We start from the raw sequence: 72089 nt of genomic DNA, 5'->3' as shown, positions 1-72089 counted from the left end.
CACACCAGGCCCTTCAGCTGTCATCAGTGATGGATACCAGCATAGATTCTCTGTCCAAAGGTCATCATATTCCCAAGGAATTCAAAAGAACAAAGTTATCTCCTTTTTTTGCAGCTGGGAGGTATGTATGTAAGCAGGGGTCAGAAAACTTACAGAGCGTGCATATTTCCCAGAGGATGGTTATCAACTCATCTACACTACATGCAGGCTCAAGCATTCCCTATGGGGGAAGAGAAGCCAAGGTTGTAGAGAGTTATAAGATGGCTTCCCTTAGGCCTAGTCTGGTTTGGTCTATATCACATGAGAGGTAATATTTTTGAGAACTGTTACCAAGCAAAGGCTTTCTCCACCTGATGCGCACAGAAGACAATACTGAGGGAAGATGCAGTTTATTACTCAATCAGTTGGTAAGGAGACAGAAGGAAAGGCTCTCAACTCTGTCTTCTCCTGATCTGGGGTATGGGGTAAGGTTTAAGGGATTAGGGAGGGCAGGCTGGTATGCAGAAGCACTGGCAGGATGAGTTTTGATTGGCAGATCAAAATTTTTCTTCTGTGCATGCTTCTGGCTGGCTCACACCCCTGAAAAATAACTTTTAACATCCTGTTGTTAAGATGAGGTCAGTTATGAAGGTTACCAGGAAAAGTACAGTAAATAAGGGTAAAGTTGTTATGTAGACATAAGTCATCGCCTTCTCTACTGATAAGAGTTTCTAGAGATTTAGTCACTCTCTCTTTCCTGGCACAGAGAGGAAGGCACCCTTACAAATGGAGATTTCTCTTATAAATGTAGAGTTCCCTTACAAATGGGTAACTTCTACTAAGTTTCCAAAGCTTTCCCTGTGTCTGCTCTTTCTTAAAAATAATCAGCCTAAAATAATTCTTATGCCAAAGAGACATATTTTGGGATGGCAAATTCTGTTCCCTGTCCAGTGGTTACAGAACTTGCACATCTAGGAATATTATTAGTCCATAGTCTTCCTTAATGATCACAAGTGAGGTTGCTACAAGCAAGGTTGCCCATTTCTTTTTTTTTTTAATTTTTTGTTTATTGCAGTAACATTGATTTATAACATTGTATAAATTTCAGGTGTACATCATTATACTTCTATTTCTGCGTGGATTACGTCATGTTCACCACCCATATACTAATTACAACCCATCACCACACACATGTGCCTAATTATCCCTTTTGCCCTCCTCCCTACCTACTTCCCCTCTGGTAACCACCAATCCAATCTCTGTCTCTATGTGTTTGTTTGCTGTTGTTATTATCTGCTACTTAGTGAGATCATACGGTATTTGACCTTCTCTCTCTGACTTATTTCACTTTGCATAATACCCTCAATGTCCATCCATGTTGTCACACATGGCTGGATTTCATCGTTTCTTATGGCTGAGTAGTATTCCATTGTGTATATATACCACATCTTCTTTATCCATTCGTCCCTTGATGGGCACTTAGGTTGCACATTTCTTAGCAGATTTTCACACGTATGGCCTAACAGGGGAATTCATGGGTCAGAAGATATCAGAAGAGTGATTCTACACTGAATTGAGTTGTAACATTTGCATTTTTTTCTCTCTCAGGGAATTTGAACAAACATATCCTTTACAGAGTTCATTACAGTCGGTCTCCTCACATGTGCTATTTACAGATCCCAACACCCACCATTCCATCCTGATTGTTTTGTTATAAAACTAAACAGAAATAGTAATGGCCTCTCACAGAGTTGTTGAGAGAATGCCCATATATGACACATATTTGGTGAATAAGATATAACTGCTCACTTTTCTTCCTCTCACTGTAGTTACTCACGGAACTAGAGAGGGGAAAAAACCCATAATAGAACAATGGAAGAATAAACTTACCTGTGAGGATCTTTGGTTCAAAATAAATATGGTGGGGTTGAGGGGAGCAATAGTATTAAATCATGTTAGCATATTCATAACCATTGCCTAAACTACTTTCAAAATGAATTGACTGAGTTTACATTAAAAGACACGAGTGCAATTTAAAAATGAAGGAAGATAAGAGAGAAAAAAATGAAGATTAAACAAGTCATGAAACATGAGGGGAAAGAAACCAAGAACATAGAAATACATAGTTATTGCTATTGGTTCCTAAATTTATCCACAGAGACCCATATTTCCATGTTTAGGAACCTGGAAGCTGTGTATTATTTTAATGCATCGCTGGTTTTCAGCTCCTCATCCTCCAACCACTACCTCCCTCCCCCGCCACCACTGGGGGGCAGACTCCTTTCTTCAACCATGGTATTCCATGTTTTGCTGTCTGGCTACTTCTCTGAATCCACCATTTCTTGTGAGACCACACTGAAAACAAATAAACGAGCACTCTCCACACATCAAAAGAGACCTCAAGGGAAGAAGAATGAGATTGGGGCCAAAAGGTTAAGAGCGGAGAGATGTAGTCTCTCTTTTTCTGGGCCAGTACATGATGCTTTCTGTCTGAGTGAGCAATTACAGACCTCTGGCGAGCCAGGTTTCTGTACTTCTGCCCCAAACGTTGATAATTTAGTCCTCAGTGTAGTTGTCCTTGAATTTTTCATATTTTTTCTCCTGATGCTCCGGGTCAAAAAGTCTCAGGTAAAAACTTCCCATTCTCTGTAATCAATTCTCAATTGCAAATTGCTGCTGTGACAGTGCTAAACTGTTGCTTACACACACACACACACACACACACACACACACACTCTCCACTCCTACAGTCTCAGAGGCAATAAAAGGTAACTCTAATGAGAAATCATAGGTCAAAAGTACAGATCCTGTGGTTTGTATATGTACACATACGAGTGCACAAATGTTTATTAATATGCATCTGTTTTCCCATTTCTGTTGTACAGCTTTGATATATCTATTTTCTTAGCATTTCTGTTCTCTCCTTCTGTCTGTACTCTTCTATATTCAATAGTAAACATAAGTATGTACATTGCAGCCAAAAGATATGCGTGCACACAAATACATATGTATATATGCATATATATATACACACATATGTATATCAGTATATGTGTGTGTTTCGCTGTATCCATGTAACTATTTTAGTTTTATAATAACCTTACAAAAATGAGGCTGATTCAGGTAACGATACCCTTATTCTAATACCAAAGAGAGGGAAAATGCTCAAGAAATAGTAGTTACCTTTAAATAAAATCCTGCCTTTTTGAATTGTCACATAATTTGTCAAGGTAAACTGAATTATCATGTGAATAAAAGAATGTATTTTTCTGCAAGATCAAATGAACTTTGGAGAAGCAAAAACAATATGACATATTTTCTCTCCCTAGCAGTCTTTTGGAAAAGTATACCATATTGAATGTATCTGAAGAACACAAATGGCATTTAGAAAATTCTGTGCCTTGCAAAATTAAAGATTTTGGTGTAGTAATCTAAAGAAGGAAAGAACCAGTAAAAGCTAATAAATGTTGTCATTTATTTTACACTGCTTAAATAGAAGGCAGCCACATTTCTTTTTTTCTAGAGTTTTTTCTTTTTCCATAGTAACATTTGTTTCTCAGATTGAACACACAAAATCAGTATATCAGTATATTTGTTAAAATTAGTTTTTCTATCTTCTATCTGTAAAGAAATCACGCAGTGGTTTCTCAAGAGCCAAAATTGTTTATGATAGTAGATGCCTCTTCATAGTGTCACTGAAGTCACTTACCCAACCATTGTCATTTGTTTAATTAATTTCGTAGACCACCTTCTGGATCTTGCAGTTACCAGGATGTAACTGGAGTTAATTATTATTCTAACACAGCAGTACAGATGAAAGAAAAAAGTATTTCAGGTCATAAATATTGGATTGTATTTCCAGTTCTACTACTTACTAGTAGTTGTTTGACTTGGAAGTTAAGTCAAACTCTCTTATCCTTGCTTCTCTTTCCTTTAAAAGAGGCACAAAACCAGCCTCCTGATTCCCCACTATTGTTGTGGGCCTGTTAGAGGAAGTGTGAATGTAGTTATTAATTTTGGTGATGGTCATATGCATATTTTCTGACAATTAGAACTGAGAAGAGAGTAATGTTAAGGTCCACCTATCAAAATGAGGAGGTTAACCAATATGCCAGGCTGGGATGGTCACTGCCCCGGGCATGGAAGTGGCCTAGGTGAATTTTTATTAATGGGGACTAAATACTTCTCAGAACAGTTAAAGGTTTATATCCAACACTGAGATAAATTAACAATCACGATGCCAACGGACATTAGAGCAAATCAGTAATTGTTTCCACTCAACAGTGGGAGATAAATATAGAGCAAATCACTATCATTCAAGACTAGAGATTTTTTTTTAAGGTTAATACCCACTTTTATCTTCTCTCGATCACTGGTTCTTGCCTATTTACTTTCGGATGGACTTTCTATCCCCTTCCCCTCCTATGTTTTCAAATGTAGTTTCCATTGCCCATTGACTTTGACTTACATTCTGTCAACCTAAGCGGCTGGAGATTGGAGTGAGGGAAGGGCAGCAAGGCTAATTCTCTGCCTCTCTGCTTAAGGGGGAATCTTCAGCAGTGGCTGTTCCTCCATGATTCTAGTTCTTTCTAGACATCCCAGTCTTGCCACCAGTTCTTTCTTCTTTGATCTCAGTTCCCCTGGAAGCCTCCAACTCCTGCCTGTGGCCCTTCTTCCAGAGTTCCAGCTCCCGGCTGGTGGCCCATTCTACATGGCTCATCTGGTGGTCCCAAGGGCAGCCCCTCACCGGGGTTTCAGCTCCCTACTGATGACCCTGGCTTCTAGACTCTGATATCAACTCTTCCTCCCTTTGTACATCCAGTTTTAGGGGTAACAGCAGCTTCTTGCAGATGGGTTATCGCTGGGTACCTCATCTTGCTGTGTTTTCAGCTTTTCTGAAAACTTTGTGACTAGTTTGTTGAGTTAAATTCCCACACCAGTTCTGCTTTCCAGGCTGAACACAGACCTGATAGAGTCATCAAACGACAGGTGGAGTACATCCACCTCATTAAAAAGTAAGAAACAAGTTGAAAGGAAGAGATTGGGTGAATGAAACAAATCTTAGTTTTAACCAAATACAGTAATCTTATGCATACCATGAGAACTTTTTCTTCTGAACTAATAATCACAATGAAATTTTGATGTGGATTCTGTGAGACTATCAGCTAAAAGAAGGCATTTTAAAACTGGTACAGTTTGCTTATTAATTAGTTCCTGACTATAAAGTCAGATTTTTTCACTATGGTTATTTGTAGAATATTTTTGCCTAAATCTCTTCTCTTCATGGAGAATAGTTTAGACTACAATTAGCCAGAAATAAAATAGGAGAGATTTTTAACAGATTTCCCAATAAATCAATGTATTAGTCATTTAGGAGGAATGAGTAATTTCCATTTAAAATTTAGATAGACTCTGTTCTGAACACATCACTGTGTGTCTACATCTACGGGATTAATAGAAATGAATGCATTGACAAAGATATATAACATACCCTATTGTTAATTGGGATAACTTTCCATATGCAATTATTTTCCAGCATTATTTGTATGAGTACAAATGAAAATGATTTCTATATCTTGCAGTTTGGGTGCATGGAAGGCTTCTGTAAAGCAGGGGATGGATGGCCAGGAGAGCCTGGCTGGATGGTGGGCACACACAAACACACTGCCTTTGTGCTGCGATGAGAGGCATGAGCCCAGGTGTGTGATGCAACACATATAATGTGGGTAGATTTCAAATTCTTCACTTGGGAGAAGCTTGATAGTATTCTGACAATATTTCTGGAAATATAATGAGAAAAGTGACCCCCATCGAAGATATAAAGGCAGGCGGAAAGGCAGGGATGTTGGGGCTTCCAGTTTAATTGTAATTATTTTAATTAAATAACCACCATTTATTGAGTACCATGCTACATTCAAAGTGTCGTAGATTTTAAATACACTAATTCATTTAATCTTCATAACTGATAAGGTAAAATTATTTACAATTTTCAAGGGAAACATTATTGCCCTTATCTTACAGATGAGAGAACTGAGGATCAGAGAAGTTAACTAACTTGTCCATGGTCAGATGGTTAGTTGAGTGGAAAAACCAAGATATGAAAGCAGGACTTCCTGACTCCAAAGCCATTGTACTTTCCACTGTTCCGTATAGTAAACATTCCTATTTTATCATTTGCTCCTTGGATAGCAAAGATGTCAAGTGACACATCAATAGCTGAAGCGAGATGTGGTAATAGAGTTTATTATCATGCACACACAAAAATTCTAGATTTGGTGTTGCTTACTGTAGTAGGCAGAATAATGGGCCCCAGAGAAGTCCGCATCCTAATTCCAGGACCTGGTGAATACATTTTGTTGCATGGCAAAAGTGACTTTACAGATGTGATAATGTAAAGGAATTTGACATTATCCTGGATTGTTCAGGTCAGCCCAACATAATCACAAGAGTCCTTATAGGAGGGAGACAGGAGGGTGAGAGTCAGAGAAAGAGATGTGACGATGGAAGCAGAGGTCAGAGTGATATGAAGAAAGGGCCATGAGCCAAGGAATGTGGGCAGCCACTAAAAACTGGAAAGGACAAGGAAACATTCTCTCCTAGAGCTTCCAGAAAGAATGCAGCTCTGCTGACCCATTTTAGACTTCTGATCTCCAGAACAGTAACATAGGAAATTTGTGTTGTTTTAAGCCACTAAATTTGTGGTAGCTTACAGTAGCTTTTGGAAGCTAATTCTCTTACTTTACTTATTATGTTTATATTATGGATATAAATAGACCGTGGGGTCTCTATTTGAGTATTCTATATGGATGCACGTTTCATTATCCTATTTTATCACCATGACAGTAAACTAATTGGAGACAAATCAAATATCTACATCAATAATTTCATGGGTCAATATGCTTCTGATAATGGGGAAATTTGAATAAATAGGTAATCTCACCTAACAATAAAGAAAGTGGTTAATTCCATTAGACAGTCAGCTAATGACACTGTTACAGATAAACTTCTGGAGCTGTGTATTAAGTTAAATATTCCAACTAGAGACAAAGGAGAGGAACTCTGTGGCTGAAGGAGGAGAGATTCAGTTGGGGTGTAGATGATGCTGGTCACCTCCTGAAAGGTTCTTGACCAGCCACGGGAAACGTTCATGATGTCTTTCTGTGTGTCACTTTTCTCATGATATATTTTCACCTAGAGGGCCTCATGCGTTAATACAAGGAATTATACAGTGGTCGTTTACTTTCTGTTGCTTCTAAGACATAGTGACTGTCTTCTTTGTGGCATATAAACACAGCTAAATTTTGGACTGATTAGGTGCCAGGCTTAAAACAAGGCCTAATTGTTTCAGCAGTAGAAGCAGCACATGGCACCTGCAAGTCCTTTATTGACAGTTTGGTGGATCCAGAAGGAAGCAATGCCCATATCCTTACCCTTCAACACTAGGTCCCAAGAAATAACACTCACAGAGCACAGGAGTCCTTCAGACTGATTGTGGCTGGTTGCGGATATGAAGGCGACGGGTGCCCTTGGATCAGAGTTTGGCTGGATGGGGTCCCCACCAAAAAAATTGAACGTCTCATTTTAGAGATGAACAATGATACGAGTCACAAAATTCTAGTTGAATTCTCAATTTGCATATTTTGAAATACAACGTGTGGAGCACAACATTATATGATGAGGGATTTAAAAACGACTCAATATTGTGTTTAATTATGAAAACTTAATCTTCTGTAAAGTTTGACACTAAATTTGTATCAAAGGACAAATGAGTTTTATTAATCTGTAGATCTTAAGTACACGAGAATAAATGTCATCGTGCAGTAGTTTTAATGTGTGAGGCCAAAATTAGAAAAATTTATCGAGGAAAAATACTAATTGTTTTTAAAAACTTATTTTAAATATGTGGTCTATGGAGTTAAGCAAGTTATGTAATGAATCTATTTTATTTTTTCATTTTTGCGGGGATGCACAAGAGAGAGTCAAATGAAAGTGATGGCCACCAGGCCATTACAGATATTAACTACTGCCACTAATAGTGGTGGCCAGTGTCAAGCAACATCATGAGATTTCAAAGCAATTTTCTTCCTGGTACCTTAATGTCTGATTGGTGAGATCCCATCTCACAGGTATGTAGTTAAAATTCATGGAATGGGAGTCAAACTTGACCCTTTATCAGACCTTATAGCAGACATTTGATGAAGTACTATCATTAGTGATGAATAATGAGTAAGAACAAATGTAAATTTGTTCTCACATATGTAAGAGATGATCCAATCAGTAGCTAATGTACTTGCATATTTACAATTAATAAGTAAGAGTGGCAATATCAGAGCTTCCGAGAGAACCGTCACTAGCTAATGAAAATGTGGTCTCACTGAAGTTCCATCTTGCAGACATTTGTGGGTATGATTTGATTAACCTCTCAAGTGTGTGTTGGATATCAAGCTCTTGTGGAATCATTTCTTTGTGGCTCTGGCTTCAGTGGATGGTAATATTTTTGAACGTTGGAATAGGCTGCTGTTTTTCTCTTGTTTCGTGTTTCAGTTGAAAAAGTAAAAGAATTTACAGATGTAAATTCCAGCCATGGGAAACATTCGTGATTTCTTTGATCATAAGCACATATGCTCTAACAGGAAAATCTGTAAAGGTAAAGAAGTATTAAATGTTATTCATAATTGATCTATAATTAATTGAATGAAAATAATAATTACACAAGAAATAATAAAGATCTTGGCTAAAATTTAGAAGAATCCATAAGAAACATATTTTAAAACAGACAAAGCTAGAAAAAGGTTTTTATTCTAAACTAATAGTTATTATCAAACTCTATTGTAGACTATTCAATATACTGCTTTAAAATTAAAAACTTAAATAACAATGGCTAATATAATTATATTATAATTGTTATTTTTGTGATTGTAGAAATTTTTGTTGATGCAGTAATAATAAAAGTGATTATTCACAGATTCCATATTGCATACATAAAAAATCCTGAGTAATCAACTCAAAACTATCAGATATAATGAAAAAGTTCACTTAAGGGGCTGGGTAAGAGACAATACTTAAAATACAAGTGTTCCTGCATTCTAGCAATAACTATTGAAATTATATAATAGATAAATACCACTCACAATATAATAAAAAGATAGGTATTCTGGAGACTAGGCAATAAGCAATCTGGGTGAACTCTACAAAAAAAACTAACAAACCGGGACTCAAGGACACATACTTTATACATTAGAGTGGGTGTCCATGGAAGAACGTGGAGGAGAGATTTGTTACAAATGGAACAGAAATGAAGTAGGAACAAAGCCTTGACCAGACCAATGACAATGGCACATCATTAACAGAAGGGTATGTTTAATTCGTCTCCTTGTCCCTGAGGTTAAAAAAATAAAAAGTGAATTAAAGGTAAATGGAGAGTTGGATCATGTTCCTATTCCACTAAATGTTGTGAAAATGGACATTCTGTCCAAGTTAATTTACAGTTTGAATATTGTACCAATCCTTGTAAGGCTACCTAGAGGTATTACTGAGCAAGCATATAAAAAATGAAATATTTGTCAATGACACTTTTTAATAGCTATATTATGTGAAGATCTCATACAAGAGGAACTTTAAAACAATCCAAGTGAGAAAAAAAGGGAAATGAGGGGGAAAATTACAATTCTTATAAGCAAATAATCCATGTGAAACAAAAGGGGAAGGTAAACAGCAAAGCTTGAGGTCCTATCCATGTTACCTTTAGACCCCTTATCAACGCTAGCCTCATTCTACAGAAAGGTGAAACAGAGAAAAATTAAGTCAGTCCCCTGAGGGCACAGCTCAAATCAACAAACATTTATTCACTCCCTGTTAGTGAGAGATATTAAACTAAATCCCAGACATTTCAAAAACAGATAAGACAATCCTCTTCCTCTAGACTTATGCCTAGTTAGTGGAAGAGTCTAGAAAACACTCAGGAAAGTAGACAAAATAGATTTCAAGGCCAGGTCTTTTTGGCATCAACATTTCCATTAATTCCATTGCCATGCTATGTTCCATATCAGAATACAAGTTAGAGATGCTTGAGGGAGGGAAGAGAGAGAGAGAGAAGAAGAGGGGGGAAAGGGAAAGAAAGGGAGAGAAAGAGGGGAGAGGGAAGAGAGGGGAAAGAGGATGAATTAAATTTTATTAAACAGTAATACAAATAACCCTTTTTACCCTTAATTAGCAAATATGAAAGCAATATTCATAACACACAGTTTCTTAGGTTGGGCAAAAAACTGGCGGAGTTATTCATTACTATCACCTGTAGCTGCTTTCCAAAGGATTGTTCCTATTTACACAATTTGGCAATGGATTTCAAGAGTCGTAAACACATTTATATAATTTAACTAAATAATGCCATTATTTGTAATCTATTCTTTGAAATTACTTAGAATGAGGGAAATGAATATATTCATAAAAAGCTTTATTTATTTATTGAAGCATAATTGACATATAATATCCTATTAGTTTCAGGTGTACATCAGAATGATTTGATGTTTATATATGTTATAAAATGATCACCATGATAAGTTTAGTTACCATCTGTCACCACCAAAGTTATTACAATATTATTGACTACATTCCCTGTGTTGTACATTACATCCCCGTGAATTAATGATTCTGACAGGTGTGAGGTGGCATCTCATTGTGGTTTTGATTTGCATTTCCCTGATTCCCAGTGATATTGAACATCTTTTCATGTGTTTGTTGGCCATCTCTATGTCTTTTGGAAAAATGTCTAAGTCCTCTGCCCATTTTTTAATTGGGTTGTTTGTGTTTCTGATATTAAGTTGTGTAATTTCTTTATATATTTTGAGTATTAACACTTTATTGGATGTATGATGTGCAAATATCTTCTCCTATTTGGTAGGTTGCCTTTTTCGTTTTGTTGATGGTTTCCTTTGCTGTGCAAAAGCTTTTTATTTTGATGTGATTCCATGTGTTTATTTTTCCTTTTGTTGTCCTTGCCTGAGGAGACTGGTGAAAAAAAATTGTTGCCAAGACTAGTGTCAAAGAGCTGACTGCCTGTTTTCTTCTAGCAGTTTTATGGTTTCAGGTCTTACATTCAAGTCTTTAATCCATTTTAAATTTATTTTTGTATATGGTGTAAGATAGTGGTCCAGTTTCATTCTTTTGCATGTAACTGTCCGGTTTTCTCAGTACCATTTATTGAAGGGATTGTCTTTTCCCCATTGTGTATTCTTGCCTCCTTTGTCATAGATTAACTGACCATGTATACGCTGGTTTATTTCTGCACTTTCTATTTTATTCCATTGATCTATGTGTCTGTTTTCACGCCAGTACCATACTATTTTGATTATGGTAGCTTTGTAGTATAGTTTCAAATCAGGAAACATGATACCTCCAGTTTTGTTCTTCTTTCTCAAGATTGCTTTGGCTATTTGGGGTCTTTTGTGGTTCCCTACAAAGTTTAGGATTCTTTGTTCTAGTTCTGTGAAAAATGCCATTGGTATTTTGGTAGCGATTGTATTGAATTTGTAGATTGCTTTGAGTATATGGACCTTTTAACAATATTAATTCTTTCAACCCATGAGCATGGTATATCTTTTCATTTGTTTTTGTTGTCTTCAATTTCTTTCAGCAATGTCTTATAGTTTTCAGAGTACAGGTCTTTAACCTCCTTGGTTAAATTTATTCCTAGGTTTTTTTTTTTTGATAAAATTGCAAATGGGATTGTTTTCTTAATTCTTCTTTCTGATAGCTCCTTATTAATGTATAGAAATGCAACTGATTTCTGTATATTAATTTTGTATCTTGCAACTTTACTGAATTCATTTATTAGTTCTAATGGTTTCTTGGTGGAGTCTTTAGGGTTTTCTATATATGGTATCCTGTCATCTACAAATAGTGACGGTTTTACTACTTCCTTTCCAATTTAGATGACTTTTATTTCTTTTTCTTGCCTAATTGCTGTGGCTAGGACTTCCAATACTATGTTGAATAAAAGTGGCAAAAGTGGGCATCCTTGTCTTCTTCCTTATATTAGAAGAAAAGCTTTCAGCATTTCACCATTGAGTATTATTTTAGCTGTGGTCATATATGGTCTTTATTACATTGAGGTATGTTCCTCCTATACCCTCTCTGTTGAGAGTTTTTATCAGAAATGGATGTTGAATTTTTGAATGCTTTGTCTGCATCTATTGAGATGATTATATGATTTTTTTTTTGGGGGGGGAGGAAGATCAGCCCTGAGCTAACATCCATGCTAATCCTCCTCTTTTTGCTGAGGAAAACCGGCTCTGAGCTAACATCTATTGCCAATCCTCCTCCTTTTTTCCCCCCAAAGCCCCAGTAGATAGTTGTATGTCATAGTTGCACATCCTTCTAGTTGCTGTATGTGGGATGCTGCCTCAGCATGGCTGGATAAGTGGTGCGTCGGTGTGCGCCCTGGATCTGAACCCGGGCCGCCAGTAGCGGAGAGCGCGCACTTAACCACTAAGCCACGGGGCCGGACCTCAATTTTTTTTTTTAGTCTCTATTTCAGTTATTTCTGCTTTGATCTTTATTTCCTTCCTTCCACTAACTTTGGGCTTTGTTTTTTCTTCTTTTTCTAGTTCCTTTAAGTGTAAAGTTAGATTGTTTATTTGAGATTTTTCTTGTTTCTTGGGATAGGCCTGTATTGCCATGAACTTCCCTCTTAGAACTGCTTTTGCTGCATCCTATAGATTTTGGAAAGTTGTGTTTCCATTTTCATTTGTCTCAAGGTATTTTTTGATTTCCTCTTTAATTTCTTCATTGACCCATTGGTTCTTTAGTAGCATGTTGTTTACTCTCCACTGGTTTGTGTTTTTTACAGTTTTCTTCTTGTAATTGAGTTCTATTTTCATACCATTGTGGTCAGAAAAGAGGCTTGATACAATTTCTATCTTCTTAAACTTATTGAGACTTGTTTTGTGGCCTAGCATGTGGAAAATGTTCCATGTTCACTTGAAAAGAATATGTATTTTGCAGTTTTTAGATAGAATGCTTGTGTATACATCTGTTAGGTCCATCTGGTCTAATGTGTCATTTAAGGCCCATGTTTCCTTATTGATTTTCTGTCTGGATGATCTGTCCATTGACGTAAGTGGGGTATTAAAGTCCTCTACTATTATTGTATTACTATCAATTTCTTCCTTTACATCTGTTAATATTTGGTTTATTTATTTAGGTGCTCCCATGTTGGGTGTATAAATACTTACAAATGTTATATCTTCTTCTTTGGTTCACCTTTTTATCATTAAGGTATTGTTGTTCTTTGTCTTTTGTTACAATCTTGTTTTAAAGTCTATTTTGTCTGATATAAGTATTGCTACTCCAGCTTTCTTTTTGTTTCCATTTGTGTGGGATATCTTTTTCCATCCCTTCACTTTCATTCTGTGTATGTGTCTTTAGATCTGAAGTGAGTCTTTTGTAGGCATTATGTAGATGGGTCTTGTTTTATTATCCATTCAGCCACGCTATGTCTTTTGATTGGAGCATTTACATATAAAGTAATTATTGATAGGTATGTAATTATAGCCATTTTGTTAGTTGTTTTCTGGTTGTTTTTGTAGTTCTCTGTCCCTTTTTTCTTCTTTTGGTGTCTTCCCTTGTGGTTTGATGGTTTTCTTGAGTGTTATGTTTGGGTTCCTTTTTTTTATTTTTTGTGTATCTGTTGTAGGCTTTTGGTTTGTGGTTATGATGAGGTTCATATATATTGAACTATCCATATAACAGTCTATTTTAAGGTGAAAGTTTCTGAAGTTCAAACACATTCTAAAAGCACTACGTTTTTATCACCCTTTCCTTTTATGTTTTTGATGTCATATTTTACATCTTTTTATTTTGTGTATCCCTTAAATACCTATTGTAGTTGTAACTGATCTCACTACAAAAGACTTATTTTTATCAATAATTAAATATAAAGGGGAAAGTATAAGATAAATATTTACAGTGGGGGACTATGTTAATCTATGGTAGTAAAAATGTTCAATAGGATATCAAACCACTATTGCATGTTATGATGAGAGAAAGTGAGAGAGAGAAAAAAGGAAGGAAACCATGGAAATAAACCTGCTTAATTGGATGATAATAAAAGTTAATTGGTGTGTCCTCTATTTTTCATAATAAAATGATTGTATTTTAAATTAAAAAAAATACCCAATGCAACTAAATCCACAATATATTAGTTTCAAATGGATTAAGGAAGAATGTTATAACATAAACTTTATTCCACATTGAGTGTCCTCCACATGAGAGACGAAAAATGTGGTAGGATTTTTAAGTATCTTCTAAAACTCCAACAGCATCTGGCAATTAACCAAAAAGGAACTTGTTTTCGTTTTAATTCCCAGATAGCTTTACTAGTTTCATCTATTTTAATAGCCTAAAGTTCAGGCGTTCAAGATTTCCTAAGTTTAAGATTTTATATGGGAAATGAAGATTTTATCCTCTAACAAGAATCATCAGATAAGCAACGACCAAGCTTTTGCAGCCTGTGAACAGCCCTACTACACATCTAATGCCCACTAAGAAAGGTGAAAATTTCCCATTCCTCTTTCTTCTCCTTGGCCCACCCCTCTGATTTTGCTCACACACCTCATGTAAACCTTCTATACGGACAGTGAATTCATTTTAATCCTGGTTGTCATTTTGGAAATCTCTCTCATTGACTGACATTCTTCAATTTCTTGGCATTCCTTTCTAATAAGAAATGTAAAATTGATAATTTTTAGTATCAGCCACATGCTTGCCTCTGGAAAGTAAATTAAAACTTCATGCCAAATTGTCTGAGGCTGATATTTAATTTGTTCACTTATTTACTCTTTTAATAATGTTTATTAAGCACTTTCAATGTACCAGGCTCCAGATTGAATCAATCCTCCTAATATCCTCTGCCTTCCGTCGTAGATCCACCAATCAAAGGACTTTCAACACTTATGGTCAACACACATCCCCATATTCTTGTCCCCATCCTGTTTTTTCCTTCCCTTCTATTGTGACAGTCCCTTGTAGATCCCATTATTAATTTTTTCAGAGTGCCTTCTTGAAATACTAATTCACTGCTATTAAAGTGTTTTTATACCCTCAAACTTTTCCTTGACTATTGGATTTACCTCTGGACCTTAATTATCTTTCTTCTTACCATACTGGTCTGAACAACCACTCAATTGGAGGTCTTCATTTACATACACACACACACACACACACACACACACACACACACACACTCTCACCCACTCAATCACACTTCCCACATTCATACCTCATTACTTTGAAGCATCATTTATAGTCAGTATTTCTCTGGCTCCTGTGCAAGTCTGATATTTTACACCTTAATTTTGTAATGCTCCTTACATTTAAGCACATGAATTTAGTCTACCTCACAAGTTCTATGGCACCTGGTTTCTTGATTGAGTTCACAATTAATGAGTTTATGATTCCAACATAGCAACACAGCTCTAGGATTCCGTCTGATCCATCTTCACTTTAGCAGCCCACTCATATAACTACATTATGATCTTTGTTTGCCAGGAAGAAGTGTTCTCACTGAAATATTGATCTCTAAATTCTCAGACCACATTTCGTATCCTACCTCCCTCATGCACTAGCTCCCTTCACACCTACTTAGCATATTGCTTGGTAAGATATGGGAAACATATAGGATGTTTGGGTAAAGCCATCACCTCTCTGGCTTCACTGCCCTTCACTCTTCAAACAGCCTGTATCTCACTAAAATAATTAGCGACATTCTTACTAGCACCATTGATTGTTTTGTCTACATTTTATTTATTTAATTCTATTCTTTATGCATCATTAGGGAATAAAAGGAATGAATCCAGGGGACTGGACTTAAAGGATTTCAAATTGGGATGAAATTATATACACCAGTGGACCTTTTAGAAAATTATGATAGCGTAATTATGTTCAATTAAGTATTAGAAAATTCAATCAATAATTAAAAGGTAATGAGATTATTTTTCTTGTATTATTAAAGAAAACAACTTTATTTCCTTTATATAAGTAAAACAATACCGAAAAATACCACGAAGAACTACACCAAATTATGCAATATCCCCCCACTCACAATTTTTAACAGTGTTAACATTTGGTAACACCATTCTAGTCATCTCTTGATGCATAAAAAATAGCGGTAATGATATAAAAATATAATCTTTAAAATCATTAAATGTCTTTCTAACTGAATTTAACATAAACAAAAATATGATGTGAAACCAAAAAATTGATAAACTTCAATAAGTATTTTTTATAGTAGGAGATATTAAAACCCTATATGATTCCACTTATTCTGTGTTAAGAAGTTGGAGCTTTGGAATTTCAACTAGAGTTCAGTTATAGAGAACACCAATTTACTCATTGTTATGAAAGATGAGAACATTAGCCCTCTGAAAATTTTCCCATCTCCTGACTCTTGTTTCTTAAGTTTTTTGTTTGCTTGTTTGTTTGTTGAGGCAAATAATGTGTACTGTGTTCTGTAAACATAATTATCATCATTGTTCAGTGTTGATTTTTTTTTGCAGTGTTTGCCACCTGCTATTTTATTAGCCCGTGTTTCTTTTTGATGATTGTGTTAGAACCAGGTCCTCTACTGGCTTTGTGGCTTTGGGCTTGTTGCCTACCATGTCTTTCTTTAATCTGTAATAGTAGTACCTGTCTCATGGGTTGTTTGTATCAGGCAAATAGCAGGAGATATAAAGGTCACTTGGATTCTATTTTAGTTCAGGCTTTGTTTTCTATCGTTCATTGCATTTCCCCTCTGTCTGGTATGTTTGCATAGTTTCTACGCCATTTCTTTTCCAGTAGGTGTATGCTTAATATCCAGACTTTCTAATTGTTATGCTATGATATGGGTCAATTTCCCTTGACTCGACATTATCTGGGGACCGACCTATGCTTCGAGTGATAGATATTGCTTTTTTATTAACTTTTAACTAATCAGGGGTTCATGAGGGACATAGCTCTGCTGGGGCTGCATGCAGCCCTTGTTTGTGAGCCTGGATTCTGATGTGTCTTTTGAGATCCCTTTAAATGTCTTGCATTAGGAATTATTTTCCCCAACCAGAAGTATAATCTATTCCCATGGGCTATGGCTCATTCTCCCAGTTTGTCCCAGCACCCTAGCAAAGAACAAGTCCCAGTAGCACTTCCTATGTCTTGGGATTTTAATTGGCATATACTAAAGCTGTTCTCTTAGCCTACATTTTAGCAATTCAGGGGTATGAGCTACAGTTCTCAGGATCTTTTAGATTCACTGTTTCTTCTGAACTGTGTCTGTAAGGTGAGGTGGGGATAGGAACCCCTGTCTCTCATTTTTTGAATTTGTTGGTGTAAGTTTAAACCTTCTCTGCTTTAAGAGGCAAGAGTCAGCTAGAATATGTATAGTTCTCTAAGAACGGAAGTTGTGTCTAGATCTGTCCATAGTCCATTAGTGTCCATATATCCAGAGGATCTTTGGATCCTGTCTTAGGTTGAGTTCCCCAAAACCGGACTCTAGAATGAGGACTCCTGAGTGAGTTATTAAGGAAATGATCTCAGGGGAAACTGGTTAGGGAGAGAGGGAAACAGAGTAGAGAAGGGGACGATCTCAAATGAAACGCTATGGAAGCTAGCTTCAGTCCGATCCCACAGAGGAACTCGAAGCAAGGGAACTGGGCTTGCATACTCCCAAATTTACCACTCTTCTCAGTTGAGGACAAAGGTACTTAAGTCATTCTGATCTAAGTAGACGATAGTAGACCTTGTATAAGAGCCTCAGGCGCTGGCCTTTGGAAGGATGGTGAAACTAGACAGGGGTGGGAGTGTACACAAAAGTGAAAAGAGGAATCTGAGGGGATCTGGAACAAGCTCCAACACTATCCCCTACAGATTCCTAGTGGCGCAGTTTGACTTTCCCTTTGGGATTCCTCGAATTTCCCTATATTTGAATCTTCCTCTTTTCACATTCACTTTCTCATAGGCTTAGAATAGCAATAAGCCTACATGTAGATAACACTTTGCAAATTCAATGCAGACGCAATAATGATGACTAACCCCTGGTCTAGGAAGTTAACTTGCTGATTGTTTGCATAACTCACTTTTTAAAAAAAAGTTAGCATAATAAAGCTTAATATTTGCATGAGACCCTGCAAAGACACACGGTAATAGTGACTACTATAGGTCATGATGTCTCATAGCCATCCTCCCATGCCTGGTGTAGCTGCAGATGTCCCTAAGAACCAAAATTCCCTATTCAAGGCAATTGTGTTCACAAATAGCAATTGCTCATTTGATGGACATTAAATTTAAAATTTGAATTAGCATGTGAATATTCCTTGGGATTATAGAAACTGATAATTTTTGCATTGGTCGTTCCCTTAAAAAAAAATCTACACTGTGGTGCCCTCAGTTTTGACTGTTCTACTGAATATTGCTATCAAGCAGCAGAAGCTTTGCAAAGTTTAGCTCATGGATTTCATTTGACCAAGGACCACATCCTGTATCTGCAGGCAATATAGTACAGATTTAACCTGTCATATGGATTTTAGAGAAAAAGAAAATGTTGGGAAAGGCAGCCTCATGTGCACAGTCTTTTGATCCCCAATTGACTGACTAAAATGAGCCTTGGGCCTGGAACACTTCCTAAGAGGGAGAATCCTCACAGCCTGTGCTGGACATACCACTTTGTGTGAAAATATCTTTTCCTATTTCAGACTCAGTGTGTACTCGTTGTTCTCTTTAAACATGTGCATCATATGGCACCTGGTCAACCCTACTGCTAAATTTGTCCCCTGCATGGAGCGACAGGTCCTCTGTTCTTTGGCATAAGAGGGGGCATACAGGCCAATGGCCCTGCAACAGCTGCCAGGGGGGACCTGCTGGCTATGGGGAACCAGTGCCCACTATCGGAGTCGATCTTGCTCTGCCTCTTCGCTATGTGAATAAAGCATTGCTCCATCCACTCCTTAATTGTGTTGTGTTTTACTTGGCTACTCTGATACCAAAATGCAGTGGGCAGAAATGTTTAGACTTCTACTCCTTGTCATAGGCAATACGTCGCTTTTTCAAAAGAAAAAGATTAAGCTTTTTTTTAATTTAAACAAGTACTATGTTCCAAGACCCATGCTGTGTGCTTTATATGTTTAGTCATTTAATGTTGTTTTATTGAATTAAATCACTATTTAGAAAAATGCACGGATCTTACTTTTTACTTTGAGTTTGTGACAATTGTATAAACATTTGTAACAAATGCATAAAACAAGACATAGACAATTTTTATCCCTCTAAATATACCAATTTATAACTCTCCCTAACTTTTCACACCCCCTTCCCCCCAAACACTATCACAATAGATTAGGTTGCCCATATATGGATTTAATATTATTGGAATCAGACAATTTGAACTCTTTTTGTCTGACTACTTTTCCATTACCTAATATTTTTGGGATTTTTTTCATGTTGCATGAGTCAATAGTTATTCTTTTTATTGCTGATTAGTATTTTATGGTATGAATATGTGGATATACTATGTTTTATTTAACCCATTTTTGATGGATATTTGTGTTATTTTCAGTTCTTGTCTATTATGAATAAGGATGTACATCGATATACAAGTATTTTGTGGGCATATATTTCCATTTCCCTTGGGTTATAACTCCTCTAGTATTTTTCCTCATTTAAAAGTGTATTTTGGCTATACCAGGTCTTTTGCATTTTCATATACATTTTAGATTTATTTTGTCTATTTCTTCTGAATAGGCTGCTAAAATTTTGATAGAGAATTGCATTTATTCTATATATTAATTTGAGGATAATGGACATCTTAACAATATTGAGTCTTTAAATCAATGAACATGGTGTACCTTACCTATCTAGATTTTCTTTAATTTCCTTCAGCAATATTTCATAATTTTTAGTGTAGAAGTCTTGAGGATGTTTTGTCAGATTTATTCCTAGGTGTTTGATGTTTTCTGATGCTATTATAAATGATATTATTTAAAATTTTTTTTTTAAGTTTTCATTGGCTGTACAAATATAATTGATTTTTGTATTTTGACTTTTTACCTTATGATTTTGCTAATTTTCTTTGTATTGCAATAAATTGTGTGAAGATTGCTTTGGATTTGTTGGAGTAAGGCAAAGATATCCACTCCAAACACTTCTATTCAATATTTTACTGGGGCTACTAGCCAGTGCAATAATACAAGAAAAATAAACAGCCACAAAAAAGAGAGGACATGAAGCTGTCACTATATTCAAATAACATGTTTATGTTAATTTAATGTTTGCTACATCTTTTAAGAAAAGAGTTTATTTTTCAATTTTTTCTCAACCTCCATATAACCTAGATCTCAAATTTTAGGAGATGTGTAGTCTCCAATTTCACATATTTTAGATAAAATTGCATAAGAGGCTTTAGTTATTACATAAAATAGACAATTACTTTAGAAAGGCAAAGCAATAATAGAAGAATTCTGTGATTTAGGGATTGTGGTACAAAATGGAATAGATAGACAATCTTAGAAAGTTATCTGAAAAAAACATAACAAAGCACTGTCCATAGAAATAGTAATAGTATTACAGATCTGGGTTAAAGTACTTACCCCAGAGAATAACATTGACTTGATAGAGAAAATATTGTTAGAAAAGGAAAAAACTGCTTGAAGGAAGGGATGGGCCATAAATAGTAGGGGAGGGTGGTTGTATGTTTATAAGTTACAAGAGAAGAGATATACAAACAGCTTTTCTGCTTCTCTAACTTGTAAGAAAATCATATGTAAGTTACCTAGGCCAATCAGTACCATTTTAATCATTCAATGAATTCAGAACTTGGTTTTGAAACTTTGAAATTGCTTGCATACTGTAATGATCACTGTAATTTGGGCCCTTGGACATCTTTGTGTAATTATTATCTACTTTTTGATGTGAAAATTAACTCACAAAAATCACTACTAAATGTGCCCAAAGTCAGTAATTAGGAAGGAGAAACAGGACTCAAACTCTGGTCTCTATTCTTTCCTCTCTGAAATGCCAAAAAAATTGACAAAAGAGTTTGTTAAAAGTATTGAAATGAGGCTATGGATTGGGCTTTTAAAATTCATTTCATGCTTGATATTATGTAAAGCTCTATTACCTTAAGTAGAAAAACATATAAGGAGTATTAGAAACAAATTTAAAGGCTCATTTGTGGTGCCTCATGGCTAAGCTTGTTTATGAATGCTATATTGATGTGTGTCAACCAGTGGTAGAGCACTTGACCTATTTTCTAAATGTCAAATCTTATTTTGAGAATTTAAGCATTTGAAGCTTTAGACATGCCTATTTTACAGATTTTAGAGCAAACTGGAAGAGAGATTTCATAACTGAACACACTGAAACTTACTTAAGGCATATGATTAAAAGTACCAAAGGAGAAATTGCCTAAAGCTCTCTAGGGAAGAAGAGGAAATAGGGTAAATGCTTAAAGATGACATTTAGATTGAAAAAGAAAATTAAATTTGTACACGCACACACACACACACACACACAAACTCCCACACTCAAACACATAGTCCCATAACAAATCTACCCTTATTTCTCATCTGGAGTACTTTGGCCTCTATACTGATATTCATATTATGGATACATAATTTCTATTATATAGGAAAGAAAATTTTGATGTTACCAAATTAACAGAGGCATTCCATTGACTATAGAGGCAATGAAAATTAAAAAGGGGATTTCATTACTTTTATTTTCCATTATGAAACAAGATGATGTTTTAGGAAGGAAGTTCTATTTTAAATCAATCAACCTGAGACACAAGAAATTATATAAGCTAAAATAAGTATATAATTTATTTTAAGATGGATCTAGACCAATAAAATGATAATTCTAGATTGTGCTACTAAGTAAAATAAGTTTATCTAAGTGTATTATACACTTTTGGTGGTAGGCAATAATATATTTTTTTTAATTTTTTGTTTATTGCAGTAACATTGGTTTATAACATTGTAAAAATTTCAGGTGTACATCATTGTACTTCTATTTCTGCATAGATTACATCATGTTCACCACCAAAATACTAATTACAACCCATCACCACACACATGTACCGAATTATCCCTTTCACCCTCCTCCCTCCCCCCTTCCCCTCTGGTAACCACCAATCCAATCTCTGTCCCTATGTGTTTGTTTATTGTTGTTATTATCTACTACTTAATGAGGGAAATCATGCGGTATTTGACCTTCTCCCTCTGACTTATTTCACTTTGCATTATACCCTCAATGTCGATCCATGATGTCACAAATGGCTGGATTTCATCGTTTCTTATGGCTGAGTAGTATTCCATTGTGTATATATACCACAGCTTCTTTATCCATTCGTCCCTTGATGGGCACTTAGGTTGCTTCCAAGTCTTGGCTATTGTGAATAACGCTGCAATGAACACATGGGTGCATGTACCTTTACAAATTGGTGTTTACAAGTTCTTTGGATAAATACCCAGCAGTGGGATGGCTGGATCGTATGGTAGTTCTATCCTTGATTTTTTGAGGAATCTCCATACTGTTTTCCATAGTGGCTGCACCAGTTTGCACTCCCACCAGCAGTCTATGAGAGTTCCCTTCTCTCCACATCCTCTCCAACACATGTTGTTTCCTGTCTTGTTAATTATAGCCATTCTGACAGGCGTCAGGTGATATCTCATTGTAGTTTTGATTTGCATTTCCCTGATAGTTAATGATTTTGAACATCTTTTCATGTGTCTGTTGGCCATCTGTATATCTTCTTTGGAGAAATGCCTGTTCAGGTCCTTTGGCCATTTTTTAAGTGGGTTGGTAGTTTTTTTGTTGTTGAGATGCATGAGTTCTTTATATATTTTGGAGATTAAGCCCTTATCAGAAGTATGGTTTGCAAATATCTTCTCCCAATTGTTAGGTTGTCTTTTCGTTTTGTTGATGGTTTCCTTTGCTGTGCAGAAGCTTTTTAGTTTGATGTAGTCCCATTTGTTTATTTTTTCTATTGTTTCTCTTGCCCGGTCAGACATGGTGTTTGAGAAGGTGTTGCTAAGACTGATGTCGAAGAGCGTAGTGCCTATGTTTTCTTCTAGAAGTTTCACAGTTTCAGGTCTTACATTCAAGTCTTTAATCCATTTGGAGTTAATTTTTGTGTATGGTGTAAGGTAAGGGTCTACTTTCATTTTTTTGCATATGGCTATCCAGTTTTCCCAACACCATTTGTTGAAGAGACTTTCTTTTCCCCATTGTATGTTCTTGGCTCCTTTGTCAAAGATTAGCTGTCCATAGATGTGTGGGTTTATTTCTGGGCTTTCGATTCTATTCCATTGATCTGTGTGTCTGTTTTTGTGCCAGTACCATGCTGTTTTGGTTACTACAGCTTTGTAGTCTATTTTGAAATCAGGGAGTGTGATACCTCCAGCTTTGTTCTTTTTTCTCAGGATTCCTTTAGCTATTCGGGGTCTTTTGTTGTTCCATATAAATTTTAGGATTCTTTGTTCTATTTCTGTGAAAATTGTTGTTGGAACTTTGATAGGGATTGCATTGAATCTATAGATGGCTTTAGGAAGTATGGACATCTTAACTATGTTAATTCTTCCAATCCAAGAGCACAGAATATTTTTCCATTTCTTTGTGTCTTCTTCAATTTCTTTCAGAAATGTTTTATAGTTTTCAGTGTACAGATCTTTCACCTCTTTGGTTAAGTTTATTCCTAGGTATTTTATTCTTTTTGTTGCAATTGTAAATGGGATGCTATTCTTAGTTTCTCTTTCTGCTACTTCGTTGTTAGTGTATAGAAATGCAACTGATTTTTGTATGTTGATTTTGTATCCTGCAAATTTACCATATTCGTTTATTACTTCTAAAAGTTTTCTGATGGATTCTTTAGGGTTTTCTATGTATAAAATCATGTCATCTGCAAAGCGTGACAGTCTCACTTCTTCCTTTCCAATTTGGATCCCTTTTATTTCTTTCTCTTGCCTGATTGCTCTGGCTAGGACTTCCAGTACTATGTTAAATAGGAGTGGTGACAGTGGGCATCCTTGTCTGGTTCCTGTTCTTAGAGGGATGGTTTAGACTTTTTCACTATTGAGGATGATATTAGCTGTGGGTTTCTCATATATGGTCTTTATTATGTTGAGGTACTTTCCTTCTATACCCATTTTATTCAGAGTTTTTATCATAAATGGATGCTGTATCTTGTCGAATGCTTTCTCTGCATCTATTGAGATGATCATGTGATTTTTATTCTTCATTTTATTAATGTGGTGTATTACGTTGATTGATTTGCGAATGTTAAACCATCCCTGCATACCTGGAATAAATCCCACTTGATCATGGTGTATAATCTTTTTAACGTATTGTTGTATGCGATTTGCTAGTATTTTATTGAGGATTTTTGCATCGATGTTCATCAGTGATATTGGCCTGTAATTTTCTTTTTTGTGTTGTCCTTGTCTGGTTTTGGTATCAGGGTAACGTCAGCTTCGTAGAATGAGTTAGGGAGCTTCCCCCCCTCTTCAATTTTTTGGAAGAGTTTGAGAAGGATAGGTATTAAGTCTTCTTTGAATGTTTGGTAGAATTCACCAGGGAAGCCGTCTGGTCCTGGACTTTTATTTTTGGGGAGGTTTTTGATTACTGTTTCGATCTCCTTACTGGTGATTGGTCTATTCAAATTCTCTACTTCTTCTTGATCCAGTTTTGGAAGGTTGTATGATTCTAAGAATTTATCCATTTCTTCCAGATTGTCGAATTGGTTGACATATAGCTTTTCATAGTATTCTCTTATAATCTTTTGTATTTCTGAGGTGTCTGTTGTAACCTCTCCTCTTTCATTTCTGATTTTACTTATTTGCGCCTTCTCTCTTTTTTTCTTGGTGAGTCTAGCTAAAGGTTTGTCAATTTTGTTGATATTTTCAAAGAACCAGCTCTTGGTTTTATTAATTTTTTCTATTGTTTTTTTGGTCTCTATTTCATTTATTTCTGCTCTGATTTTTATTATTTCCCTTCTTCTACTGATTTTGGGCTTTGTTTGTTCTTCTTTTTCCAGTTCCTTCAGGTGCATTGTTAGATTGTTTATTTGAGATTTTTCTTGTTTGTTGAGATAGGCCTGTATCGCTATAAACTTCCCTCTTAGAACTGCTTTTGCTGTATCCCATAAATTCTGGCATGTCGTATTTTCATTTTCATTTGTCTCCAGGTATTTTTTGATTTCTTCTTTGATTTCTTCGTTAACCCAGTCGTTGTTCAGTAGCATTTTGTTTAATCTCCACGTATTTGTGGCTTTTCTGATTTTCTTCCTATAGTTGATTTCTAGTTTCATACCGTTGTGGTCAGAAAAGATGCTTGGTATTATTTCAATCTTCTTAAATTTATGGAGACTTGTTTTGTGTCCTAATATGTGTTCAATCCTGGAGAATGTTCCATGTGCCTTTGAAAAGAACGTGTATTCTTCGGTTTTTGGATGGAATGTTCTGTATATATCTACTAGGTCCATCTGTTGTAGTGTGTCGTTTAAGGCCAATGTTTCCTTATTGATCTTCTGTTTGGATGATGTATCCATTGGTGTAAGTGGAGTGTTAAAGTCCCCTACTATTATTGTGTTATTGTCTATTTCTGTTTTTATGTCTGTTAATAATTGCTTTATATATTTAGGTGCACCTACATTGTGTGCGTAGATATTTACAAGTGTTATATCCTCTCGTTGGATTGTTCCCTTGATCATTATGTAATGCCCTTCTTTGTCTCTTTTTACAGTTCTTGTTTTAAAGTCTATTTTGTCTGATATGAGCACTGCTATCCCAGCTTTCTTTTCATTGCCATTTGCGTGGAGTATCTTTTTCCATCCCTTCACTTTCAGTTTGTGAGTGTCTTTAGGTCTGAAGTGTGGAAGTGTGTCTCTTGTATGCAGCATATATATGGGTCTTGTTTTTTTATCCAGTGAGCCACCCTATGCCTTTTAATTGGAGCATTTAGTCCATTGATGTTTAAAGTAGCTATTGATAAGTATGTACTTACTGCCATTTTTTAACTTTTTTTTTTTCTCAGTGTTTTAGTAGTCCTACTCTGTTCCTTTCTTCTTCTATACAGAATTGATGGTCACTTTAGTTTGACCTCTGTCTGAAAGCTGTACTCTTTAACTCCCCTCCTCCCTCATGTTTTTGATATCATATCTAACCTCTTTGTTGTGCATTTGTATCCATTACCCTCTTATCATGGAAATAGATAATTTTTCCTATTTGTGGTCTTTTCTTTTCCCCTTAAATCAGTCCCTTTAACATTTCTTGTAGCACTGGTTTCTTGGTGACAAACTCCTTTAATTTTTGCTTATCTGGGAAAATTTTGATCTCTCCTTCCATTTTGAATGATAACCTTGCTGGGTAGAGTATTCTTGGCTGTAAGTTTTTTCCTTTTAGCACTTTAAATATATCGTGCCATTCTCCTCTAGTCTGTAAGGTTTCTGCAGAGAAGTCAGCTGATAGCCTTACGGGGTTTCCTTTGTATGTAACTTGACATTCTCTTGCGGCTTTTAGGATTCTCTCTTTATCTTTAATTCTGGACATTTTGATTATGATGTGTCTTGGTGTGGGCCTCTTTGGGTTTATCTTGTTTGGGGCTCTCTGTGCTTCCTGTACCTGGATGTCCGTTTCCTTCCTTAGGTTAGGGAAGCTTTCATCTATTATTTCTTGAAATAGATCCTCTGCCCCCTTGTCTCGCTCTTGTCCTTCCGGGACACCTATAACACAAATGTCAGTGCGCTTGATGTTGTCCCAGAAGTCCCTTAGACTGTCCTCAGTCTTTTTAATTCTTTTCTCTTTTACCTGTTCACCTCGGGTAATTTCTTCTAGTCTTTCGTCCAGCTCACAGATCCGTTCTTCTGTATCCTCTACTCTGCTTTTGAGTCCCTCTAATGAATTTTTCATTTCCAGTATTGTATTCTTCATTTCTGATTGGTTGTTTTTTATATCTTCCATTTCTTTGTTGACATTCTCACTGAGTTCATCTATTCTTCTCCCCAGATCAGTGAGCATCCTTAACACTCTTAGTTTGAACTCTCTGTGGGCTAGGTTGCTCATTTCTGTTTCACTTAGTTTCTTTTCTGGGGTTTTGTCCTGTTCTCTTACTTGGAATGTATTCTTTTGCCTCTTCATTTTGCCTCTTTCCCTGTGCTTGTGTCTACGTATTAGGTAGGTCAGCTACGTCTCCTGCTCTTGGATAGGTGATCTTATGTAAGTGATGGCTTAGGAGGCTTCCAGTGTGCTTCCCTCAGTTCTCAATGTTCCAGGGGTGACCCCTATGTGGGCTACGTGTATCCTTCTGCTGTGGCCTGTTTGCTCTCCCTGTAGGCGCCCAGGGAGGCTGAGTTATGCTCCTGGCCAGCTGTTGTAATGCTCAGCTGCTTGTAGTTGTTGTGGGCCCTTCAGTCTCTTTATCAGGTGTGGGGAGCCCCAGCACAGTTGGCTGCAAGATCTAATACCACATTTGTGTTGCAGTATTTCTTTTAAGTGAGTAGGCCCCCAGTGTGGCAGGTTGTTAGGCTCAGGGCCTTACAATTGTTGTAAGCCTCTAGCCTATTAGGTCTCCTGTCAGCTTGCTGAGGATTGCAGCTGGGTTGGGCTGGCCTCAGGCACAGGGGCACCCAATTGTTTCAGGTTTTGGAAGGTGGAGCAAACCTCCTATGTGGATCTTTGAGAAGTACAAGTCTTCTGCGGCTGAGAAGCCCTGCCGCCCACAGGTCCACACAAACAGTCAACACAGTCCTGCCCTGTGTGAGTGCCCCGACCTCCCCAAGCGGACCCAGTCTCTCCACGGCGGGAGCCCCACACACTCTGCCACCGCCCCACACTCTCCACCCGCTCCTTGTGCACACCCTGCCCCGCTCAAGTCGGCTCAGTTGCCAGGCTGCAGAGAATCCAGTCACCAATCTTTGCAGGCCCACAAGTTGCCTGAGGGCTTGTTGTTGGGTGAGGCCAGTCTCTAGGGTGGGCTGCCTGCCCTGGCTGAGCTGGATTAAATCGGTGCTCTAGCGGTTGGAGCAGACCCTGGGCTAGCAGGCCTCAGGGAGAACTCCAATGGCGTCTGTGTCAGCACGCTCACACCAGGCCACAACAATGGCCGCCGCCAATGTCCCAGTCCCTGGAGAGGTCTCACCCCTCACTGAGATGCACTCAGGGCCTATTAGGTGAGTCTCTTGTCACCAAAGCACTGTACACCTTTCTTTCTGGTGATTTTAGGGTGCTTCCTGAAACGGGTGAATTTGCGCGCGGGCCCTTTAAGAGCCAGTTTTAGTTTCTTTGTGAACCGGGTTTTCTGGGGGTGCTCCCCAATGCTTTAGTAGCAGGCACAGTCAGATATTATGCCGCTGGTCTCGATTGTGCTGGGTCCACAAAATGCCCACAGCGGGGGCGCTCCCGGCTCAGGGCCCCACGCCTCCAGGGAGGCTGCGCACCTGTGAGCTGCTCCCGGCGGCCGTGAAGCTGGCGGCTTGTGAAGGCGGCGTTTTTCCTCTCCGGAAGGGGGTCTCTGCCTCTTCCACCTCAGTTAGGATTGTCCGTTGTTGCAGGAGTTCCTCTCATCCAGTTTTCAGTTCTGTCTCAGGGGTAATTTTTCCACGAGTAGTTGTAAATTGGCTGTGTCCACGGGAGGAGGTGAGTCCGAGTCTGCTTACGCCACCATCTTGACTCCTCTCTCCAGACAATAATATTTATTCACATAAACTTCCCGAATGTTACTGTCAGGGAGAAAGTGGACAGAGTGAACTATTGGTCTCACTAAGAAAGATATTTGTTTACCCTTGTACTACGACTCGGTTTTCACATCTATCAAATGGCAATATTGTTACTTATTATACAGTTTTTTTTGGAATAAAATTAAATAAGATAAACTATGTGAAAACATTTTGTGAACTCTTCAGCTTTTGTTTCATTTATAAATTCCAGTTATAAAATTTATTTATACATTTCACTTATATGGTTACTGAGTACTTCTCTGTGCTGGGAAGTAGGAACACAGTCATGATCAAGGTGAAGTTCCAGCATCTGTGGAACTTATATTCTTTTGGAGGAAACAGAGAGTAACTCCAAATCATACAATCAATTATTTACAATTGTGGTATTACTAAGAAAGACAAAGTTCTGATATGGGTTCGGCAGGCAGTGAAGGTTACCTTGAGGAAGTGACATTTCAGATGAACTCTGAAGGTTGAGTTAGAATTAATTAGACACAGAGGGAATCAGCTCTGAGCAGAGGAAAAGCCATGTTCAAATGACCTGAGGTGGGAATAATAAGCCGATTATGAGAACAAAAAAAGGAATGTGAGGCTGGTTGTCAGAAAATATGAGAATGGCTCCAAATCAAGCTGGTGAAGTAGCTGGAGTGGCTGATTCGGGTCCTTGCCAGATCTTTATACTAAGAACAATGAAGATCTTAAGGCTTTTAAGCAGAAATGTGGAATGATCAGATGTGTATTTTTAAAGGATCTCCCTGGCTACCCTTTGGAAAGTGAACTGGAGAACAGTAGGAGTGGATTCAGTGAAATCAATTTAGAGGCTACTTCAGTTGACCAAGTAAGAAATGATGGCTCCCAGACCAGGGTGGCGGCAGCAGAGAAAGGCATCCTGCCAGGGTCCCTGTAATTGTCATTGCTTTCAATGTAAATGTGACTCTGTCAGATTTTCAAAGTGAATCCTTAAGCCTAAGTGTCCGCTTGTCTATAATACTTTGATTTCTGAGGTCAAGATGAGCTGAGTGAAGGTCCTTTTTGCTATCAGTTGTTCAGAAACACATAAGCATGAGTGGAAACAAAGCACGGATAGAAATATGTCACATTATTTAATATAAACAGCCCCACATACATGGTATTAAAAGGTAGTGAGGTTTCGTTTTATCAGCTACTACATAATGAATGTTTTGCCTGGAATTTTTGGAATTTAGGTTTGGTCCTCTGGTTTGGGGAGCATGATCTAGGTTCAGAGACTGCTTCTTCTCACTTTTATGTAGAGAGAAGTGGTCTTGTGTGGTAAGGGTAAAAAGTCCTCCTTTTTGAGAGTTGTGTGTTCTGTTTAGACAAAAACGACTTCTTATCTGGAGACATTTATTACTGTGTCTCTCTCCAAGGTATTTTCTGATTTGGTTGAATTTTTACTAAGGCACCTGATTAGAATGTCACACAATAGGTGAAAATAGATGTAGCCTAGATAAATATAGGTTTTACCTGAGAAAGTAGGGCCAGCTTAAAATGCAAGTAAAACAAAAAACAATCCAGCCCTTGGGATGAATTTAAAGACAAATCACATTCAAGCAATATATCATGATTTTTAGCTCCCACAGAAGCCAAATAATTATTATTTATTATTTATGTTCCACATATAATACTGCAAAATCCACATTTATATTTAAGGTCATTAAGTATAATGAGAAGTGCAGCAGAGATCAAGTGGTCTTGGTTCATATTATTTTAGAAATGTTCCAAGAGGGGCACAGCTCAGGGTGAAACCAAGAGTAAAAGACTAATAATAATAATAAGAAATCTGAGGAGTTTTCCAAGGAGAAAGATTCAGTGTCCACCTGGCCTTTCAGGCTTGAGTGTCCCTCCTAGTGCTAAACTTTCTAACCAAGTGGCCCCTTGGGGGCATGAAAGGCAACCTTCATCAAATTACTCCTGAACTTAACTGTCTTGAGACAGTGGAGAATTTCCCAGAGAAATATGCTCCATTATCTAGGTTGCAGTGCACTTGTGTTCAAGGCTTATTAAAACCTTAACAGAAGTGAGTTACATCCAGAAAAATGGCAGTGTAAGGACCTCTGAAAATCACTCCTCTGCAAAAGCCATGAAAAAACTGCCAAATATATCAAGATATACTTTGTCAAAACTCTGGAAATTCACCAAAGCCTTGTAGTACCCTGGGAGGGTTTATTCAAGAAAAATGGCTGAATCTCAGTAAGAACAGCAAGCTTTGCAATGTTTCAGCTCGCCCTAATCCCATCCCCTGTTCTCAGCTCAGGGGTAGCCTTGGAAAATAACAGCCCACATTTCCAGTACCAGAGGTGGCAGAACTGAGCTGAGGCTCTTCCAAAGCCTCATTCCCAAACAACTGTCATCGTTTGCCCTATCTAGTAGTTCCCTGGAAAATCCCACTCAAAACGTTTGTCTTTATTTAACCTGATGAAACTTACCTAGTGTTAAAAGTCTCTTGCTGGAGGGCATTTGAAGAAAACATTTATTGGCAAGTATTTTATAGTACCACTGCCTGGAACAATGGCTAACATTTGGAGAAAATAATAAACTAACGTAAAAGCTTAAAAGGAAATGAGATGTCCATAGGATTTTGAAAACCTCCAACATATTCCTGGGAAGCTAGAAGACCATTCACATGCCCAGGTTGTAAAGACTTGAAAAGGTTCTAAATTTTCACCTATGGCTGACCTTGAGGCTCTGTGCAAGGCAGAGTTGTAAACTACCTGACTGAGTGTTAAAGGTGTGTACCAACATACACATTCAGAGTCCAAAGGGGCAAAGACTGGGAGGTTTATTGGTTTCAGACTTTTAAAGAAATCTGTCCAATCATTACCTGACCACTATGTTAACTGCCTGAAGATTTCAGTGTCACGTATTATTTAAAATGTCCAGTTTTCAAAAATAATTATGAGTCATACAAAGAAACAAGAAAGTATGGCCCATACACATGAAAAAAGACAATCAATAGAAATTGCCCCTAAGAAAGCCCAAACATTGGGGTACAAGACAAAGGCTTTAAAACAGCTATTTTAAATATGTTCAAAGAGCTAAGGGAAACTATGTCTAATGAAATAAAGAGAAATAGAATGATACCTTACCAAATAGAGAATATCAATAAGGTGATAGAAATCATAAAAAGGAAGCAAATTGAAATTTTGGAGTTGAAAAGTATGAAAACTGACATAAAAATTCACAAGAGGGAATCAACATCAGATTTGAGCTGTTAGAAGAATTAGTGAACTTGAAGATAAGTCAATTGAGCATGTCCAGTCTGAAGAACAGAAAGAGAAACAATGAAGAAAAATGAACAGAGACTCAGAAATCTGTGGAACATCATGAAGAATACAAACATATACCTAAAGGGAATCCCAGAAGGAGAAAAGGGTAAAAGGAATATTTGAAGAAATAATCACTGAACACTTCCCAAATTTGATGAAAATACTTAATCTACATATCTAAGAAGCATAATGAACTCCAAGTAGGATAAACAGAGCTCTATATCTAGACCCATCGTGATAACTCTTAAAAGCCATAGACACAGAAAGCAGCAAGAGAGAAGCAATTCACTGTGTATGAGCAATCCTCAATAAGATTAATAGCTGATTTCTGATCAGAAAATATGGAGGCCATAAGGCAATGAGATGCCATATTCAAAGAACTGAAAGAAAAAACTCAACCTATGAACCAAAAAGCTGATATGCAGCAAATCTATCCTTTAAAAATGAAAAAATTAAGACATTGCTAGGTTAAAAATAAAAACAAAACAAAGTGTGTTGTTAGCAAACCAGCCCTACAGAAACAGTAAATGAAGTTTTTCAGACTGAAAGGAAAAGATAGTAGACAGTAACTCAAATCTACATGAATAAATAAAGAACACTGGTAAAGGTAACTACCTAGGAAAATATATAAATATATTTTTGTTTGTAATTCCTATCTGATTTAAAAAACAACTGCATAAGGCAATAATTATAAATCTATGTTGATAGACTCAAAGTGTAAAGATGTAATTGTGGCAAAAAGAGCGTAAAGGGAGGCTGAAGCTATATACGAGCAAAGATTTTGTATACTATTAAAATTAATTTGGTATTAATCTGAACTAAATTGTTACAAATTATTGTGCAAATCATAATTACTACGGCAACCACTAAGAAAATAATTTAAATATGTAGAGTACCAAAAGAAGACAAGATGGTAAATGTAGTCCACCAGAAAATAGGCATTTAATGTAAAAGAAAGAAGTATTAGAGGAATTGAGGAGCAAAAATGATATGACATTTAGAAAACAAATAGTAAAATGGCAGAGTTAAATCTTGCCTTATCAGAAATTACATTAAATACAAATTATTTAAACTCTTTAATAAAAAAACCAGATATTGGCAGAATGGATTAAAAAAATGATCCAGCCAAGTGCTGTCTACAAGGGACTGACTTAGTACTCAAAGACACAATAAAGGAAGGATAAATATATGTATCATGCAAACTATGAAACAAAATAGACTTTAACACAAAAATTGTTACTAGAGACAAAGAAGGTTTTCTATAATGATAAAAGGCTCAATCTATTATGAATATGTAATATTTATAAACATATGTTCACCTAACAACAGAGCCCCAAATATATGAAGGAAAAACTTACAGAATTGATACTAATGGATAATAATAATAAAAGCAAACACACATATAGTATATATATATATTCCAGGCACATTCTATGCCTTCTCATGTAGGAAATTATTTAAACATCATAATAACCCAGTAACCATAAGTGTAGATACTATTCCCATTTCATAAATGAGGCAACTGAGGCAGAGAGAGATTAAATGACTTGCCTAACATCACATTGCTACTAAATGAGAGATAGAATTTGAACCTAGGCAGCTTTACTCCAGAGCCTATAACTATTTTATTTTAGAAATGCCAGTATTTACAATATGTAACTACTTCAAATTACAGTAAAAATTGTGAGATGACTACTCAAAAATGTATTTTAAAAAGAGATGTAGATTTTCAGAGTTTTGTGGTGTACAAGCAAAACATGTTTGAAGACTCGTATTCTAGAGCAATCCTGCTTAAAGCCTTGACTGAGGACCAGGTGAGCCAGGTGTGGTCACCTTAACAGTTACAACTACATTGATAGTCTTCCATCAATATCTCTTTCATCTTCCCTAGAAACCATTTACTGCCCAAGGTGCCAAGTCAGGACAGCTTACCCATGTTTGAGAAACTCAATTAATCTCTGTGACCCATGTCTTCACCTGTATGTCTAACAATAGGTATTTGAAACATTTACACTAAAACATGAACTTGGGGCCATTTAGTTGAACACGGTAAAGTGGAAACTAATCCCTTCCAAGTACGTGCGATTGTGGAAGCTCTTCTATTTAAAAAAAAGTAAGAATACACACACACACAGAAAAACATTGAGCAGTAAAAACTGAACAAAAAAGAAGCCTAACCTGTATAGTATTTTTCCAAAAAGTGGTGGCCAGTTTTAGTACCTGAACTAAAAGCCACCACCTTCCACTGATCCTAGCCTACCACCCTTTATCCTACCCCGAGATCCTCTGTCTGCATTCTGTCCTTGCCGTTAGCAGTGGATGTGGAATGAGCTGTTCTCAGCGGGCTGAATATTCATTGCACTGGGAAACTTCCAGGCTGATGATCCGTGCCGACATATGCCACTGAGTTACAGACTGACCAAGTAGAGAAGAGGCTGAGCTCAGTGGTTGGGTCTGAGGTCAAAACAGATGCAATGACTCAGATGGAGGTATGGGCAGGCTGATGCCAGATGTAGCCATTGGCTGAGGCAAGGATGGTTACCAAAAAAGTGGCGTCCCAAACTGATGCGAAGGCTCGCACATTGAAGCTTAGGCAGCAGCTGAGGAAAGAAAGACCTGAACCCACGTCATGTGTTTGACCAGAGAACTGGCCATGGTGAACGCCGTGTTTAAAAGCAGCACAGAATCATAGGCAGAGCCTGAGGCCATGGCTGAGGCAAAGGCTGATTCCAGGCCTGGACACTGCCAGATCAAGACTAAAGCCAAAGCAAAGGATGAGAAAAGAACCAGCAATGGTTCCAGGGTTGGAGCTGGCATTAAAATGGCCCTTTAGTCAAATTCAAATTCCCAGCCAGAGCTGACACTAGCACAATACTGAGGTGATGGTTACACAACACTGTTAATATACTAAATGCAACTAAACTGTACACTTAAAATGGTTAATTTTATATTATGTGAATTTCATTTGAATTAAAAAAATGTATTTACAGTGATATTCATCCTTGAGGAGCTTGTAACCTAAATGAAGAGATAAGAATAATTCAAATAAAAGAAATTGAAAAAAAAGTTTTGTTTAGAAAAAATGACAGGCAAAATATAGACTGGCTAAATTTTTCAGCTGTGAAAAAAATATAATAACTTCATAAATTTAACAATATGTGCTTCTTTAAATTAATTGTGTGGAACATAATTAAGTTTGTAGTTTTTTTGTGCTTGATAGAGAAAAAAAATCTACTCCAAATTGGGAGAGGAATTAGTGTAGCCTTAACCATCATCTGGACTGAGAATCTGATGGGTTGATTTTCAGACTAAATTCTCTTGCAAGACTGAGACTCGTTACTGTAGTTGAAATCAGAAATCAGAAATTGGAAAAAGACCAGAGAGAGGTTTGATTCTAGTCCTACAACCAAATTCGGGCCCTTATGGTGAAAACATTGATTTGCTTAATTGTTACAACTAAGGATCCTTTCATAGCTGGGACCATTCTAGGTGCCTCTACTACACCCACATTTGCCCAAGATCTCAGTTTTAAAATGGGAATGATCTCAATTATTGACAACAATAATCTTTACCCTCACAGTTAGGCCAAGAACTTTAAGTGACTTTTAGTAATTAGAGTAAAATCAGACTATCCATCAATCAAGTGAATGAGCATATTATCTCTTATCTTTCAGATTCATCTGTGGAACTGGCTAGATTAAGATGGTGAAACTGCCAAGATATTGTTAATGATTATCAAAACAAATAGCAGACATCGTAGTTATTATTACCAAACATATCATTTTTTAGTCACAGGAAGTAGAAAAAACAAGGTAAACATTTTGAAAGTGTTTTAAAATCTGCCTGAATATCTAATCATAACAAAAGGACTGTTCTGTAAAGTAAGCACCACCACTTAACTAGAAAGACAAAATACTTATTGCCTTGCTTTATGGAACAACATAAATTATAGTTTCCAAAGGAGACCAGTGATATTCTCTAAGCATCAGTTCAAAGTTCACTTTCCCCATCTCCTAATCTCCTTTGCTCCGTGAATGTAAAGTGTATTCTAAGAAATGTACAAAGTTGGCAGCTTATTGTAATGATGCCAAGGTGAAAGAAAAAAGTCCATGATTTATGACTAAACTCTGATTGTCCATATGCTCCCAATAAGCCTTAAGAATAGTTTTGGTTTTGCAGACTGGAATCAACACCTTTTATAAATAACAGCATTAATACAGATGTTCCCCATAATGTTCTCTGGATTAAAACTAGACCATTTCAGGGATCCTGAATATTAAAACTTGAACTGAAAATGCATGTTAATTTTTAATCTTGATGTTAGGAATAAAGATTTTTCTTTGGAATCTTATTTCTGGCAGTGAACATATACATCATAAATAAATTTTCCTCTTATCATTCAATGTACTGATTTACATTTAATTTAACCATTTAAGACTAGATTTGTGTACGTTGCTGATAAAGTTGGCATTAGAATTGGCAAAGGAAAAGAAAACCAGAAAGATCATGAAAACTACATGAACATACCATAGCAAAATCTGATTTAAAAAAGACACAAGACAAGCCCAAGACAGAGGAATGGTCACCTCTGGAAGGCATTAGACACACCTCTCAACAAAACCAGATCAAAACAAAACAAACAAAATCTCTTGGGGCTACTTCATTTTATTAAAGTTAATGAAAACATGAATTAAATAAAACAAGAACTTTTAGAGCGTGCGACCGTGTGTGTGTGTGTGTACAGAATAAGATGAGAATGAAGATGAGAGAGCTAAGGAAACAGTGATTCAAACAATACCTACAGGACTAGCTAAAACCTTATGAAGATTAAAGGAAGAAAAGAAATGGTGGAACACTAACTTAATCATAAAAAAGTCTAGAGATAATTGCACTGAATTCCGAGAGGGAAAAGATAAAGAGTAAGCACAATAGATCTTAGATACAAAGATAAGATGATAATTAGGAAAACAAAGACAAATCATTATAAGAATTTTTAATATCCTTGAAATTAAAAAGCAAACACTAGAAACAGTAGGACAAAAATAGTATTTAAAGATACTTAAATATCTTAATATTTAAGTATTAATTAATTAATACTTAATTAAGACTTATTAATACCTATACTTAATTATTAATTAATATTTAAGTACTTGATATTAAGATACTTAAATATCTAAATATTAGATTTAGAAAAAACTATTTTAACGAAGAACTGAGTCTACATTTATAAAAGGCACGCTCCATTCCAGGAAAAAAACCAACGCTCAAAATTCGTCATAGAGATATTATTTTTCTTAAATTTACAAAGGTCTCATTTCCTGTATTTATTTATGACAAGCTCATAAAAATCAATCAGAAAGAAATATAAATTAATTATTAGAAAAATGGGCGAAGAATGGAAAACAATTTTGAGAAAAGTAAAAATGACCCAAAATATATAAAAAGATATGAAAACATAAACCTTCCCAGTAATTAAAGAAGTTTATATCAAACAATGAAATACTATTTTTTATTTATCAGATTGTCAAGATTTTAAAAAGTTTAAAAATATGTAGTTCTAGCAGAATATAGGAAAACACACACTATCATAAACAGTTGGTGGGAGAATAAATTTAAGTAACTATTTGAGCGAAGAGTTTGAAACTAGCTCTCAGACTCGACTGTGCTGTTGACAGAGAAGTATTGATGAGAGAAATCTATTATGTAGAAGGAGGAAAAGGCATGAAAGTTAGCTAGGCTGAATGAATTAAACTAACGAATTAGGAAAACTATGAATATGAGACAGACCTTGGGAGAGGAAGAAACAATACAAACAAAAAATTAGAAGGTGAGAGAAAAACAAAACAGTGGGATATTTGCCTAATTTTAACCACAAGAGTGAAGGTAGCTGAGTCTATCTAGGAGAATACAGTCAGGTAGATGAAAAGGCTCAGTCAAAGCTTCATTGTGCAAAGAGCGAACACTTGCCTTGCCAAGTGGACTGGCTTCATGATAACAGCATTAGAGGAAAACAAACAAAAAACAAAAAACAAGTATGGAAATGAGTTCTCCAGTAATTAAGGGCAGAGCATCTCAGTTAGCTCTACCCTGGGGTAAGCTTGGGAAGAGGGGGATTTGGAAAGGATTTCTAAAGGATGCCAAGAATGAGGTCAAGAGTGAGGAAGAATTTGACTTAAGCACAGAAAGGTTAACTTGCATGCATCAGGAAACGAAGATGTTTTCTGAAAGCCTGGCCTATTGCTTCTACCCCTGACTGCTACAATCATTTTATAGGAGTAGAAATGATATACACGTATTGATATCTATATATCTATATCTATCTATATCACTATATAGCTACATATGGTGTTACTCCCTAATTAGGCATATCACATAAACAAGGCTCACCCTTTTAGAAAACTAAGAGATGAGGCGCTTTTTCAGTCACAAAAGTCCTATCTTTATGTTAGCTAAAAAAAAAAAACAATTCGATGATGATTAGAAATTTTAGAGAAGACATGCAAGATTTTATTGGCTCAACTCTCAAATTCTCCAACTGTTCTTTTGATATGAGATCACTAAATTTTTTCTCCTTCGAAATGTATATTTTCCAAATTCAAGATATTTTTAATACAGGAATTGAAATTTTAATGACCATTAGATCTACAAGCCTTCTTTTAATTTTCATCATTAATTTTTAAAGTCAAACTAAATTATCAGAAAAAAATTCACTCCCTTATATTTCCTGTATTCTTAGAGAAAATGCAAAGACCACCATAATCAACATGTTACATGTATTACCTTATGAGACCATGAACGAATCTGATTCTAAATATCAATTTGAATATGCTTAACACTATTGAACTGTAGTGTATGCTTAAAGATGGTGAAGATGGCACAATACATTATATACTAGTAATATAAAATTGACAGGCACAATTAAACTGTAATTGAATTTTTTTCAGACATGGTAGCATTAATTGTGGCTTTCTCTTGACCATTACAAATTAGAACAAAGGTACTAATACAAAGTTACAACATTAACTGGAACATACTTAAAAATTGATTTATTTGATGTATAAAGTAAGTAAGAGATCTGCATAAGCACTCCTTAAAATAACCCAAATTTGTTTCTTTGGTGTATCAGCCTTTTGCATTTAGTTTGCTCACATTTTCAAGGTAATTTCTGCAACATGTCACTTGGATAGAGTGAATTGATTCTGCAAAGTTGTTGTTGAAGTGGAAATGTGGGCAGTAGTGAGTTATAGATTCCCCGAGAGTGGACAAGACTAAAGCTCTGAGTAATAACTGTGAAGGCAAATCTGGCAGGACTGGAAATAGCCCCAGATATTGATGGTCATCATGGCATAGAAAGGGGATTAATATTTCTTGCCTCCTTCTATATATCAGACACACACTACCTATTTTCATTTTCACAACAACTTATGGAAAATCCCTGTTACCTTCTGACAGACCATGATGCTAGGGTCAGAGAAGTTGATAAACATGTTTTATACCCTGAATAATGGTAAAGTCAAGTTTCACATGTAGGGTTTAATGACACCACAGCCCATCCTCTCTTCCTCACGTCACTCCTAATTTCCAAGCTGAGATGGACAACAGTCCATAGTGCGAGATCTCACAGCTACAGAAGATGAGGACATAACCAGAAACCAGTGTTCAGAACATTGACACTCAATGTCCCTCTCTTCCTTCAAAGCAGACAACCGGAATGAGAGATTACTGTGTGAGTCAGGAATCTAGATAAAGAAACTGAATAAAGCCCTTTAAAATTATCTCAAGGACATGCCTCCTTGTAGGGGGAAAAGCCAGCTCCCCAAATGCGGTCGGGTGGAGCACTGGAGGTGCAGGTGAGGAAGAAAGTACTGGGGGACATGTCTCCATGCAGATACATCCCTGTGGAAGAATCGTCATCATACAGTCAGATGTTTTGTAAACCTCTGGCACTTTCCACGTTATCTTTCTGGCTGAACTACTACCCATGGTCCAGAACATTCCAACTCACACCTGGACAGTTTATTCCTTCCTCTCTTAGCTAATTAATACACACTTATTATGTGCCAGATGCTGTGCTTGGTGTTGCAGTGATAATCAATATGGACCTGGTCCTGGCCCTCGTGGAGTTTATAATCTAGTCAGGACTGGGTGTTGCACACAGGTAAACAGAAGACCATAGCACAAGGGGAAAGCGAAGTTAGAAGAAAAGCGTATCTGGGCCAGCTGCAGATGGCTAGTGGTTAGGTTCTGCGTGCTCTACTTTGGCAGCCCGGGTCCAGTTCCTGGGTGGGAACTTAAACACCACTTGTCTGTCAGTGCCCATGCTGTGGCAGCAGCTCAGATACAAAAAGAGGAAGGTTGGCAACAGATGTTAGCTCAGGGCAAATCTTCCTCAGCAAATAAATAAATAAATAAATAACAAAAGGGTATCTTACCTTTTAAATAACGAGATGAGTTGAAGTGTGGAGCACACTGTGTTGTCTGCGGGATAGACAAAAGGAGGAGGGACAATAAATAGGTTAAGTCTTAAGAATGTATTGAAGCAATCTTACTTGTGGTAAAAATACATGACAGATACAAGATAATATGAGTACTCTGAAGTAGTAGGAAGATTAAAAAAATGACAAATTGGTAGTCATTCAGAGGGTCATTTATGAATTTTTACATTATCTTGTATATTATACTATAAGACACAAAAGAAGATGTGATACATAATCTTTGTTCTCAAGGAACTTCCACCTAATTTTACAAAGGTATTTTTAGCTTTGATCATTGCAGATTTTTGACATTGGAAACAATGCCTATAGACGTAGCCATTCCTTGTGAGCATGGGATTCTGGACAATATATTGTGACCGGGTGTGATAACATAAGACCCTGAATTTTTTGATAAATGTAACAAGAATGTTTAATGATATATGAAATATTCACCACATGTTGACAAGTGAAAATATGTTTATATAACAGAGAACACAACGTGATCCCAGTCTTGTGAAAGGTACATTTTTATGTATATTTATGCAAGGAAGAAATCTAGAAGGCCATCATTTGGAGCACACAGTAGGCTCTCAGTAGTGTTGGTTGAAAATATAAATGAGTGACCAAATGAATAGGAATATGTTAATGTTGATTTTCTTTGAGTAATGGAATTATGAATCATTTTTTATTTTCTTCTACTTTGTAGTCCAAACTTTGCATAATAAATACAGAATACTTTATAATTTTAAAAGTTAAATATGGTTTAAAAATATATTTAAGAAGAGAACAGTCACAGAAGATCAATTTAAGAGGTATCTGCAGAACAAGTTAAGGTAGGGATAATTTACTTTCTTCATAACTGAGGAGATGGGGAAAATATGAATGCAATTTACGGGCTGTTTATATCCATAACAGTCTCAAATCTTTTTTAGGACCAGCTCTAAGGGGTAGGTGGTTGCTTTCCAACCACTATTCATTGTCCTACCACCGTCAATAAATGCTGGGGAGGATGAAAATCTTGCTTTACCCTGCTCTGGGAATCTCTTTAACTATTAATTTAATGGCTTTCCTCTTTATATATCAAATCAACGCTACTGACACACCATCAGGACAGCCTACGACATTTCTTTACCAGACTGCAAACTCTTTGTGGTAAGTTATTGTGCCTTATTCATCTTTCTATTTACAGAATCCAACACAGCATTAGGCAAATACTGGGTATTTTTGAAAGTCCTGGTGAATTTTGCTTACACTACTTTTCCCGTATTGGCCTTGAATCACTTTAAAGCCTTTGCTTTCTAGTCTAGATTCCTAGGCTATCAAGAGTAAATCTATAGAGTAGGTGGCTTTGGTGATGGCTCCAGGTGGTGGCCATGGAGCAAAAGAATGGGCCTTCTGAGTATCAGATCTATACAGTTAACATCATATCAGCAGTAGAAATGATGTTACAGAAGTAGAGAGGATAATGCTAGATTGGTACCCATTCATGCTGTGCTTGCCTATGCATGCACACACACATTCACTTGTGCCCAAGCACAGATTTTGCAGGGAGGGATACAAATTTCGTTAGAATTAATCAGAAAACAATGGACTGATACAAATATAATCAGAAGACTCCAGTGGCAGGCCAAAACACTTTCAGAAGTCTAAGACCAGAGGACAAGTTTTCGTACATGCACAAGCTGGCTTACAGTTTCGCATTGACCCTTGTTTAATGCGCCATTACCTCCCTGAATCAGGCATCACATCTGATTCTGTGTCCTCTCTGAATTGTCTTTCTGTATCTTGAATTCAATGAAACTACCTGCCAGGTTGGCTGTTACATCGCTTAACCTCCCCTGGGGGTTATCTCCACACCTCATTAACAGTCAAGATTTCTTACTTTAAATCAACATTGGATCAAGTGGAGGCATGAACCCAATACTGTAATTTACCAAGTTCAGGAACCATATACTGGCTGAGGTTGCAGTGATATTGAATTGATCCTTTTTCTTCCTCTTTATTCCATAACCAGTAACAATTCACTTTAAAAAATTATTTCAGAGTTATAGTAATTCTAAGAGGCTCTCTATTCTGCACCTTTAAAAACACACTTCAGAATCTAATTTTTCCTCATGGAGAAATCATAAATTTAAGCTCAAATGAAATTCTTATATAGCTCCTTTCTCTAGAAACTCAAGAGTTACATTTGAAGTAACATTTACATATGCTTTAAAGAGAGGGGTAGTTAAAGCACAAAAGGAAAAAAATAAGATGATGAGATACTTGGACTTTTGACTAAAATATTGGAGGATACTTCCACTTTGTACAATCTTTGCTTTTTCGTATGCAGTAATGTAGAAAATATGGGTTTATTGGTTAACTGTGAGTTTATCTCCCAAATGTGTGAAATCCTTTCATTTTCTTTATCATTATTCTGTTGGAAAAAAAGGCTATAAATTAAGACAGAGTCTCCATAAAGCAGTAGATAGTAAGATCATGGAAATGACTTATAGACCACAAGAGATTTAGAGAGGCCTCCTGTTAGAGTGTTGGACTAGTGATGAGGAGGATATTTTTAGTTTGGGTTTTTCCACTAAATAAGTGTATCACCATGGGATAACTATTTAATCTTTAGAGTTCTCAGTATTCTCCCACATAAAATAAGAGCGATGGATGAAATGATATTCACAGACTATACTATGAGTCAGGGATTCTAAATCAGATGCCTGTATAAATGTTATTGACTTTGGCTGTTTATAATATTATATTTGATTTTTATAGAAATCTTCATTTAAGTAATATGGGGTGTGGGAGTTATATGTTGTTAGCCATAAAAATGAATAAGTAAACAGGTGATGGCTCATGTTAGTTTTAGAGGAGAGAAGGAAGTACCTGGCAAGTATTTCACTTCTTTTAGCCTTGTGGTCATGACAGATATCATTAATTGATCATACCTTATGACTCTGTTGAGGATCCTGAGGCTGGGCTTGAGGCCAAATGCTCAAGCATCCACTGCCTACGGATGATAAAAATGAAGTTCAGAGTTATAAAAGATCATTCAAGGTCACAGCATCACGTGGATGACAGACTCTGGAGCTAAGGCTTGAACCAAGGTCAAAGGATTTCTCATCTGTAACAGGTAAAATCCATTCATTAATGGATAAATGTTCATTAATATTTCAGCCCTATTTTAGCTGACAATGGGTGACACAAACCAGGCAACAGCATTTAAAACAGCAAGCAAGCTTAGGAGAAAACACATACAAACATATAGACACATATGCATCAATTAGCTATTGCCACAATAACGCAGTGTAACAAGCAGTCACAAAAATCTCAATGACACTCAACAGTTTATTTGGTTCACCCACATGGGGGTGACGAAGGGATCTTGTTTAGATGGGAGCTGGTGTGTTTCTGCTGATCTCAGCTGGGATCTCTTACACGTCTCTGGGTTGGCTAATCTAGGCTAAGATAGTTAAGGGGCTTTATTTCATGCTCCAGTTCTTTGAGTCTGTTATATGTATTTCCCATTCACCTTGTACCAGTGGATTATCAAGGAAAATGCTTCCAAAGCAATGACAGAAGCACAAGCTTGCATGTCAAAATGGATAAAACCTCTTAAGGCCTAAGCTGTGAACTGGCACATTTCATATCTACCTTAATCAATTGGCCAAAACAAGATACATGGCTGAACCCAAAGTCAAGGGGAAGAACACCACATGACAAAAGGTGCGGGTGGAGGAATGAGTGAAGAGTTGAGATCAATAATGCAACCTACCACACTCTATAGTATAGCTACATTCCAAAAATGATTTCTAATTCTTTAGAGAGAATCAAGAATTTAAAATGGTAATGATACAGATTTTGCAATGGAGATAAGAGAAAAACATAAGTAGAAAATAAAAATGAAGGAGATACTCATATGCACATGGTAAGATTTCCTGCAAAAGTTGAAACAGGAACATATATTTGGCCTTGTACCTCATAAGTGTTCAAAATAATGAAAGAAATATGTTGAGTCACACACTTCAAACAATGAATTATATTGGGAAAAAAACTGCTCCATATAGTAGAATCTGAGTAAAAATCTTCACTCTTAAGAATGTACATTCTTTATTTAGAGAAGGCTTTATAAAAATTACAAAATACAATTACAGTAATGCATTTCTGTATGCATTTAAAGTGGAAAAGAACTTGAGAAATTATTGGCTTCTATTTCTTCTTGGTTTTAAGTTCATTCTTAATAGTCCCTTGAGATATGTTTAATGAAGATTAACTTAAGTAAAAAGTGAAAAAACTTAACTAAAGGTCATTAATTCCTCTTGGTGTACAGAATAGCAAATATCAGAAATGTTTGACCGTATTGTTGTCCTATAGACAAAGATGAATTCACTGCATTTGAGCAAAGTCTGCTTGTAACCATAAATATTTCTCTTTCTTGAGTTAGGGCTCAACTCATTTGTTTTCTCTCTCTCAGGAATCACTGTCCCATGCTATCTTTGTCCAATGTTTGAAAAGCATCATTTTACATATTTCGTCTGGTTCTTTAGTTGTTTAAGGAGGGAGGGTAAGTCCAATCCCTGTTCCTACGTCACGACGGCAAGCTGAAGTCTTGAAATACCGTTTGAAGTTTTAACAAATCTTATATTTAATGAGTATTCTTTTTTTCTTTTCCCAGCTTCAAAATACTTGAGCTCCATCTCCATAGTTCATTAGAGGTAGGGCTAGGATTTATCTAATCCTGTCTTAGAAGGCTTCTTATTTTATGGAAGATGCTACTTCAATATTTAATAATAAAATCCTAATGGTGATGGTGGTCATCATTACTGAGTACTTGGGTCAAGTCTAGTTCGAAGTGCTTTACACGTATTATCTCATTTACTACAACACCCCACAAGGTTAATCATATGATAATTTCTCTTTTGCATATGAGAAAACCGAGCCTATTGACCTAAGAGGTGATAGAGCTGGATTTCAAAACGAGGTGTTCTGACTCTGAACCTTATTATTTTATAGTTTCCAAATTTTATTCATTCAATTCAAATTTGTTCTCCATCCTAGAGGTTCTGCAGTGAATAAAGCAGACAAACTCTCTAACCTCTGTGAATTTACATACTATTTTGTCATTTGCCTATTTAGTATTTATTGAAGGTGTACTGGTGATATTGGTGACTTTTCCAGATTCTGGTGAATGTAACAGACATAGTTCTTGCTCCTGTGGACTTTATATTCTGGCGAGAAAAACAGGACGAAGAACTTTTGTAGACTTCAATAGAAAGAGACTGTTCTGAGACCTTGACAGGCAGTGGAATGTTAGGAAGGGGGTAATCTGGGCACATGGACAAAAGATGAGATCTGTTAAGCAAAGAGGCAGATGATTTTGGTAGATATTGGTTGCAAGAATTGTGTTTGTATGTTGACAACCAAAGTCACTGGACAAGGAATATAGCTTTGTCTACAGATTATGAGAGAAAACTGCTTTTTCCAGGGACAAGGTGGAAACCTAGTGTGACCATGACAATAGTAATATCTAAAATTTATTGAGCATTTACTGAATGATGAATACTGTTCTAAAAACCTTAAGGGTATTACTCACTTAATTAATATAGCAATCCTTTGAAGTAGATATCATTATTATCACCATATTATAGTTGAGGAAATTGGGGCTTAACGAGCTTTGAATTTTTAGACAGGAAAATGCAGAAGCTCTACACAAATCTAGGTATTCTGACTCCAAAATCCACAATCTTAAGCACTAGAAGCTAGTTTAATGTTGAGAAGTTAATGTAGACATTTAAAAAATTTTAGAAGGGAAGGACTGGCTGGAGTTGGATGAACAGAAGCTCTTGGAACTGAAAGACTAGAAAATTCAGAAGTGTCTATGTCATTTTGTTTTGGTGGAAGTGGGAGTTGTATTGGGACTAGATTTAGAGTGGAGAAGTGTCTTAAAATATTTAAAGACATGATAAATTAAAGAAGGATGTGTCTTGTGCAAAACAGTATGATTTAAAGCTCCTGGGAATTAATAATGATGTAACAAGTTAAAATAGATTTTGACATAGAATTGTGGTTACTCTCCAATTAGATAGGTATGTTTGGGTTAGATCAACATTTCTCAAAACTTTTATCTCTACCATGTTATGCTATTATAATAGACACCACATTTTAATCATTTTATTTTTGCTTTAATATAACACATACACATATATACCACTTACATAGATATGTATATGTACGTGTATATATACATAAATGCATACACACATATGTATATGACAAAACCTGTTAAAGCAGAGTGGGCAAATGTAATGATGAAATGTCAGGCCAACAAGCCGGAAAAATCCTAGGTTTAATGAAAACATCTAAGAGCTTTCGAGTGAGTAAGCTAGTGCAGGTAGGGTACTCAACAAGTCTATTTAAACAATGGTAAAGGGCCATAAGACACAAAATAGGTTAACTATGAATTCCATTGCCTTTGCCACCTAAAGTCCAAGTATTCATTAGAGTCAGAAACACAAATGGTTAAGAACTACTGCACAATCCTATTGGGTTTTAAAAATGTTGTATCTAAGATAATTAGTAAAGGAAGGAAATTACGAAAGAAGAAATTCAAGGATCTTTGCTTAGGTTTCTAAGCTTGAATAAATGAAGGATTTGATTTGGGAGTACAATTGGTAAATAGAAGCACAGAGAAATGAGCTCAGTATTTATAATTCAAGCTATTTTCCAACTCCATGTGAAGAGGAGAGCAAGAATGATGGTGACAGTGACAGAGAGAGAGAAAGAGGATGAGAATGAATGAATGTATTTCAAATAAAATAAAAAATGCTACCCATTTAATGATAGGTATGTAGGTATGCCCTGGACTTAGTTTAAGATAAGAGACCTAAATCTACCAACCTTACAGTGAAGTCTTGTTTTTAGTGTTTCTCTCATATTCTGGGCATCTAATTATGCTCAATATGATTTTAGTTTTAAGTATATAGTGATATTGTACAATATGATCCTTAAATAAAAACTGAATACTTTATTTGCTGTGAAACTTAAGCAACAGGTATTATCCCGTTAAAGGATGGAGAACAATTTTGCTGTATTAGATGTTTTTAAGGAAAAATTTCAAACGTAAAGGTGAACATAATACTCATTTAACCAATCAAGGCTCCACCAAATTTCAACATTTCCTACTCCCATTCTCCTTTCATTTACTTGCAAAGAAACCTCTGTCTTAAGTTTAGTGTTTAATGTGCTCAAGAATATTTTAACACTTTCCCGTTATCCTGTGAAGTTATCTGTGAAGAAATGTAAATAATACGTTATTTTTTTCCATGGGATTACTTTTATGTAAATGGTATCATACTGCACATATCCTTCTACAACCTGACTTTTTATTCAATATTTCCTTTTTGACACTTATCCACGTTGAATATTTAGCTAAAATCCATTTATTTGCTTTATGGTGTCACATTATACAAATCCACTGCAATTTATATATCCATTCTTCTGTGGATGGACACTGAGTTTTTATTTTCAGTCTTTACAGTTGCAAGCAATGCTACAATGCTCAGTCTTGTACAGGTTTCTTTGTTCAAGTGAGTATGTTTCTCTAAGTCTAGGTCAATAATCCTCTGCATGTCTCCAGATAAGCTTTTGATGCAGAGAAGTTATCAATATTGTCAAATTTATCAGCAGTATATTTTATGGTGTGCTCTTTGTGGCTTATTTAAAAGTCTCTGCTGGAGTAAACATATTCTAAAATTTTCAAAGGTTTTTACCTCTAAATTTAGGTCTTTAAAGCAGCAAGAATCCAATCTTATTTTATTTTTTGGGATGGATATACAATTGTCTCAGAAGAATGATTTATTATGCAGCCTATTCTTTCTTTGTTAATTATAACACCACCTTTGTCATATACGACTTTCTTTTGTTGCGTTACCATTACCTAAACCTGTGTGAACAGCAGGCTATCTCAGTCATCATGTGAAGCCTTGAGATATGACGGGGTTAGCACCACCACTTTCTCTCACCTTGTTCTTTTGTAAGAGTGTCTTGGTTATTCTTGACCCTTTGGACTTCCATATAAACTGTAGAGTCAATGGGCAATTCCAAAAGAAAACAAAATGATGGGATTTTGACTTTTATAGATTAATTAGCAGATAATTGACATTTATAAGATTTTAATTTTTTTATCCAAGAACATGGAAACTGTCCATTTATTCAGAAATTGTTTAACATCTATAAGTAAAATTTTCTCTGTGCTGGTTTTGCTTATGTTTGATTTAATTTATCTTTAAATACTTTTATTTGCTCTTGTAAATACTATTTAATTCAATCTATTTTAATTACAACTTCTAATCAATTGTTGCTGGTATACAGAAAAATTATTTTTGCATATGGTTCTCTTAAAATAACATTACTGAACTTTTATTGATTTCAAATGTGTAACTGTAGACTCTTGGATTTTTATGGCAGTTATAAGCTTAGTAAATAAGGTTGTGAATATTTTTCTTCTTTCCAATGCTCTTATGTCTTTTCTTGTGCTGATACAAAACAATGTTGAATTGGAGCAGTGAGAGAGACATCCTTGTCTTGATCCCAATTTAATTGTATAATAGTGAAAAACCATAAGTCTAAAGTAGATATTTGAATTATATTTTTCACTTAATATATTTTGAAATGAACACGGTTTTTTAATACAAAGTTTATTGCTATTTAAGTCAAACTACATTTCCTTTATATTGAGTATAGTAATGCATAAAAAACTCAAAGGACATATTTCTTTTAAAATAAAGTTTGTTTATTGGAAGATAATTAGTACATTAATTAAAATAGATCACAGTTTCTATGATATCATGAAATTTTAGGAAGTTTCTGAAAGTCAGAAGTAGGGTCAGAATGATTTGTGCTTAAAAGTAATGTTTAGTATGCCTGTAGATCTTTATATCAGCATAAAAAAAGATGTGAAATGATACATATCAAACAATTAATAATAGTTATTTCAAAGGATTGATATTATAAGAAGATGTGGACTTATGCATATTATTTTTATACTTCTGAATTGTTTGACTTGCTAAAATAAACTAGAAATTACTTCTGCAATTTAAAATACCAAGTAAAATAAATAAATAACAATAAATATTTTTTATTGCAGTAACATTGGTTTATAACATTGTATAAATTTCAGGTGTACATCATTATATTTCTATTTCTGCATAGATTACATCATGTTCACCATCCAAATATTAATTACAACCCATCACCACACACATGTGCCGAATTATCCCTTTCGCCCTCCTCCCTCCCCACTTCCCTTCTGGTAACCACCAATCCAATCTCTGTCTCTATGTGTTTGTTTATTGTTGTTATTATCTACTACTTAATGAAGGAAATCGTACGGTATTTGACCTTCTCCCTCTGACTTATTTCGCTTTGCATGATACCCTCAATGTCCATCCATGTTGTCACAAATGGCTGGATTTCATCGTTTCTTATGGCTGAGTAGTATTCCATTGTGTATGTATACCACATCTTCTTTATCCATTCGTCCTTTGATGGGCACTTAGGTTGCTTCCAAGTCTTGGCTATTGTGAATAATGCTTCAATGAACACAGGGGTGCATGTACCTTTGCAAATTGGTGTTTTCAAGTTCTTTGGATAAGTACCCAGCAGTGGAATAGATGGATCATATGGTAGTTCTATCCTTGATTTTTTGAGGAATCTACATACTGTTTTCCATAGTGACTGCACCAGTTTGCACTCCCACCAGCAGTCTATGAGAGTTCCCTTCTCTCCACATCCTCTCCAACACATGTTGTTTCCTGTCTCGTTAATTATAGCCATTCTGACAGGCGTGAGGTGATATCTCATTGTAGTTTTGATTTGCATTTCCCTGATAGTTAATGATGTTGAACATCTTTTCGTGTGTCTGTTGGCCATCTGTATATGTTCTTTGGTGAAATGTCTGTTCAGGTCTTTTGCCCATTTTTTAATTGGGTTGTTAGTTTTTTTGTTGTTGAGATGCATGCGTTCTTTATATATTTTGGAGATTAAGCCCTTATCAGAAGTATGGTTTGCAAATATCTTCTCCCAATTGTTAGGTTGTCTTTTCGTTTTGTTGATGGTTTCCTTTGCTGTGCAGAAGCTTTTTAGTTTGATGTAGTCCCATTTGTTTATTTTTTCTATTGTTTCTCTTGCCCGGTCAGACATGGTGTTTGAGAAGGTGTTGCTAAGACTGATGTCGAAGAGCGTACTGCCTATGTTTTCTTCTAGAAGTTTCACAGTTTCAGGTCTTACATTCAAGTCGTTAATCCATTTGGAGTTAATTTTTGTGTATGGTGTAAGGTAAGGGTCTACTTTCATTTTTTTGCATATGGCTATCCAGTTTTCCCAACACCATTTGTTGAAGAGACTTTCTTTTCCCCATTGTATGTTCTTGGCTCCTTTGTCAAAGATTAGCTTTCCATAGATGTGTGGGTTTATTTCTGGGCTTTTGATTCTATTCCATTGATCTGTGTGTCTGTTTTTGTGCCAGTACCATGCTTTTTTGGTTACTATAGCTTTGTAGTCTATTTTGAAATCAGGGAGTGTGATATCTCCAGCTTTGTTCTTTTTTCTCAGGAATCCTTTACCCATTTGGGGTCTTTTGTTGTCCCATATAAATTTTAGGATTCTTTGTTCTATTTCTGTGAAAAATGTTGGAACTTTGATAGGGATTGCATTGAATCTATAGATTGCTTTAGGAAGTATGGACATCTTAACTATGTTAATTCTTCCAATCCAAGAGCACGGAATATCTTTCCATTTCTTTGTGTCTTCTTCAATTTCTTTCAGAAATGTTTTATAGTTTTCCTTGTATAGCTCTTTCACCTCTTTGTTTAAGTTTATTGCTAGGTATTTTATTCTTTTTGTTGCAGTTGTAAATGGGATTGTATTCTTAATTTCTCTTTCTGCTACTTCGTTGATAGTGTATAGAAATGCAACTGATTTTTGTATGTTGATCTTGTATCCTGCAACTTTGCCATATTCGTTTATTACTTCTAAAAGTTTTCTGGTGGATTCTTTAGGGTTTTCTATATATAAAATCATGTCATCTGCAAATAGTGACAGTTTCACTTCCTCCTTTCCAATTTGCATCCCTTTTATTTCTTTCTCTTGCCTGATTGCTCTGGCTAGGACTTCTAGTACTATGTTAAATAGGAGTGGTGAGAGTGGGCATCCTTGTCTGGTTCCTGTTCTTAGAGGGATAGCTTTCAATTTTTCACCAATGAGGATGATATTAGCTGTGGGTTTCTCATATATGGCCTTTATCATGTTGAAGTACTTTCCTTCTATACCCATTTTATTCAGAGTTTTTATCATAAATGGATGCTGTATCTTGTTAAATGCTTTCTCTGTATCTATTGAGACGATCATGTGATTTTTATTCTTCATTTTATTAATGTGGTGTATTACGTTGATTCTTTCGTGAATGTTAAACCATCCCTGCATACCTGGAATAAATCCCACTTGATCATGGTGTATAATCTTTTTAACATATTGTTGTAAGCGATTTGCTTTTATTTTGTGGAGGATTTTTGCATTGATGTTCATCAGTGATATTGGCCTGTAATTTTCTTATTTTGTGTTGTCCTTGTCTGGTTTTGGTATCAGGGTAATGTCGGCTTCATAGAATGAGTTAGGGAGCTTCCCCCACTCCTCAAATTTTTGGAAGAGTTTGAGAAGGATAGGTATTAAGTCTTTTGAATGTTTGGTAGAATTCACCAGGGAAGCCATCTGGTCCTGGACTTTTACTTTTGGGGAGGTTTTTGATTACTCTTTCGATCTCCTTGCTGGTGATTGGTCTATTCAAATTCTCTACTTCTTCTTGATCCAGTTTTGGAAGGTTGTATGATTCTAAGAATTTATCCATTTCTTCCAGATTGTCGAATTGGTTGACATATAGCTTTTCATAGTATTCTCTTATAATCTTTTGTATTTCTGAGGTGTCTGTTGTAATTTCTCCTCTTTCATTTCTGATTTTCCTTATTTGTGCTTTGTCTCTTTTTTTCTTGGTGATTCTAGCTAAAGGTTTGTCAATTTTGTTTATCTTTTCAAAGAACCAGCCCTTGGTTATACTAATGTTTTCTATTGTTTTTTTCGGTCTCTATTTCATTTATTTCTGCTCTGTTTTTTATTATTTCCCTTCTTCTACTGATTTTGGGCTTTGTTTGTTCTTCTTTTTCCAGTTCCTTTAGGTGCATTGCTAGATTGTTTATTTGATATTTTTCTTGTTTGTTGAGATAGGCCTGTATTGCTATAAACTTCCCTCTTAGAACCGCTTTCGCTGTATCCCAGAAATTCTGGCATGTCATATTTTCATTTTCATTTGTCTCCAGGTATTTTTTGATTTCTTCTTTGATTTCTTCGTTGACCCAGTCGTTTTTCAGTAGCATTTTGTTTAATCTCCACGTATTTGTGGCTTTTCTGATTTTCTTCCTATAGTTGATTTCTAGTTTCATACCGTTGTGGTCAGAAAAGATGCTTGGTATTATTTCAATCTCCTTAAATTTATGGAGACTTGTTTTGTGGCCTAATATGTGGTCAACCCTGGAGAATGTTCCATATGCATTTGAAAAGAACGTGTATTCTTCGGTTTTTGGGTGGAATATTCTGTATATATCTACTAGGTTCATCTGTTCTAGTGTGTCATTTAAGGCCAATGTTTCCTTATTGATCTTCTGTTTGGATGATCTATCTGTTGGTGAAAGTGGAGTGTTAAAGTCCCCTACTATTATTCTGTTATTGTCTATTTCTGTTTTTATGTCTGTTAAGAATTGCTTTATATAATTAGGTGCACCTACATTGAGTGCGTAGATATTTACAAGTGTTATATCCTCTCGTTGGATTGTTCCCTTGATCATTATTTAATGCCCTTTTTTGTCTCTTTTTAAAGTTTTTGTTTTAAAGTCTATTTTGTCTGATAGGAGTACTGCTACCCTAGCTTTCTTTTCATTGCCATTTGCGTGGAGTATCTTTTTCCATCCCTTCACTTTCAGTTTGTGAGTATCTTTAGGTCTGAAATGTGTCTCTTGTAAGCAGCATATATATGGGTCTTGTTTTTTTATCCAATCAGCCACCCTATGACTTTTAATTGGAGCATTTAGTCCATTGAAGTTTAAAGTAGCTATTGTTAAGTATGTACTTACTGCCATTTTTTTTTTATAATTTTATTTATTTTTTTCCCCCAAAGCCCCAGTAGATAGCTGTACGTTATAGCTGCACATCCTTCCAGTTGCTGTATGTGGGACACAGCCCCAGCATGGCCAGAGAAGCAGCGCATCGGTGCGCGCTCAGGATCCGAACCCGGGCCGCCAGCAGCAGAGTGCGCACACTTAACCGCCAAGCCACAGGGCCGGCCCTGCCAGTTTTTAACTTTTTTTTTTCTCAGTGTTTTAGCAGTCCTTCTCTATTCCTTTCTCCTTCTATACAGAATTGATGGTCTCTTTAGTTTGACCTCTGTCTGAAAGCTCTACTCTTTAACTCCCCTCCTCCTTCATTTTATGTTTTTGATATCATATCTAACCTCTTTTTTGTGCCTTTGTAACCATTACCCTCTTATCATGGAAATAAATAATTTTTTCTATTTGTGGTCTTCTCTTTTTCCCTTAAATCAGTCCCTTTAACATTTCTTGTAGCACTGGTTTCTTGGTGACAAACTCCTTTAATTTTTGCTCGTCTGAGAAATTTCTGATCTCTCCTTCCAGTTTGAATGATAACCTTGCTGGGTATTGTATTCTTGGCTGTAAGTGTTTTCCTTTTAGCACTTTAAGTGTATTGTGCCACTCTCTTCTAGCCTGTAAGGTTTCTGCTGAGAAGTCAGCTGATAGCCTTATGGGGTTTCCTTTGTATGTAACTCGACTTTCTCTTGCAGCTTTTAGAATTCTCTCTTTATCTTTAATTCTGGACATTTTGATTATGGTGTGTCTTGGTGTGGGCCTCTTTGGGTTTCTCTTGTTTGGGGTTCTCTGTGCTTTCTGTACCTGGATGTCTGTTTCCTTCCTTAGGTTAGGGAAGTTTTCATCTATTATTTCTTGAAATAGATTCTCTGCCCCTTTGTCTCTGTCTTCTCCTTCCGGGACACCTATAACACAGATGTTAGTGTGCTTGACGTTGTACCAGGGCTCTTAGACTGTCCTCACTCTTTTTAATTCTTTTCCCTTTTACCTGTTCAGCTTGGGTAATTTCCTCTAGTCTTTCGTCTAGCTTGCAGATCGGTTCTTCTGTATCCTCTACTCTGCTTTTGAGTCCCTCTAGTAAATTATTCATTTCCAGGATTGTATTCTTCATTTCTGATTGGTTCTTTTTTATATCTTCCATTTATTTGTTGACATTCTCACTGAGTTCATCTATTCTTCTCCCCAGATCAGTGAGCATCCTTAATACTCTTTATTTGAACTCTCTGTTGGATAGGTTGCTCATTTCTGTTTCACTTAGTTCCTTTTCTGGGGTTTTGTCCTGTTCCCTTACTTGGAATGTATTCCTTTGCCTCCTCATTTCCCTCTTTCCCTGTGCTTGTGTCTACATATTAGGTAGGTCAGTTACATCTCCTGCTCTTGGATAGGTGACCTTATGTAAGTGATGCCTTAGGAGGTCTGCAGTGTGCTTCCCTCAGTTCTCAATGTTCCAGGGGTGACACCTATGTGGGCTATGTGTGTCCTTCTGTTGTGGCCTGTTTGCTCTCCCTGTAGGCGCACAGGGAGGCTGAGTTATGCTCCTGGTAAGCTGTTGTAATGCTCAGCTGCTTGTAGTTGTTGTGGGCCCTTCAGTCTTTTTATCAGGTGTGGAGAGCCCCAGCACAGTTGGTTGCAAGTTCTAATAGCACATTTGTGTTGCAGTATTTCTTGCAAGTGAGTAGGCCCCCAGCGTGGCCGGTTGTTAGGCTCAGGGCCTTACACTTGCTATAAGCCTCCATCCTTTAGGTTTCTTGTCAGCTCTCTGAGGATTGCAGCTGGGTGGGGTTGGCCTCAGGCACGGGATCACCCAATTGTTTCAGGCTTTGGAAGGTGAGGCAAACCCCCTATGTGGGTCTTTGAGAAGGACAAATCTTCTGCAGCTGACAAGCCCTGCTGCCCACAGGTCCACACACACCGTGAACACATTCCTGCCCCGTGTGCACGCCCTGACCTCCCGAAGCAGACCCAGTCTCTCCATGGCGGGAGCCCCACACACTCCACCACCATCCCACACTCTCCACCTGCTGCTTGTGCACGCCCTGCCCCACTGAAGTGGGCTCAGTCGCCAGGCTGCAGAGAATCCAGTCACCAATCTATGCAGGCCCACAAGTTGTGTGAGGGCTTGTTGTTGGGTGGGGCTAGTCTCTAGGGTGGGCTGCTTGCCCTGGCTGAGCTGGATTAAATCGGTGCTCTAGTGGGTGCGGCAGACCTAGGCTAGCAGGTCCCAGGGAGAACTCCAATTGCGTCTGTGTCAGCACGCCCACACCAGGCCACAACAATGGCCGCCGCCTATGTCCCAGTCCCTGGAGAGGTCTCACCTCTCAGCAAGATGCACTCAGGGCCTATCAGGTGAGTCTCTTTTCGTCAAAGCACTGTGCACCTTTCTTTCTGGTGATTTTAGGTGGCTTGCTGAAACGGGTGAGTTTGCGTGTGGGCCCTTTAAGAGCCGGTTTTAATTTCTTTGTGAATCAGCTTTTCTGGGGCTACTCCCCAATGTTTTAGTAGCAGGCAAAGTCAGATATTATGACACTCGTCTCGATTGTGCTGCGTCCACAAAACACCCACAGTGGGGCCGCTCCCAGCTCAGGGCCCGGCTCTTCCAGGGATGGCTGCATACCTGTGGGCTGCTCCCGGGCAGCCGTGAAGCTGGCGGCTTGTGAAGGTGGCGTTTTTCCTCTCCAGAAGGGAGTTTCTGCCTCTTCTACCTCAATTAGGATTGTCCTTTGTTGCAGGAGTTCCTCTTATCCAGTTTTTAGTTCTGTCTCAGGGGTAATTTTTCCACGAGTAGTTGTAAATTGGCTATGTCCACTGGAGGAGGTGAGTTCCGAGTCTGCCTACGCTGCCATCTTGACTTCGCCCCTAACAATAATTTTCAACCAGACCATTTAATAGGATGTTGCAGTATACTTTTATGCATTTTATGAGTGATTGGAATAAACTGAGTGTACATTTCCTTTCAACTCTTGGATCATATAATTCAAAATAGAATGGCATTAATGTCTCTCTTATTTGCTGTACCCATACCTGCATTTAATTTCCACAGCTGGAGTGAGAGTTGTTGTGCTTCAGGGTCTGGGTTTCTACAGATATCTTACTTTCTGAGCTGTACATGGCACAAGAGAAAGGTCACATCAAAAGATAAGGTCATAGGGAGATCATCTAATTGTTCAGATGGGAACCCCAAGAGCAGGAAGCCCAGAAGCAAGTCACAGAAGCTCAAGAGTTAAACATCAAACTCTGCATCGCAAGAATGGTGCATTTATCCTTCCTTAAGAAGAGGAAAATAAACAAGTAAAAGTTGACTTGTAAGTGATATATCTTGGGAACAATATTTAAGTTAACTGCAACTAAGTGATCAATGAGTTTTTTTAATAAAAAATTTTGAAATTTTACTGTGACTTTCAAAATGTTTTATATAAACTTGAAAGTAAATTATTATGATTATTTATTCTTTCATTAATAGAACATTTTTGAGCATGTTCTAAATGCCAAATATTAATTATTCTAGCTGTAGGGAAAGCAAAGATGAAAATGCATTTTCTACCCCGAAGGACTGTTTATAAATGCATTACCTGATTTTTTTCTGATGATTTTCTTCATTGGACTTGTTTGACACTATTTTCTTCTTATTTGAAAGCATCTCAAAACACACTTATTTTCTACCAAAAATACGTGTCTCCTATACTCCATGTAGTTGCCCTCAGGCCAAACACTGTTGTTTTGTGATCTCTTGTGTCCTTTTGTATTTCTGATTGACTTTCATATTTATTTTAAATGTTATTTCTTATAAATATGTTTAGAGATGGATATAAAAAAGGGGCAGGGATGTTTTACAAAAATATACATGTAGTGGAAGATTCAGAGATCTGGGACTTAAAATTGCTGGGTGTGTTTTTTCAGGGATTACCAAGTTAATGTTTTTATGTAAATTACCTTATCTCTGTGTGATTTTTATTTGTTTCATATTTAAAATAGGGTACAAATGATGCTCACTTCAAAGGGTCTGGGTGAAAATCAGTTGAAGTAAAACATGAGAATTCTTTGTTCACTTTAAAGAGTAATAAAATCTTAATTAAGCCATGGAGTCACTATAAAGCCCTTACAAACTTTCAGTAGTAGGATGAGTAAGTTTTGGGGATCTAATGTACAACACGATGGTTATGGTCAAGAAATATTGTACTATATAGTTGAAAGTTGCTAAGAGAGTAGATCTTAAATGTTCTCACCACAGAAAACAAATAGTAATTATGTGACGTGATAGAGTATAATGCTACAGTGGTAATTATTTTCAATATATAAATATATCAAATCAACAGGTTGTACACTTTAAACTGACATAATCTTATACATCAATTATATATCAATGAAGCTGGAAAAAATACATGAAGGATAGCATTCCTTATAGCAATTTAGGAGACAGAGTTCCCTACACAATTAGTATTTTCTAAAGATCTAACCATAATCAAAATCCATGTTTCAAGACAAATTCAAACAAAAATAATCAAATATTTATTGAGCATCTTCTATGTACCAAGCACTATGCTAGGAAGGCCTTTGAGATGCAACGGATGCTGTCTCTGCCTTCATGGAGCTTACTGATTTTATATCAAAGTAACTGCTCCAAAACACCAAACTCTAAACAAATCATGGAAGCATTGCAGAAAATTTACAATGTAAACACAGGTGAATTTATCATGCAGTTCATGACCAGGGCAAAAAAGGCATCAAAACAGCTCCTCTTGGGGCAACAGAAATCCATGCAGCAGATTGCATAGAAATGAAACTATATCACAAGCAAAGTTGCCATCCTAGTGATAGGCACTCTGGACATAGCTGAGGCTTGAGCAGGTTTCCCAAAGGGATCACTCTTTGGGGGACAAAATGAAAGAATCTGGAATATACACATCAAAGGACTTCTACTAAAGTTTATTGGCATCTCTTTCTAATTAGACTTACATGTTCATGTAGTAATACCCCTCAACACATTGATCTGAGAACACTACAGAATTAGATGGCTTGCATTTCATATTATAAAATATACTGTGCATCTTCTAAACAACAATATAAATAAAAGAACCTGTCACTGTAAGAAGAGGCAAAAGCAAAGCCTCACAATTAATTCTAGATACATGAAAATCACATGTGATAAAATCCAACTTCCATTCTTACATTACAAAACAGAAAATATATCTTCATAAAATACTCCTTTGCTACAATTATAGGAATAATTCTATTGCCTCATAATTGAGTATAACACTGAATATTTATAAAACAATATTTAGCATTGTTCTTAATCACTAAGCACTAGAAGCATTCTCATAAAAGTCAGGAAAAAACAAGGCACTGTCATTGATTATTTAACATTGCCCCAGATGTACTAGCCATTTCAATTAGAGAAGATACAGAAATATGGGGAATACATATGAGAAAAGAGGAACAATATTATTATTATTTGCAGATGATCAGGATGCATTCCTGGAAATTCCTAGCCTAGTAAATGACATTGAACACTATTAGAAAACATAAAATAGGTCAAACAGTTAGTGGTCACAAGATTAATATATAAAAATAAATAGGTTTCCCAGATAGAAAACAAACAACTATTTTAAATGTGCACACATACTCACTACATGCATGAATTACTGCCTTTTTTTTTGGGCAGGGATTTCTCGAATAGGGAGGGTTTGTTTATCCGGTCCTCAATTTATGGCACATTCGTGTGTATGATCTATGCAAGGTCCCTCTCATGTTTATTTAGTTATTTGTTTATTCCCTTTTATCTCTGCACCCACCTATTACTCCCCTAACACCCAAATAGATAACTATTCTAATCTGTTTGATGTCTTCTTGCAAAATGCTGTGGTTACATGAATTCTTGCACATTATTCCTTGATGTTCATACACACATTTTACCTAGCCACTCTCCCAGTGACAGCAATGAATTAATTTTTCAATTAAAAAGTTATTTTAAAAAAATTTGCTCTTAAAAATGTATATTTCTGACTTTCCAGAGATGCGCTTTGTTCTGATTGCCTCTTTTTCACCCCATTGGTGAGGGAAAGATACCTGCCCTCAGTAGTATGAGATGGCCAAGAATGTGCCACTTGACACTGGATAGATGAGATTTCCAGCAGTTTATTATCCACATAGGTGCACATTCCAGGGGAGGAGGACACTGTGTGCTGTGCTTGGCCACATAGGGTTTGCACCTGAAAGCAGACTGAACCGATAGGGGCTGTAGGAGGCAAGATTTGTAGTAACAAGGGGGTGAGGTGCTTCCTGGTTTATGTGGGAGGATATGATTGGCTTATTTGAATAATTCTGTGGGCTACCAGGGAAATGAGGCCCGTTAGGCTGATGACTGGGTGGAGCGAAGCTGTCCAGCTGATGGGGAACTAGCTGGTGGGGATCCTTACTCACGGGTGGGGAGTATATCTGACCACAGCAGGGGAACTCATGGTTAGGCCTCTGGGGCCCTGTGAGGCTCGCAGATGTCAAAGCAGCATATGAAATTTCAGGCGTCATCATACAAGTTGGAATTTCTTGTGTGAAGGTCTCCCAGAGGCACCATAAAAGTCATTCCTTTTGTTTCTTCCCTAACTGGTATTTGCACAACATCCTATTAGCACCAAAAGTAAGACAAACCTCTCTCCTGCTTCACTGCATTCATTCCAGTGCAATGATGGTCTGCTCTGACTATTCTGTTTTTCAAATACATAGAATATTCACAGATGCTGATTTTCTTGCTAGACCTCATGCAAACCTTATTAAATTCAAAAGAAGAGAAGTGGTTCATAAATGGGTGTGATTTCTTATAGCTTCTACTAGAATGGGCTGAGAAAGGTTAAGTGGTTTTATGGTCTCCTCTTACCATCCTTGAAAAACAATTCATGTGCTAGAAAAGAAGTCCTTTGATCATCAGACAATACAGAGATGAAGACTTTGTATGACAAGGGGAAGTTTACAGTTTCATACTGAGGAAGAGACCCAGGCCTTTTGGAGATCACTTTGGGAACGATAATGACTGACAAGCAGAGGGGGTCGCCTCATTCAGTGGTTTAACAGAGAAGACAGTAGGTGTTTTCCTGTGAAGTGTGGAGAAAGTGTCCCTAGACTGCTCTTATTAGAGAAAGATGTCATGTCATCTGAAAAGAAAGGATTATCTAACTCAGTGCTTCGTACAATTAGGATGATCCATGCTCATGGAAACCAAAGAAGAAAAGAATAATTATTTATTATAATGGAACATTGTGTGTTGAACCTAAGTATTTCTATTTAAAAAAATATTAACTAAATGGTGCAAATAGAATAGACTAGAATAGAACCTAGTACAGACTGCAAAATTGCTGGGTTTTATCATGCAGTATTTTAGTAGGGAAAAGTGTGAATTTATTTAGAAATATGTAAGACTCTGTAAAGGGCAAAATCTAACACAGACATTTCTGTTGACCAGGCAGTATCTTACATGAAATGTAGTCTAGTGTTTGGGAAAACATTCAAATGCTTATATTTTTCTAGAATTAGTCTGGGTCACTGAAAGATAATTTCCCAGAGAGTTACACAACTGGCTGCATTCCAGGGTCTGTCATTAATTTGCTCTGGTGACACTTATGAGTCACACAGACTCTCTGTCTTTTCTTTTCCCACCTGCAAAGTGAGGGGGCTGGCTTAGTTGGAGCCTGTCATAGACAGAATAATGGCTGCCAAAGTTGTCCACATCCTAATCCCCAGTACCTGTGACTATATTACCTTACATGGCAAAAAGCACTTTTCAGATATGATTACGTCAAGGATTAAGCTTATTCTGGATTATATGGATGGACCAAAAATCTATAAAAGGAGGAGGCAGGGTAATCAGAGTCAAAGAAGATGTGATTGTGGAAGCAAAGGTCAGAGTGATGTGATAAAGGGGCCCTGAGCCGAAGAATTGAGTGTCCTCTAGAAGCTAGAAGAGCAATTATAAATTTGTTTCTTTCTTCATGTGTCAATGGGTATTTGGATTGCTTCCATTATAGCTACAGTGAACATTCATGTACAAGTCTTTGTATGGACATATGCTTTCATTTCTCTTGGGCAGATATCTAGGAATAAAATGTCTGGGTTATATGATAGGTGTACATGTAACTTTTTAAGAAACTTCCAAACTGTTTTCCAAAGGGGTTCTACCATTTTACATTCCCACAAGCAGTGTATGAGGACTCCAATTGTTCCACTCATCACCAACACTTGATATGGTCAGATTTTTTAACTTGTGCATTCTAATAGATATGTAGTGATATGATATATTGCTGTTCTTTTAATTTGCATTTGCATTTTCCTGATGACTAATGATGTTGAACATCGTTTCATGTGCTTTTTTATCATCCATATATATTCTTTTTTTTTTTAAATTTTTTGTTTATTGCAGTAACATTGGTTTATGACATTGTAAAAATTTCAGGTGTACATTGTTGTACTTCTATTTCTGCATAGATTACATCATGTTCACCACCAAAATACTAATTACAACCCATCACCACACACAAGTACCGAATTATCCCTTTCACCCTCCTCCCTCTCCCCTTCCCCTCTGGTAACCACCAATCCAATCTCTGTCCCTATGTGTTTGTTTATTGTTGATATTATCTACTACTTAATGAAGGAAATCATACAGTATTTGACCTTCTCCCTCTGACTTATTTCACTTTGCATTATACCCTCAATGTCCATCCATGTTGTCACAAATGGCTGGATTTCATCGTTTCTTATGGCTGAGTAGTATTCCATTGTGTATATATACCACAGCTTCTTTATCCATTCGTCCCTTGATGGACACGTAGGTTGCTTCCAAGTCTTGGCTATTGTGAATAACGCTGCAATGAACACAGGGGTCTTTAGTTAAGTATTTATTTAAAGCTGTGCCCAGTTTCTTTTATTGGTCGCTTGTTTTCTTATTTTAGAATTTTGAGAATACTTTGTATATTCTGGGTACAAGTCATTCATATCTGAGATTTGCTAATATTTTCTCCTAGTCAGTGGATTGTCTATTCATTTTGTTGAGATTGTCTTTGAATTTAAATTATTTAAGATTAACTGAGATATGTTTTATTGTCCAGAAACAAAAAACTTTCTATTTGCCCATGTAAGCAACACTTCCAGTGTTCTTCATTCTTTTGTGTAGATACAGAATTCCATTTATTATCATTTTCTTTCTGCCTAAAGGACTTTTCTCACCAAATTGATATACATACAGATCAACTGTTTCCTGGACTACAAAAAGCGAAAAATAACAACTTATTTATTTATTTTTTTAAGCAGCAACATCTACCAATCCTGCATCAGCCTCCCAAAATTACTGGGAGGCTGGTCTAATCTTTATTTATCATAGACTAGTATTTCCCAGATATTTATATTTTACAGGAAAAAACTTAATTGCAATTATCTTTCCAAAATAAGAACTAGAGGCTTATATACTACCATTATCTATCACCATAATTTGATAAATGAAAAAGTATTATCTCAGAATAAGATGATTTTTTTGTAACCCAAATAAGTGTAACTTTTTGAAAATTCATATTTCTTCTTCTTCTTCAGTCCCAAGAAATGGTGGAAATTTTGCACTGGTGGTCCAGCACTGGTCTGGGAATCACATTTGAAAGCCACCATCCCAGAGTACACACTAAAGCATCTGAATCAAGGCTGATGAACTGGTTGATTTGAGAAACAAAATAATGGCAATAGCACACCTAGGCATCTTGCCTCTAAGGAGTCAGTTCTCCTCTGCAGCCCGGAGATGGATTCAAATTCAAGTTTTATATTTATCATTCATAGGGCTCATCTTCCCTCTCCCAGAAACTTCCACTTATTGAAGTAGGCGTCATCATGTTAAGGCAATAATCTTACATCACATCTATACCTCATGCCTCCTGGAATGGACCCTCACACAGTGTCAGAGTGACGTGTCATTGCTCTTGGTTTTCACGGTGTGGATAGTGTTATCTAGGCTTAGGTTCTTTGTTCCATTCCCAAAAGAAGAGAGTTAGTTCCACAGGCTGGGAAAAATGTTGACCTAGATATTTAAGGCATGAACCTTATGTTTTACCAAAGTTTTCTGCACTCGTTATGTTATTTATGAAAGGAAAATTACAGCCTAAATAAAAACTGTTCAATCTTCTGACTCCCCTTCTTCCTTCAGCTCTCTCACAATAATGGGTCTGAACTTGCTTATCTACAAAAACAAACACATGCACAATTGTTTTAACATCTGAACAAGAATTTTTCAGACCTAATTCTGTTAGACATAACTATTTAAGTTTTCCTGGCTCTCGAGGTTTCCTGCATCTTCCTCGCGAGAAATCGTTAACTAAGGCCAAGACTGCATTGAGTCATTAGTATTTAAATATTGCTATTGCTTCAGCTCCTCCCAAGTTCGTTGACCCTTTTACTTTCCTGGAAGGAGAATTGTAGCTTATTTCCCAGAATCATTTTTTTGGAGCTGAATGAATTGCTATGATTTAAAGACCAGTTATTATTTCTACCCACTTAGTTCAGATTAAGTATGTACTTTTATGGTGAAGCAGAGAATGGCCAAATTAAACCAGTGAGTTTTCTTACTAGAATATTCGTTTGTATTTGCCATATAAATTGGAGGGAGGAAAATAATTTTCACTGCTGGAGCATAAAACAAATTAGACATAATGGTACATAAAAGGCAAACCATAATCACTCTCTTGAAAATTAATGCCTTTTACAGGATATGAAACCGTTATAAAAAACTGTCACAACATTTTTAACCTATTCTTGTTTCCATGCTTCAGCAACATATCCACTCTCTGTTGACCACATTCTGGGAAGCTGGTACCAATAATTAAATAAATTACATTGTATAAAACTTACAATCATCCAACATGGCATAAAGCCAATTCTTTCCTTTCACTTAAAAAGAAATTTCAATTACTATTCTATTTCCTGACTCTAGAAATTTCCTTTAACAAAATGGTTTTATTACAAAATTCATTTTTCTCAGTGGAAAACATGACCTCTCCTCTGTGAAAGCTAGCTTATATTCATAAAAATATCGGCATAAATTCTTGGTCTTGTAGTCATGTTTTTTCAGCAAAGGCAAAATACATTAGGCCACAGGTATCCATATAATGTGATTATTAGATTGACACATAAACAGAGTCTCATGTGATCGTCTTAGAGATTCCAGTGTGGATTTCCTAGAATTTCAGGTGAAGTACTGCTCTAAATCTAAGCCAGGTCACCACTGTGTTGGCTGGATGTGACCGATGCCTATTACATACAGCTGCAGTCTCTTTCTAACTTTATATATATTACCTACAGGTTTTAAATCTAGCTGAAATTTATTTTTTTATGTGAGGTGGGAGGTACAAATCTAATTGCATTTATTCTCCAAATGCATAGAAGTTATTCCAGAAATACCATTGTGTCTCTATTAATGTTATATATTTACATATATATATATATATATACACACACACATACAGGCTATGGAAAGCATGCATAAAGCACGGGTAATAAAGGAAGACTTTGATAAATTGACTCTACCAAGTTGTATTCTTTATGACAAAAGTCACCATAAAAATGAAAAGACTATTTGGATAAAATATTTTGTTTAAAAACATTTGTTTGTTTATTAAAGACAAAGGTTAATATTTGGAGTTCATAAAAATCTCCTAAAAATAAGTAAAAAAATTAAAAACGCAGTAGAAAAACAGACATATAACAAGTTGTTCTCTGAAGAGGAAATGTAAATGGCCATCAAACCTATGAAGCAATGCTTAACCTCACTTGCATTCTGAAAACTGAATTAAAATAACTCTGAGATGCCTACTTTCGTATACCAGATTATCACAAATGGAAAGATCTGGTAATATCAAGTGATTGAGCAATAAGTACTCTTATAAACTTTCTCTGTGGGAATAAAATTTAGACTACCCATTTGGACAAACTCTATTCAAATTTAAACTATGTGTACTCAATTATTCCATTTTTCCACCTCTCTCCTCAGATTCACTTATACTTGATGCATATATAAGGATGTTCATTGCAGTATTATTTATAAAGCAAAATATCAGAAACCTGCTATATAATGGGGAGAGTGTTTAACACCAAGAGTGGGTGTTAAACTTGAGTACATGCACAGTATGAAATTCTATGCAATAATTAAAGAAGAGATGTGTACAGTGGAAAAATAAATGATGCATATAGCATAAATCCTTTACGTAAATCAAAAACACACAGAAACTATGTATATATGTCTTTAATATATCTTTAGGTAAAGCTTCTGTAAACAAATAAGTAGGAAAGATATGGAATAATCACAAACTTACAAAGAGGTACCTCTAGTAAGAACACCAACAAGCACTTCGATTTTTTGTTTTACTTGATTTTTTAACTATGTGAAAGCACTGATACATTATTTGACTAACTAAAAAGAAGTACTTACTTTAAAAATAAGTCTAATGGACATTTCTAACCAATACTATTATGCTAATGAATTACTTTTTAGTTGGGGAAGTTGGGTTTGAAAAGTAGGACCAGAGTAGGGTTTGAAACAAAGTGAAAAAATTGACCAAAAGGTCCAAAAAATTGACCTCATGGATCTGCTAAGATCTATAGATTCAGAGTACTGTTCTCTCCTCCACTGACTTAATACAGCTGAACAGGGACTTAGATTCAGGAACCTGAGGTTAAAATCTCCATTTATAATAGCAGAGTCAGATCTTTGTGCTAATGGAACTATGTCTGCAGAACCATTTGAAATGAGTTCAAATGTATAAACTCCTTGTTTATTCTAGGAGTTGCTGGTCTTTGGGGGGCTACACTTCTTTGTCTAAGAATGCAAGTTATCGTATTGTTTGAAATGAAACAAATACACAGAGAACAGAAGACTTGTCAATGGATTTCATACACCCTTATCAAATGCAATGTCCAAATAATATTTGGTTATTATCTACATTTTCTCCAGCTCTCTGCTTGAAGTTGAATGTGTTGGGTTTTATTTGGATGCAAAAAACTAGAAGCCCACCAACTGCCCTAGGTTGTAAGGATATTTAATATAGTAAAAGAAGTCTCGGGGTAGATACGGTCAGGTTTATTTCAGATGTTCAATGATGTCAACGATGCAGGGTTTCCACGCTTCTGCTCTGCAATGCTCAAAGTGTTGGCTTTTCATTCTTGTGCTTTACTGCCTCATTGTTGCAAGATAGTTGTCACAGCTCTAGGTATCACCTCTTCATCTCAACATCTTAAGCTAAAAAGAAAGGTCTGGGGAAAATACCTTTCCTTCTGACAGTTGCATTTATCTATAGAGATAATCTCTCTCAAAATTTCCCCAGCAGAACTCCCTCTTACATCATTTTACCTGGAACATATGTTCCTTGGTTATGCATACTATTAAGAAAGGCTAGGAAAATACATGGCAAAGGGGACTACTATTGTCATGGTTGGCTTCGACTAATCTTGATTTATTTACTAGAACCAGCAAAAGCCATACTTTCCCTAAATCTGAAGGATCTATACCTGCTTAAATGAGTGAATCAGAGTTTCTTAAGTAAGGAGAAGGGGGTGGGGGTGATGCCTGTTGCATAGGCTCTGAACAGTCGGAATCTTTGGTTGTTCATCTAATCTTGGTTCCCAAAGTGGCATTGCTTTTTCAGTGCTAAGAATTAAAGACAGAGATTTTATATTTCAGCTCATTCTCAACCTGAAGACCTAATTTTAGACTAAAAGGAGTAAAGATATTCCAACCATTTAAATTTCACTTCACAGGACAGAATCATAAGTCCAGACAAGATCGCAATTATGCCTTCTTTTTACCTTATTTGAGATGGAATTCAGTCGTCTTACTGCCAGGTTAACTAGCAAACTCCGGATTAAGGTATTCCTAATCAGAGCAGTGAGTGCCAGACACTGTGAAAGGGCATTTTCCGTACTATCTCATGGAATCTTAACAAGAAACCAGTGAGGTGGCAACTCTCTGGGAGATTTGCAGGTCTTCCTGGAGTAAGGCTCAGTGATCAGAAGATTGCTTAGTGAGCAGAAAATCACAGCAATTCTTGAGGTGCTCTTTCCACGGCTCATAACAAAAATCCTGACGGACTTTTTTTCTGTCTCACAGCAGACCTCAGGTATTTAGGGATCAGAATATTTTTGTTTTCAGTTCCACTGTTATTTGCATAGGGCTAAATAAATACTTTTACATTCTTCCTCTGACTCTCCCCACTTGGTTCCCTTAGGTCTAATCTTCATTCATGCTGTCTCCTCTTTGTTAACAGTCTATTTTAATACAGTTTTGATACATTGAATTAGATTTGGCTTTCTTGGCTGGAATCATATTTAAATCCTACTTCTGCTCAGAAACTTTGGTGACTTTGACTAGACTGGGGAATTCCCAAATTTTCTCAGCCTAATATTTATAGAGAATCAATGAGCTAAATGCATATGTGGAAAAATATGTTATTTTAAAATTACTTTTAAAGCATTCACTCTTAGAAGGTAAAGTTATTTTCGTACTTCAGAGCTGATTTAATCAGTTTGATGTTCTGACGCGTCTACCATGATTTTTGTTAGTTGTGGGATGAGGAGGGAGAGTAGAAGTGAACACGGGTCTGGTCCCTTGATAAGGAGCCTAATGTATCAAACAGGACCATACATAGTTATGCAATCATTCTAAGGGTAGAGTTCAGTGATTTCTGTTCCAGAACCTGCTACGTATAATATCCCTTATTCCCTGAATCTTCAATATGAGGAATTACAAAATTGTTTCCCTATCTGAATAAAAAATATACCATAACAAATTCACAAGCCATGCTAGAAAAAGCATTTAAGTTACCTTTCAATCTTGGTAAGAGATTGTGGAGTACACCACAGCCTTAGCTTCTCTTCCTACAGGACCACATCTTGTTTGTGCGGTGCTTAAACATATTTGCATCCTTGCTTTCCTTTCCCCTTCATTATGAATTGAAAATGTCTTCTAAGAAAGTCAACTGAGGAGAAAATAAGAGACTTTTAAAGGACTAGAGCCCCCCATATGTTAGAAGACGAAATGTAAGACAAAGAAATGCACTGAGAGAAGTGAATGCGAAAAAGTCATTAGTGTAGTCATGCACACACCCCCATAAAAATTGACTTACGGCAGAAAAGCATGGAATTTACTAAGAAGTCTAGATTTAGTGAAAAGATCATGAAAATGGTAAATAACTGATAGCTTCACACAGCAAATAATTTATTACTAAGTGATTTGGCACTTTTTGTTTGGACAAAGAGAAGCCACAAATATTTACTGCCAAAGATTTAGAAGTTATTTCATCTTATGCACATAAAATGATACCGAGGCATGTGAGCATGATCACAGTGTAAGCAGCTGCGCGACATTAAAGAGTGCAATTACAGGTGCTACCTTGTGTCACTGGGAGCTGCCTGATCACAAGCAATGGATGTCCATGCTGACATTTTTCACTCTGTTGCTCTTTCCACAGTTTTAGATGATGGGATCTCATGCATTTGCCCAAGTACTTGGGAGTAGTGGTGCATCTGCTAGTTTGAATGATATTGAAACCTGGAGTTAGAGGTGTCCCACAGTCAGTGTGGTTGAAGCGCTGGAACTTCCCTGGTAGATCACAGAGGAAGGAATCTCAAGGTCCCAGGAAATGGGAATATTGAATCTATGATTTACTTAGTCAGCCATTCCCTCATTATGCCCCAACCTGGAAAGGCCCAAAGGAAACTCCCTTCACCAAGTATAAAGGTAAGTATTGGAGGGTGGGGTGTATGTCAACATCTTTGCAAATCTATACAGTGGTCTGTACTCTGAGCCTCACGATGATGATGTGTGATGAAATATAATATAATTTCTATAACAGAAATGGGTTCTTTGATCTTACGGGAATAGTGGATCCCAGAGCAGTAGAGGCCAGTAGCAGCACTTAACTATCAATGACAAGATGTGTTCAATACATCATAAGGTCAAAGGGTTTGACCTACAGGAAGAGGTACTCATGGTTAAATGATCCTGAGTTCCTTAGGGGAAAAAAGTGGAGGGAGCTTACAGCATACTGTGCTTGACATATATAAGGAGAAAAATTCTAGGCCTGGTGGGCAGAAACCTTTCTCTAGCTAGTGTGCAGGCATTCTAGCCTCATTCGCAGGCTTAGGTAGAGTACACATCCAGAATCCCTGAACCTGGGTCCCTTTGAAGAAGAATCATGAAACACTGCCACAGTTAGATTTTGTGAAACTTTCCTGAAGCCTTCCACTGAGGCACCTGCAGCCCATTGTGAGGGTAACTCTATGTGGTGAAAGGGAAATGGCCCGTGGAATTTCAGATATATCTTTTGGTTATTTCTCCAGTCCCACAAGATATAGTAGAAAGTATAGCAATAGGCGTGTCGCTGTTCCAATGGTTCCCTGATCAGTGAAGGGGCAAAGATGATAGAAAGGCCCAAGAGAAGCTTCTGGAACTACCTCCCTGGAGGCATTCCTGGAGGCATCGCAAAATATAGTTCCACTGCTAGAGTCTTGAAAGATGCAAGGATGGTGATTCCCACAATATCTCCATTGAACTCAGCTGGTTGGCCAGTGCAAAAGCCAGATGAGTTGGGAAGAATTATAGGATATAGTCACAGACGTAATCAGACAGTTCCAGCTATGGTATCTTTATTGGAGCATGCTGATACTGCTCCAGTTGTAAATTAGGATAAGTTTTTTGTTGTTGTTGTTCAACCCCAATAATAAAGGAACATTCTTCAAGGATAAGAATATATCTTTACTGTCTTATCTTTGAAATTGGTCACCCCTCCTGCTTTAGGGTTCTTAATCATCTCGATATCCCCCAGGACATCCAGTTCATCTATTACATTTAAAGACATTGTACTAAATGGACCTGGGGAAGCAAACACTCTAGAGTTCTTGTTAAGACATATGCTTGCCAGAGGATGGGAGATAAACATACATGAAAGACAAAATCCTTGAAATCTTGAATTTTCCAGGGTCTAGTGCTGTGTCGAGATATCTTTGCTAAAGGGAGGAACAAGTTTTTGCACCTGGTACTGCATAGTACAAAGAAAGAGGAATAATCCTTGGTGGGCTTCTTTGGATTTTTGACGTAACATATACAGTGTGTGGGCGTGTTGCTTCAATCAGTTACAGTTTCAAGTGGGGCCTGGACCAAGAAAGGACTTTTGCAGCAGATCCAGGTTGGATGCATGCTGCTCTACTACTGGGTCTCATGACTCAGTAGAGCCATTGTTCTTGGAATTGTCTGACTTAGACAAATATGCTGTTCAGAGCCTTTGGCAGGTCTCAAACCTCCCTAGAGTTTGCAGTAAGGACATGATGTATTTTGTAACAACTATCCTGCGTTTGCAAAGTGGCTCCTCACTTGCTATTAGGTCTTAGTGGAGACTGAATCTTTTTGACTCTGAGACACGAAGTGACTATGTGACCCCAAATGCTCATCAAAAACTGAGTATTATTTGATCAAATAAGCTGTTACATTAGACACGGACAGCAGCATTTCAATTTAAAATGGAAGTGGAATACATAAGATTGGGTTCTAGCAGGTCCAGAAAGCACAAGAAAATTAACAAATTAATAGCTCAGGTTCCCATGGTAACTGTTCATACGACTTTGGCTTCACACTTTGGCTTCATAGGGATTTTTGTATGAACAGAATGACTTCATTGCCATCTATCCCACACAACATTGCTTCTGACTAGGGGTCACACTTTACAACAAAGGGAAGTAGGACAATGGTTCATATCCATAGAAATCACTAATTATACAACAACCTTCATTACTTAGAAGCAGCTGGCTTGATATACTTGAAATGGTTGGCTTCAGGCTAAGTTACATAAGCTGTCCAATGGAAAGTAATATAGGCTTTAAACCAATGGATATATGCTACTATTTTCCCGTAGCTAGAGCGCAGGTGTTCTGGAACCAAGAAGTACAGATGAGGGTAGCCCCAACTTTGCTATACCAGTGCTTTTCATTCTCTTGATCTCAGTGTGCTCAGAGGTCCTAGTGTACAATTGTGGAAGCTTCCACTAGGGTCTATGGGGAATGTAGTCATGGTTCTACTAGATTGGAAGCTAACACGGCCTTCTGGCTACTTTAATCTCCTTCTGACAATAGATAGAAAAGGGACTTACTTTATTGGCTGGAATGATTGAGCCTGATCACTAAGGGACAATGGGCTGCTGCTAAATTTGGGGGGCAAGGAGGACTATGTCTTAGTGTTTTCTTATACAATTATCATAGCTGATGGACTCATATACTAGAGGAATGAAATTTTGGATCCCATTACCAAGTATAGGGGCCCGTTCAACCACAGGTATGGCAGAGGCTAAGGGGAACGTGGAAGGGATGGTGGAAAAAGAGCTATGATGATCAATTTGGGCCTTGAGATGAGATG

Source organism: Diceros bicornis, chromosome 22 (genome assembly GCF_020826845.1).
Source record: "Diceros bicornis minor isolate mBicDic1 chromosome 22, mDicBic1.mat.cur, whole genome shotgun sequence".
NCBI lineage: Eukaryota > Metazoa > Chordata > Mammalia > Perissodactyla > Rhinocerotidae > Diceros > Diceros bicornis.
The sequence above is the reverse complement of the archived record's forward strand: the minus strand, read 5'-3'. Positions refer to the sequence as shown.